This window comes from Aegilops tauschii, chromosome 2 (assembly GCF_002575655.3).
Source record: "Aegilops tauschii subsp. strangulata cultivar AL8/78 chromosome 2, Aet v6.0, whole genome shotgun sequence".
In the NCBI taxonomy this organism is placed as follows: Eukaryota; Viridiplantae; Streptophyta; class Magnoliopsida; order Poales; family Poaceae; genus Aegilops; species Aegilops tauschii.
In genome coordinates this window covers 293,145,280-293,217,368 of record NC_053036.3, presented here as the reverse complement: position 1 = coordinate 293,217,368, position 72,089 = coordinate 293,145,280, and the positions used below count along the sequence as shown (strand labels likewise).

General features: G+C 44.4%; 1 protein-coding gene and 3 long non-coding RNA genes across 4 annotated transcripts; 1 reads left to right on the top strand and 3 right to left on the bottom strand.

Moving 5' to 3' along the window:
- Positions 1-38,455: 38,455 nt before the first annotated feature.
- LOC120973302 (uncharacterized) lies at positions 38,456-39,741 on the bottom strand. Its single transcript, XR_005767982.3, has 2 exons — positions 38,853-39,741; positions 38,456-38,682 (listed from the first exon to the last, which is right to left on the bottom strand). It is a non-coding gene; the product is annotated as an uncharacterized lncRNA (long non-coding RNA).
- Positions 39,742-40,976: 1,235 nt separating this feature from the next.
- LOC109757884 (uncharacterized) lies at positions 40,977-43,317 on the bottom strand. Its single transcript, XR_012202521.1, has 3 exons — positions 42,680-43,317; positions 42,496-42,592; positions 40,977-41,262 (listed from the first exon to the last, which is right to left on the bottom strand). It is a non-coding gene; the product is annotated as an uncharacterized lncRNA (long non-coding RNA).
- A 146-nt stretch (positions 43,318-43,463) lies between these two features.
- On the top strand, positions 43,464-49,122 carry LOC109757885 (uncharacterized). The gene is made up of 2 exons (XR_002231652.4): positions 43,464-44,213; positions 45,587-49,122. It is a non-coding gene; the product is annotated as an uncharacterized lncRNA (long non-coding RNA).
- Positions 49,123-61,515: 12,393 nt separating this feature from the next.
- On the bottom strand, positions 61,516-63,155 carry LOC141040954 (uncharacterized). Its single transcript, XM_073507067.1, has 3 exons — positions 62,817-63,155; positions 62,131-62,637; positions 61,516-61,905 (listed from the first exon to the last, which is right to left on the bottom strand). Exons 1-3 carry the CDS (start codon positions 63,153-63,155, stop codon positions 61,516-61,518), a joined length of 1,236 nt encoding a protein of 411 aa, XP_073363168.1.
- Positions 63,156-72,089: the final 8,934 nt, after the last annotated feature.

Below are 72,089 nucleotides of genomic sequence, written 5' to 3'. Positions count from 1 at the left end.
AAATAAAAAATAAAACAATATACCCAATGTGTATGCGCGTGTATATACCTATGTGAAAAAGGAAAGGAAAATATTGTAGGTATCCCGTCAACATGTAGAAAGTAAAAATCAGGTTGCGTATATACCTCGGTACGTGAAATATGGTATCCATAGGTATCTAATACCCGAAGTGATAAAATCGTAGGAAAGAAAATACTATCTTAATTTGGAATAATAAAAATGTTGTATGTGCCCAGCCAACCATGCAACATATGTCAGATCATACATGAAAAATTGTACGTATACCCAAGGACATTTTCTCTCTCCAATTTGTATTACTAACGTCTCTCAACAAGGAAGGATGCCATGCATGGGTATTTTTTTGCTTGCTAAAAAAGTGTTAACATGCATGGCGTGTTGGACCATATTTAATGGTATCTATTTATGATTATATTTATAACTGTTTCCAAACTATGTAATTATTCCCAAATTAGTAATCTGTGATGGATTGACCTCTAATGCAATCGAATGGTGGAAAGACAAGGAGCCTGGGCAGTGGGCACCTAGGTGTCCCAAATGGCCGTCTGACCCTCCTTTATTTTGCCATCAATGCATCGTAATTTTATGTTTCATCAGTTTTGTCTTATTTCCGACGTAAAAAAAGACCGTAAGAAAATATATAATCGGCGTAAAAAATACTTTATGTTACGTAAAATTACAAACGTAAAAACATAGTGTAAAATGTACATAAACTGTAAATTTTCTTGTCTTATGAACTATTTTTTTAATTTATTGTGCCAAATTTTACGTAGTGAATCAATTGAAATGTAACTATTTGAATTCCAAATGTAATTTAATTATGAAGTGACCGTAAGATTACCTCGGGTGAAGAATAACAATTACGTAGCGAGTCTATATATATATATATATATATATATATATTCATCACCCAAGGTGCAGAATAAGTTATTCTTCACCCGAGGTAATTTTACGATCATTTCATAATTAAATTACATTTGGAATTCAAATAGTTACATTTTTATTGATCCAATACGTAAAATTTGGCATAAGAAAATAAAAATATAGGTCATAAGACAAGAAAAATTGCAGTTTATGTGTATTTTACACTATGTTTTTACGTTTGTAATTTTACATAACATAAAATATTTTTTACGATGATTTTTTTTTTACGGTATCTTTTTAGTCGGAAATAAGACAAAACTTACGGAACGTAAAATTACGATGTATTGATGGTAAAATAAAGGGGGTGAAGAATAACTATTCCTCATCGAGGGTGACGAATAGTCAATCCCTATATATAGGGATATATATATATATAATATAATATAATATAAACTGCAGAATAAGTAATCTTTCACCCGGTCCAGCGACCGAGCCAGGTTCTCTCGGTCGCACCCGCGCGTTGTGCCTCTGGCTGTCCATCGTTACCCCACGCGCGACGTAAGTTTTTCCCTTTTCTCACGGTCACAAAAAACCATTTTCTGTTCGTGGGATTAGGACCTAGCTAGCCAACTCCGCCGTCTCCCCCAATCCTATTATGTGACTAACTTGCGGCTTGGTGGTGATCGGCAGGTGAGCGCGACAGCTCGGTGGTCGGCATGGGGAGCGGCAGTTCACCCGGTGGGGGCGTGACGGCTTGCCGATGGGTTAACTCGGCAGCAATATCGATGGCCACGGCTGCAAGGTGAGCGGGGCGCGGCCTGGGTGTTGGGAAGCACGGCGTGTGGTGGTCGGCTGGCCATGGCGACGGTTGAGTTGGTGGTCGCGGCGGCATAGGTTAGAATGTGTGTGCTCTCCTCCAGCCACGGCTGCTTGCCCCCGTACGCTCTGGTGAGCTCGATCCAAATCCCATCAACGTCTGTGTCTGTGTCGGTTTGTTGCCCCGAGGCTGTATTTCCTCTGCCCAAACTCCTAATTTCATATGCTGCTCCATTTGAACTCTAGAAACGCCATTGTAAGTTTTGACCCGCATACCATGTAAAAATACACTTGGTGATGTAATCGTTGTTGGGTATTCTCTTCTCTTTTCGAAAGCTCATCTTGTGGGAATTGGTTGCCTCTGACTTGGTACTACAAACCGTGCATTGTTTTGTTCATAGTCTGTTGCATTTTACACTTTGATTCGGATATGAAATGCACTGCGGTGAACGCTAAGTAACTTCTTTCACTCGTCATGTTAGATACACACAGTTTTGTTTTGGGCAACCTTCTTATAGACTATTTTTTGATTAATTTCCCTGGCCTAATACCAATGTGATGTGCAGATAACTTATATCTCCGGCCAAGAGCTCGCCTTGATGTCCTCACGGACTGGAGATCCATGACTAAGAGCTCTCCTCAATGTATGCAGGTACTGCCCAGACCATAAAGAAGCTAATTGATGTTAATATATAGTTAATATGTTTTTCTGAATTTATTTTGAGGGAAAATGATCAAGTCGCCGAGTAAATGTCCAACTCGGCCAGTTTTCAGTGCACATATATCATTTCCTCAATTAGTAATGCAAATTAGCAGCCACTTCAATTTTCTTGTCTGCATTTTCTTTGCAATCAGCAAGGAACCCTAGGACAGATGTACATTCGCTCACATGAATTCTAGTCCCTAGATTGTTTGTGGCTTTGGGCAATACAGAATTGGAGAAGTTGATGTATAGGTATGGATAGAATGTCATAGCTGTATCCACAACTGTCTTAATCTTTAATTTCTAGTTTAAATCCTGCACACATCTCTCTGTATTTGTTTATCTTATCGGCTATCATGCACCATAACTTGATGAATGAAAATACTAGTAAAGTTTCGACAGCACTAACTTTCAACAAATATACAGTTTCTATATATCAAGGTTGTCTTCCAGTGATTCACTCCTTGTTCAAGTGCTGGCATACATAAACTTAAACCACAAAAAAATGTGTACACATGTTGATCACTCTAAACACAAAAAGCCTTTAGAATCAGGGGTAACTTTAAAAAATGCTGGTATGGATTCTGAATATGCTACATAATATGGATTCCTCTATTATAACACCAAAAAAAGGCTTGTGCACAACTGATGCTATCCAACTTGATGGTGTAATAATTACTGCTGATTTTTGCATGATAGTGGGTTGTCACAGATTTGCAACAGGGCTGAGCAGTCGTGTAGCGTTGCTGGTTCATGTTCATTAGTGTCAGGTTATGGTAGCCGTTGTCATGTTTCTTGGTGTGGTATGTGTTGGGGAACGCAGTAATTTCAAAAAAAATCCTACGCACAAGCAAGATCATGGTGATGCATATCAACGAAAGGGGAGAGTGTAGTCCACGTACCCTCGTAGACCGTAAGCGGAAGCGTTATGACAACGCGGTTGATGTAGTCGTACGTCTTCATGATCCGACCGATCCTAGTACCGAAAGTACGGCACCTCCGTGATCTGCACACGTTCGGCTCGGTGACGTCCCACGAACTCTCGATCCAGCTGAGTGTCGAGGGAGAGCTTCGTCAGCACGACGGCGTGATGACGGTGATGATGAAGCTACCGACACAGGGCTTCGCCTAAGCACTACAACGATATGACTGAGGTGGATTATGGTGGAGGGGGGCACCGCACACGGCTAAGACAATGCCTGTTGTTGTGTTCTAGGGTGCCCCCTGCTCCCGTATATAAAGGAGCAAGGGGGAGGCCGGCCGGCCCTTGGGGCGCGCCAAGGAGGGGACGAGTCCTCCTCCTAGTAGGAGTAGGACTCCCCCTTTCCTAGTCCAACTAGGAGGAGGAAGGGGGAAGGAAGGAGAGGGAGAGAGGGAGGGAAAGAGGGGGCGCCGCCCCCCTCCTTGTCCAATTCGGACTCCTCAAGGGGAGGGAGGGCCAGCCCTATGGCCCCCTCCTCTTTCTCTCACAAGGCCCATGTTGGCCCATTAGTCCCCCCCGGGGGTTCCGATAACCCCCCGGCACTCCGATAATTATCCGGTGACCCCCGGGACTCATCCGGTGTCCGAATATAGTCATCCAATATATCAGTCTTTATGTCTCGACCATTTCGAGACTCCTCGTCATGTCCGTGATCACATCCGGGACTCTGAACTATCTTTGGTACATCAAAAAATATAAACTCATAATACTGATCGTCACCGAACGTTAAGCGTGCGGACCCTACGGGTTTGAGAACTTTGTAGACATGACCGAGACACGTCTCCGGTCAATAACCAATAGCGGAACCTGGATGCTCATATTGGCTCCCACATATTCTACGAAGATGTTTATCGGTCAAACCGCATAGCGATATACGTTGTTCCCTTTGTCATTGTAACGCCCGGATAATTATGCTACAGTAATCCCATGCTAATGATGCCACGTCACCGTGTTTTCTATTGTTAACCTCGCGATGATTCAATCACATTCTATTTCAAATTCAAAATGAAATCAAAAGGCAAAGTAAATAAAAGAAAAGGAGAAAGCAAACAAACAAAAGATCCCCCTGGGCCTCGGTCCACACCCACTGGCCAGCCCACCTAAGTCGGCCCACTCCCCCGCTCCCCTGGCCTATAGGCCACACCCGACCGAACCCTATCCCCATCTCCCCCAGATCCCCCCATGACCCCCACTCTCTCCCTCGTCTCTCCCTCCCCACTCGCCTGGATCGGGGAGGAGCCCGATCCCAGCCGCGCCGCCCGACGCCACAACCCGCCTCTCCGTCTCCTCCCGCACGGCGCCCGCCCACTCGACGCGAGCTGAATCGGGGGCTCGACCCCGCGGCGCCCCGAGCCCCGTCGCCGCACCGTCGCCGCTCACCAACACCCGTCGCCGGCGCTGCCCCGACCTTGTCGCCCTCGCCGTCGGCGCCACCTCCCCGTCCTCGACCTCTTCCCCGTCGGACGTCCCCGCACCTCGACGCCCCCCTGCTCACCAACGTCGGTGAGGACCCCTGTCGTCCTCCCCTTCCCCCGTCCACGCTCGTCCACGCCCGTGCATGTCCCGCGCTCCGCCTCTGACCCGCGGCCGTGCCTCACCGCCGGCCACCTCCCCTCCACTTCCCTGCACCTCGCCCCGCCCTGTGCTGCTCGCTCCCCTGCGGCCCGCCGGCCGCAGCCTGGCCGCCCCTGGCCACGGCCTCCGCCTGTGCCCCGGCGCTCCCACACGGCTGTGCCGCGTTCGGACGGGCGCCCAGGCGCCATCGCCCGCAGCTCCGCTAACGCCAGCGCCGTTAGGCCCCCTCGGGCCTATGACAACGGGTCCCACGCCCCTGTTTACTTTAAACAAATGTAAAAAGTTATATTAATAAAAATAATTAGTTAAACGGTTAATTAACTTAATTAATTAAAATTAATTAGCGTAATAAGCTAGTTAGACTAAATTAACTAGTTAGTTGATGAAACAACCTATGACAGGGGGCCCCACCCCCTGTTGACCAGTCAAATGTTGACTGGTCAACTGGGACCCCCTGGCCCATCCGTCAGCCTCTGGTACACTTCTGTGTACGCAGAGCTGGGTACACGTAGCAATTTGTTATTTAAATTCGAATTAATAATAATTTCAGAATATTGTTTAAATCTTTGAAAAAACATAGAAAATAAACCGTAACTCGGATGAAAAAGTTTTATACATGAAAGTTGCTCAGAACGACGAGACAAATCCGAATACGTGGTCCGTTCGTCCGGCACACATACCTAGCAAAGCAAACATGCAACCTTTCCCCCCGTTTTATCTGTCCAAAAATGCCAAACTTCGGGAAAACATTCCCGGATGTTTCCCCCCCCCTTCGCCGGTAGCGTGTAGCACCGCGTTAGAACACGTCTAGCTCTGTGTGTTGTCCTGTTATGCACTTGCCTGCTATGTATTTATTGTTTCTTCCCCCTCTTCCCTCCGGTAGACCCTGGGACCGTTGTTGATGCCACTGTGATCGACTACGTCGACGACGACCCCTTCTTCTCTTTCAGCAGAGCTTCCAGGCAAGCCCCCCCTTTGATCATCCCGATATCGCCCATTCCATTCTCTCATGCTTGCATTAGATTTTGCTACTGTTATTGATTGCTCCTATTCTGATGCATAGCCTGCTTTTGTAACCTGCTTAATGTTACCTACCTGCTTATCCTAAACTGCTTAGTATAGGTTGGTTAGTGATCCATCAGTGACCCCCACCTTGTCCTTGTTGCCCCTGCTTCATCTCCGACGACTCGATCAATGTGATCGATGACCAGAGCCTGGCACCTCACATCACATCACGCCCCTTTTGTTGCTCGACTCTGCAGAGCTACTATCGAGTGCCGAGGGTGATCCCTCATAACGCACTCCTGATGATAGTTCTGTAGTGTAGCTATTCGGTCGTGGTCATTGAGGGTGATTTCCTCTTTCACCATTCCCGATACGGCTCTGTCGTGTAACACCTCAAGTGTGAACCTCGAGGGTGGTCCCTCTTACGTTCACCTTGATGATTATATTGAGTGGAATCCACCGGGGGTGATTCCTCGGGTTTTCCCCTTGATGTTTGGACACACGGTTACCTTGACTTTACTTGAGACCATTGTTGAAGTCGGGTCAGCCCTGAGGGGTACCCGCGAGTTGATGTGAAAGTCGGGCGGGCCCGTGGAGCACCCATGTTTTCTATGTGGCACGGCCGGGCAGTCTGGGCCCTTGCCGTAAGTCCATGAGACGGGGCGACGGGGTCACATTATCGTGAGTCTCTGCTCGTCTCCGCGAGCCCCCAATGCACTAACAGGTTTGGGTATTTGTTCTGAGTTGGCCTCTGGCCTTTACGCACTAACCACCACGCGAGAATAGTTATGGGCCTCGACGTCGCAGTATCGGCCGAAGCTTTGTCAGACGTCCAGTTCAGCATTGTGGCTGGGCCAGATTGTGCCATCCACTTCACGGGTGGTGCTGGTATCCCCTTGCGCACAAAGACCCGGAGTGCAACGGGCGATGGGCCCAGACCCCGGAGTGCTTAGGATGTAGACCGGCGGGGACCTCTCTGCTGAGCCTAGGTAGGGCTGCGGCATGTTGATCTTCCGAGGCCGGGCATTGACCCCCAGAAAGGTGTGTCCGGCCAGAGTGATCGCGCGTGTTGGGTAACGTGGTGCACCCCTGCAGGGAAGATATATATTCAAATACCGTGTCCACGGTAATGGACGTTCAGACTTGTATCCGGATCTTATATAACTAGAAATGGATACTTGAGATATGTGATGGATATGTGGCTCCGGGATTGCTTTCTCGTAGGGAGTCGAGGAAGGATCTCCGGTCCTTAATGTTACAACATGCTTGTTAAATATAAACTGCTATTCTTTACTCTTCTACATGCTGCAAGATGCTTGGAGCTGCTTGAAGATGCTAGTCTTCGATAGGCTAGGCCTTCCCCTCTATTCTGGCATTCTACAGTTCAGTCCACAGATACAACCCTTCCATTGATACCAATGCATACTTAGTATAGATCTGATGCTTGCGAGTACTTTGGATGAGTACTCACAGTTGCTTTGCTACCCCTTTTCCCCCTTCCTTCTTCGTTCCGATTGATGCAACCAGATGGTGGATCCTTGGAGCCAGATGCCACCGTCGACGGATGCTACTACGTGGAGACCGCCGACGACCACGAGTAGTTAGGAGGTCCCAGGTAGGAGGCCTTGCCTCTTCGATCGTGTTGCTTTTGTGCTAGCCTTCTTAAGGCATCCTTGTTTAACTTATGTCTGTACTCAGATATTGTTGCTTCCGCTAACTCTTGTGTATCGAGCTTGTATTCGCGCCCTCGAGGCCCCTGGCTTGTAATATAAAGCTTGTATTATTTTATTTGTGTCTAGAGTTGTGCTGTGATATCTTCCCGTGAGTCCCTGATCTTGATCGTACACATTTGCGTGTATGATTAGTGTACGGTCGAATCGGGAGCGTCGCAGTCATCGGTATGTTACTTGCCCGAGATTCGATCGTCAATATCTCAATACCTAGTTCAATATCGTTACCGGCAAGTCTCTTTACTCGTTCCGTAATGCATCATCCCGCAACTAACTCATTAGTCACATTGCTTGCAAGGCTTATAGTGATGTGCATTACCGAGAGGGCCTAGAGATACCTCTCCGACAATCGGAGTGACAAATCGTAATCTCGATCTATGCCAACTGAACAAGTACCATCGGAGACACCTGTAGAGCACCTTTATAATCACCCAGTTACGTTGTGACGTTTTGTAGCACACTAAGTGTTCCTCCGATATTCGGGAGTTGCATAATCTCATAGTCATAGGAACATGTATAAGTCATGAAGAAAGCAATAGTAATATACTAAACGATCAAGTGCTAAGCTTACGGAATGGGTCAAGTCAATCACATCATTCTCTAATGATGTGATCCCGTTAATCAAATGACAACTCATGTCCATGGCTAGGAAACTTAACCATCTTTGATTCAACGAGCTAGTCAAGTAGAGGCATACTAGTGACACTCTGTTTGTCTATGTATTCACACATGTACTAAGTTTCCGGTTAATACAATTCTAGAATGAATAATAAACATGTATCATGATATAAGGAAATATAAATAACAACTTCATTATTGCCTATAGGGCATATTTCCTTCAGTCTCCCACTTGCACTAGAGTCAATAATCTAGATTACACAGTAATGATTCTAACACCCATGGAGTCTTGGTGCTGATCATGTTTTGCTCGTGAGAGAGGCTTAGTCAACGGGTCTGCAACATTCAGATCCGTATGTATCTTGCAAATCTCTATGTCTCCCTCCTTGACTTGATCGCGGATGGAATTGAAGCGTCTCTTGATGTGCTTGGTTCTCTTGTGAAATCTGGATTCCTTTGCCAAGGCAATTGCACCAGTATTATCACAAAAGATTTTCATTGGACCCGATGCGCTAGGTATGACACCTAGATCGGATATGAACTCCTTCATCCAGACTCCTTCATTTGCTGCTTCCGAAGCAGCTATGTACTCCGCTTCACACGTAGATCCCGCCACGACGCTTTGCTTAGAACTGCACCAACTGGCAGCTCCATCATTCAATATAAATACGTATCCGGTTTGTGACTTAGAGTCATCCGGATCAGTGTCAAAACTTGCATCGACGTAACCATTTACGACGAGCTCTTTGTCACCTCCATAAACGAGAAACATATCCTTAGTCCTTTTCAGGTATTTCAAGATGTTCTTGACCGCTGTCCAGTGATCCACTCATGGATTACTTTGGTACCTCCCTGCTAAACTAATAGCAAGGCACGCATCAGGTCTGGTACACAACATTGCATACATGATAGAACTTATGGCCGAAGCATAGGGAATGACTTTCATTTTCTCTCTATCTTCTGAAGTGTTTGGGCATTGAGTCTGACTCAACTTCACACCTTGTAACACAGGCAAGAACCTTTTCTTTGCTTGATCCATTTTGAACTTCTTCAAAACTTTGTCAAGGTATGTGCTCTGTGAAAGTCCAATTAAGCGTCTTGATCTATCTCTATAGATCTTAATGCCCAGTATATAAGCAGCTTCATCGAGGTCTTTCATTGAAAAACTCTTATTCAAGTATCCTTTTGTGCTATCCAGAAATTCTATATCATTTCCAATCAACAATATGTCATCCACATATAATATTAGAAATGCTACAGAGCTCCCACTCACTTTCTTGTAAATACATGCTTTCCCAAAAGTCTGTATAAAACCATATGCTTTGATCACACTATCAAAACGTTTATTCCAACTCTGAGATGCTTGCACCAGTCCATAAATGGATCGCTGGAGCTTGCACACTTTGTTAGCATCCTTTGGATCGATAAAACCTTCAGGTTGCATCATATACAACTCTTCTTCCAGAAATCCATTCAGGAATGCAGTCTTTACATTCATTTGCCAAATTTCATAATCATAAAATGCAGCAATTGCTAACATGATTCGAACGGACTTAAGCATCGCTACGGGTGAGAATGTCTCATCGTAGTCAAATCCTTGAACTTGTCGAAAACCTTTTGCAACAAGTCGAGCTTTGTAGACAGTAACATTACCGTCAGCGTCAGTCTTCTTTTTGAAGATCCATTTATTCTCGATGGCTTGCCGATCATCGAGCAAGTCAACCAAAGTCCACACTTTGTTCTCATACATGGATCTCATCTCAGATTTCATGGCCTCAAGCCATTTCACAGAATCTGGGCTCATCATCGCTTCCTTATAGTTCGTAGGTTTGTCTTACTCTGGTTGACCTATGAGGTTCGGTAGTAACTTGATCTAAAGATACATGATCATCATCATTAGCTTCCTCACTAATTGGTGTAGGAGTCATAGGAACAGATTTCTGTGATGAACTACTTTCCAATAGGGGAGTAGGTACAGTTACCTCATCAAGTTCTACTTTCCTCCCACTCACTTCTTTCAAGAGAAACTCCTTCTCTAGAAAGGATCCATTCTTAGCAATGAATGTCTTGCCTTCGGATCTGTGATAGAGGTGTACCCAACAGTCTCCTTTGGGTATCCTATGAAGACACATTTCTCCGATTTGGGTTTGAGCTTATCAGGTTGAAGCTTTTTCACATAAGCATCGCAGCCCCAAACTTTAAGAAACGACAACTTGGGTTTCTTGCCAAACCACAGTCCATAAGGTGTCGTCTCAACGGATTTAGATGGTGCCCTATTTAACGTGAATGCAACCGTCTCTAAAGCATAACCCCAAAATGATAGCGCTAAATCAGTAAGAGACATCATAGATCGCACCATATCCAGTAAAGTACGATTACGACGTTCGGACACACCGTTACGCTGTGGTGTTCCGGGTGGCGTGAGTTGCTAAACTATTCCGCATTGTTTCAAATGAAGACCAAACTCGTAACTCAAATATTCTCCTCCACGATCAGATCATAGAAACTTTATTTTCTTGTTACGATGATTTTCCACTTCACTCTGAAATTCTTTGAACTTTTCAAATGTTTCAGACTTATGTTTCATCAAGTAGATATACCCATATCTGCTTAAAATCATCTGTGAAGGTGAGAAAATAACGATACCCGCCGCGAGCCTCAATATTCATCGGACCACATACATCAGTATGTATGATTTCCAACAAATCTGTTGCTCGCTCCATTGTTCCAGAGAATGGAGTTTTAGTCATCTTGCCCATAAGGCATGGTTCGCAAGTACCAAGTGATTCATAATCAAGTGATTCCAAAAGTCCATCAGAATGGAGTTTCTTCATGCGCTTTACACCAATATGAACCAAACGGTAGTGCCAAAAATAAGTTGCACTATCATTATCAACTCTGCATCTTTTGGCTTCAATATTATGAATATGTGTATCACTACTATCGAGATTCAACAAAAATAGACCACTCTTCAAGGGTGAATGACCATAAAAGATATTACTCATATAAATAGAACAACCATTATTCTCTGATTTAAATGAATAACCGTCTCACATCAAACAAGATTCAGATATAATGTTCATGCTTAACGCTGGCACCAAATAACAATTATTCAGGTATAAAAGTAATCCCTGAAGGTAGATGTAGAGGTAGCGTGCCGACTGCGATCACATCGACTTTGGAACCATTTCCCACGCGCATCGTCACCTCGTCCTTAGCCAATCTTCGCTTAATCCGTAGTCCCTGTTTCGAGTTGCAAACATTAGCAACAGAACCAGTATCAAATACCCAGGCACTACTGCGAGCATTAGTAAGGTAAACATCAATAACATGTATATCACATATACCTTTGTTCACCTTGCCATCCTTCTTATCCGCCAAATACTTGGGGCAGTTCCGCTTCCGGTGACCAGTCCCTTTGCAGTAGAAGCACTCAGTCTCAGGCTTAGGTCCAGACTTGGGCTTCTTCACTTGAGCAGCAACTTGCTTGCCGTTCTTCTTGAAGTTCCCCTTCTTCCCTTTACCCTTTTTCTTGAAACTGGTGGTCTTGTTGACCATCAACACTTGATGCTCTTTCTTGATTTCTACCTCCGCAGCCTTTAGCATTGCGAAGATCTCAGGAATTGTCTTAGCCATCCCTTGCATGTTATAGTTCATCACGAAGCTCTTGTAGCTTGGTGGCAGTGATTGAAGAATTCTGTCAATGACACTATCATCAGGAAGATTAACTCCCAGTTGAATCAAGTGATTATTATACCCAGACATTTTGAGTATATGCTCACTGACAAAACTATTCTCCTCCATTTTGCAGCTGTAGAACTTATTGGAGACTTCATATCTCTCAATCCGGGCATTTGCTTGAAATATTAACTTCAACTCCTGGAACATGTCATATGCTCCATGACGTTCAAAATGTCGTTGAAGTCCCGGTTCTAAGCCGTAAAGCATGGCACACTTAACTATCGAGTAGTCATCAGCTTTGCTCTGCCAGACGTTCATAAAATCTGGTGTTGCTCCTGCAGCGGGTTTGGCACCTAGCGGTGCTTCCAGGACGTAATTGTTCTGTGTAGCAATGAGGATAATCCTCAAGTTACGGACCCAGTCCGTGTAGTTGCTACCATCATCTTTCAACTTAGCTTTCTCTATGAACGCATTAAAATTCAATGGAACAACAACACGGGCCATCTATCTACAACAATATAGACATGCAAAATACTATCAGGTACTAAGTTCATGATAAATTAAAGTTCAATTAATCAAATTACTTAAGAACTCCCACTTAGATAGACATCCCTCTAATCATCTAAGTGATCACGTGATCCAAATCAACTAAACCATGTCCGATCATCACGTGAGATGGAGTAGTTTTCAATGGTGAACATCACTATGTTGATCATATCTACTATATGATTCACGCTCGACCTTTCGGTCTCAGTGTTCCGATGCCATATCTGCATATGCTAGGCTCGTCAAGTTTAACCCGAGTATTCTGCGTGTGCAAAACTGGCTTGCACCCGTTGTATGTGAACGTAGAGCTTATCACACCCGATCATCACATGGTGTCTCGGCACGACGAACTTTCGCAACGGTGCATACTCAGGGAGAACACTTGTACCTTGAAATTTAGTGAGAGATCATCTTATAATGCTACAGTCGACCTAAGCAAAATAAGATGCATAAAGGATAAACATCACATGCAATCAGTATAAGTGATATGATATGGCCATCATCATCTTGTGCCTTTGATCTCCATCTCCAAAGCATCGTCATGATCACCATCGTCACCGGCGCGACACCTTGATCTCCATCGTAGCATCGTTGTCGTCTCGCCAACTATTGCTTCTACGACTATCGCTACCGCTTAGTGATAAAGTAAAGCAATTACATGACAATTGCATTTCATACAATAAAGCGACAACCATATGGCTCCTGCCGGTTGCCGGTAACTCTGTTACAAAACATGATCATCTCATACAATAAAATTTGGCATCATGTCTTGACCATATCACATCACAACATGCCCTGCAAAAACAAGTTAGACGTCCTCTACTTTGTTGTTGCAAGTTTTACGTGGCTGCTACGGGCTGAGCAAGAACCGTTCTTACCTACGCATCAAAACCACAACGATTTTTCGTCAAGTGTGCTGTTTTAACCTTCAACAAGGGCCGAGCGTAGTCACACTCGATTCAACTAAAGTTGGAGAAACTGACACCCGCCAGCCACCTGTGTGCGAAGCACGTCGGTAGAACCAGTCTCGCGTAAGCGTACGCGTAATGTTGGTCTGGGCCGCTTCATCCAACAAAACCGCCGAATCAAAGTATGACATGCTGGTAAGCAGTATGACTATTATCGCCCACAACTCTTTGTGTTCTACTCGTGCATATAACATCTACGCATAGACCTGGCTCGGATGCCACTGTTGGGGAACGCAGTAATTTCAAAAAAATTCCTACGCACACGTAAGATCATGGTGATGCATAGCAACGAGAGGGGAGAGTGTAGTCCACGTACCCTCGTAGACCGTAAGCGGAAGTGCTATGACAACGCGGTTGATGTAGTCATACGTCTTCACGATCCGACCGATCCTAGTACCGTAAGTACGGCACGTCCGCGATCTGCACACGTTCGGCTCGGTGACGTCCCGCGAACTCTCGATCCAGTTGAGTGTCGAGGGAGAGCTTCGTCAGCACGACGGCGTGAGATGGTGATGATGAAGCTACCGACGCAGGGCTTCGCCTAAGCACTTCAACGATATGACCAAGGTGGATTATGGTGGAGGGGGCACCGCACACGGCTAAGACAATGTCTGTTGTTGTGTTCTAGGGTGCCCCCTGCCCCCGTATATAAAGAAGCAAGGGGGAGGCCGGCCGGCCCTTGGGGCACGCCAAGGAGGGGAGGAGTCCTCCTCCTAGTAGGAGTAGGACTCCCCCTTTCCTACTCCAACTAGGGGGAAGGAAGGAGAGGGAGAGAGGGAGGGAAAGAGGGGGCGCAGCCCCCCTCCTTGTCCAATTCGGACTCCTCAAGGGGGGGGGGGGCGGCCAGCCCTACGGCCCCCTCCTATCTCTCTCACAAGGCCCATGTTGGCCCATTAGTCCCCCCGGGGGTTCCGATAACCCCCCAGCACTTCGATAATTATCTGGTGACCCCCGGAACTCAACCGGTGTCCGAATATAGTCATCCAATATATCAATCTTTATGTATCGACCATTTCGAGACTCCTCGTCATGTCCGTGATCACATCCGGGACTCCGGACTATCTTCAGTACAATCAAAACACATAAACTCATAATACCGATCGTCACCGAATGTTAAGCGTGCGGACCCTACGGGTTAGAGAACTATGTAGACATGACCGAGACACGTCTGCGGTCAATAACCAATAGCGGAACCTGGATGTTCATATTGGCTCCCACATATTCTATGAAGATCTTTATCGGTCAAACCACATAACGATATACGTTATTCCCTTTGTCATCGGTATGTTACTTGCCTGAGATTCGATCGTCGGTATCTCAATACCTAGTTCAATATCGTTACCGGCAAGTCTCTTTACTCGTTCCGTAATGCATCATCCCGCAACTAACTCATTAGTCACATTGCTTGCAAGGCTTATAGTGATGTGCATTACCGAGAGGGCCCAGAGATACCTCTACGACAATCAGAGTGACAAATCCTAATCTCGATCTATGCCAACTCAACAAGTACCATCGGAGACACCTGTAGAGCACCTTTATAATCACCCAGTTACGTTGTGACGTTTGGTAGCACACTAAGTGTTCCTTCGGTATTCGGGAGTTGCATAATCTCATAGTCATAGGAACATGTATAAGTCATGAAGAAAGCAATAGCAATATACTAAACGATCAAGTGCTAAGCTAATGGAATGGGTCAAGTCAATCACAGCATTCTCTAATGATGTGATCATGTTAATCAAATGACAACTCATGTCTATGGCTAGGAAACTTAACCATCTTTGATTCAACGAGCTAGTCAAGTAGAGGCATACTAGTGACACTCTGTTTGTCTATGTATTCACACATGTACTAAGTTTCCGGTTAATACAATTCTAGCATGAATAATAAACATTTATCATGATATAAGGAAATATAAATAACAACTTTCTTATTGCCTCTAGGGCATATTTCCTTCAGTATGCATCCCTCCCACCACGGTAGTTGACAACCAAGTCTTAACTACCATAACCCTTTAGTATCGTCCCCTCTCCGTCGATTTACATGTGTGTGTGTCAATTTATTCTCCCATGGCAAGTCTCTATCCATAGTAAGAAATTTAGTTATCTGAATTTAGTAGGCAATTTACATTTAGTATCTCCATGAACTCACTCACGCGATAGGTAATGTTTTGGATTAAGGTAATGATGTAAACTTCAACTATACACACCAATACATGTATCTCAGGTGGAAATTCGAAGGTGGTGTCACACCTTCGCTCAATTTTTGTGTATGCTGCTAACAGTTTAGGGTTGTTTTACACTATGTTTTGTTGTAAACAAACCAGGTAATGTCGTGAAATCCATGTGCTTTTTAGATTTCTATTTACGGTATGATTTACCTGCAATTCTTTGCATGCGCCGTTTTCATTTTGATGACTCTCAGCTGCCAGACAAAATAGAGAATGTTGCTGTAAAATGCATGACAACCATATAGATAGTGACGGCCTGTTGTTTTAATCGATCCATTTTTCTGTTGTTGCAACACTTTTTTGTCATCATAGTTGTGCTCCAATTTACTGTTTCTCTGAATTAATTTTAGGTTCTCCTTTTCATCATGATTACATCATGTGGTAGCCTGCTTTTTAAGGTATTTAAGTTATGATGCTACGTAATTCATACGCATGGGATGGTGTCTGGACATCTTCTAATCTTTATCTCTTTATTTCATGCTTATCCAATTGTATCTCGCACAGTTTGATACAAGGCATGGTTTAGGGTGCATTGAAACGGTAGTTACAGAGCTCGGCCTCTTTGTCTTGTTTCTCTGTTTACTTCCAATTCATACCTGTAGCCAGTGTGTTCATGTGATTTCTTGTACGTCCAAACTTTGCCTGTTATATATTTGATATTGATTCTTTTCAGTTTAAGGTAGTAAAGCCTCAGTCTACCTTCAAGTGTGATTGATATGCTCATGTTTGTTGGTGGTCTCTACCTATTTATTCTTCTGAGAACTAAACACATTCTGTTTTTTGAGGTCTCTATTCAAGTGGATGACGACAAATGTATGAGGGATAGAGAGGAATAAGTTTTCTGGAACACGTCTTCGTATTTTTAGTATATGATTTTTTAGAGAGGAGGCACTTGCCCAGCTTTAGCGAACTGAAGCCCTTAAAGCGTTTACAACAAGAGTAGCTAAACAATAATAAAAAGGGGGTTCGATACAAGCCACACAGGGCTAAGGCACAAGGCCGAACGAAAACGAAAATCTGAGGATAACGGAGGATCAGTCTCCAGGCATATTTTGTAGTGAAGTATGGTGGGTACAAGTAATTTTAGATTCAAAATTTAGAGCTTTTGCCAATAATCAGTAGTAAAATTCAGGATTGTCGATGTTAGGATACTATGTTGCTTCCAGGCTATGGATAAGAATAGTTCAGTCGCTTGAGAGATTGTTGAGCATATGAAATTGATGGAAATCTCTGGGCACCCTCAAGTTAAGCTGCTTGAAGACCAAGTTCAAATATGTGTCAGGGCAGTGTAGTTGGCCATGCGAGTCTGTTGCACTTGATGTAATCAGACCGTTAGATCTGTTTTGAAATAGTGATCTCCGAACGATTTTTTTTGTACTTGTAGGGATAGTTTTTATTACGTGAGACATTTCCCAGAACCATTAGTAGTCTTGTATAGTACATTGAATCAATTTGTTAGATGGCTTTGTTATTCCTAGGGACATTGAAAGGATCGATATAGTTGACTAGAGGGGGGTGGGTGAATAGACAACTAACAATTTTTAGCTTTTCTTTACCAATTTAAACTTTGCATCAAAGTAGGTCGTCTAGATATGCAACTAGGTGAGCAACTTATATGATGCAACAAAAACAAGCACACCAGCAAGCAAGGGATATAACACAAATAAGCTTGCACAAGTAAAGGCACGAGATAACCAAGAGTGGAGCCGGTGAAGACGAGGATGTGTTACCGAAGTTCCTTCCTTTTGAGGGGAAGTACGTCTCCGTTGGAGCGGTGTGGAGGCACAATGCTCCCCAAGAAGCCACTGGGGCCACCGTATTCTCCTCACGCCCTCACACAATGCGAGATGTCGTGATTCCACTATTGGTGCCCTTGGAGGCGGCGATCGAACCTTTACAAACAAGGTTGGGGCAATCTCCACAACTTAATTGGAGGCTCCCAAGGACACCACGAAGCTTCACCACAATGTACTATGGCTCCGCGGTGACCTCAGCCGTCTAGGGTGCTCAAACACCCAAGAGTAACAAGATCCGCAAGGGATTAGTGGGGGGAATCAAATTTCTCTTGGTGGAAGTGTAGATCGGGGCCTTCTCAACCAATCCCTAGAAAATCAACAAGTTTGATTGGCTAGGGAGAGAGATCGGGCGAAAATGGATCTTGGAGCAACAATGGAGCTTAGGGTTGGAAGAGGTGGTCAACTAGAGGAAGAAGACACCCCTTATATAGTGGAGAGACAAATCCAACCGTTATCCACTTAACCAGCCCGCGACCTGCGGTACTACCGCTCCAGACAAGCGGTACTACCGCAATGCCTCACGGTACTACCGCGACGGACCGCGGTACTACCGCTGCTACGGCAGAAGCTAGCCCAGGCCTGAAGCACAAAGGCTGAGGGCGGTACTGCCGCTGGTGCGGTACTACCGCTCCCCCTTGCGGTACTACCGCAAGGCAGGATAGGACTAGCCTGGGAAGGGCGCGGATAAATAAAAATACATCTGTGCCAACTTCCGCTGAAAAACACCGATGCAAAAATCCAACATGGTACTACCGCACAAGGCATGCAGTACTACCACGCAGGGAGCGGATGTAAAAAATTACATCCGCCCCTACTTCCGCTCATGTTGCTGTGCTAGACCAGGATTCACGGTACTACCGCGCGCGTGGGGCGGTACTACCGCGTAGGACGCGGATGTAAAAAATTACATCTGCCCCTACAGCCGCACGAGCGGCTGAGTCTGGACTGAGGCCACGGTACTATAGCTCCTTGGGAGCGGTAATACCGTGGGCGCCTACGGTACTACCACAAGGGCTTGCGGTACTACCGCACGGGCCTGCGGTACTACCGCTCCGAAGAGCAGTACTACCGCATGCCCCAAAACAGCAACACTAGAATCCTTCTCTTTGCATATAAATGAGGGAAAACGGAGGATGCTCCAAAGCGCAAGGGGAAAGGCGGTGCAGAGGAAGAAAACATGTACGTGATGATTCCACCCGAACCTTTCCAAAGCGGACCCCCTCTTAATAGTACGGCTTTCCTACGACTCAAATCCACTGAAAAGAAACGTAGAAAAACGCCGTCTTCACTAGTCTTTGAGGGGCACCGAACCGTCTTGTGCCTAGTGACGAGAACGTCTGAAATACTCAAGGCACACGATTAGTCCGCAAAAGCATTGTCATCAATCACAAAAACACCTTAGGGATAAATATTCCCTTACAATCTCCCCCTTTTTTGGTGGATTGATGACAATACGGGATTTGCATAAAGGGAAATAATATAGAACATAAGCAAACCCAACACCTCGAAAATATAGACGGGCTCCCCCTAGATGCGTGCTATCTAGATAAGTGCTTTGGACTGCACGGCACGTATACTAGGATCAACACTCACCCTATATTTTATAAACAAGGCATGTCTTGCAACAATAAGCTAACACTAAGCAAGAAAGTAAACATGAGCATAACATAAATAGCACAATATATCATAAGCTCAATAAGGTACGATAGAGTGATATGTCTTACACCATATGAAAGATAAGACTCACGAGCAAACCAATCCAAAGCAAGCAAGGTTCATCGGAACAAACGCAAGCAAAGCAAACACAAGACTCGCAAATCCCTACACTCTCTCCCCTTTGGCACCGAGACGCCAAAAAGGCAGAGAGGACACCTACAACACAAGTGGTGGCTCAAGCGGAGTAATCATTCGCATGCTCCTCGTCAGCGGGGACGGTCTCCTCAATGTCCTCCTCGGAATCAGTCCACTTGAAGCCTTGTTTAGCCATCCACTCAGCCTCTGGAGTGATAACCTCCTCAGAACCGCCAGAGACTTCCTGTCCAAAGACCCTCATAATCTTCTTGTCGCGGCGGCGACTCTCCTTGGAGGCAACGTGAGTCCTGTACTGCCCCTTTGCCTGCATGCAGAACAGAGTCTTCATCTTGTCCTTCAGCTTCTTGGCCCACGAGGGCTCAGAGTAGCGAGGGGCATACCCGGCAGCGCGGTCCTCATCAGCATCCTCCGCCTCACTCTCCTCCCCATCAACAGCCCTCTTAGCAGCCGTCGCCTCAGCACGAGTAGTAGTGTTGGCCCACTTGGGCTTGACACGGAGCCTGATGGACTCATGACGAATCCAGTCCGGAGCAAGGAACTCATCACCGGAGAACAGCTTCTCCCAAGTCTTGGAGATCAATAGAAACAGGTACGGTCCATAGATGGGTACCTTGCGGTTGAACACCGCGAACCGAAGCTCACACCACATGATATGTGAGACATCAAGTGGTTGAGACTGAGACACACGTGCCTCCTCACACAGGAGCATCATATCCACCAGATAGGCATGCACCTTGTCCTTGTCACCAATGCGAGGAAAGAGGGAGTTGCGGAAGATGCGGTACATGATGTCCAAAAAGGGGTTCAGGACCCACGTCTTCTTGCCACTGGGAAGAAACTTCTCAACATAATATGGCATGAGCTTGTTCTTGTTAGCTGACTCGGGGTTGGCATGAGGGCGAACTCCAACGGGCGTGGTGAGCCCCTCATCAGGTACGTGGAGCAAATCCATGAGATCCTTCCAGGTAGCAGACAACTGACGTCCATTGGTCATCCAGGTCATCCTTCGGTCCTCCCCAGTGTGAAAGTGAACAGAGGCAAAGAACTGGGCAATTATTTCAGGATCATAGTCCAGGTGAAAAGAGATCACATGTTCAATGCCAAACTGCCCCACCAGGTCCAGAGCCTCACCAAAGTAAGTACGGTATTTGTCCTGCCTCATGTGATGCATGTCAATCCAGTGCACATCCATATAGGTGTTTTTCTTGGCCTTGATCACATCTAGATATATGAGAGTCTGCTGCTTGGTCCAAAACAAGTCATTCCCTCTGAAGACAGCACGGGCATTCACATACGGGTTGATCTGCCTGCGAGAGATAAACTCAGCAAGGGGAATCTCGCCCATGCCCTTTGCGGGTTCCTTGTACTTGCTAGCGGAGGTCTTGACATTGCGCTTGGGGGCATTGGAGCCCTCTGGAGCTTCGTCTTGATTGCGTAGACGCTTGGAGCCAGTGTCACGACTAGGATTGGAACGGCGAGCAGAAGCACCGGAGCCACCACCTAAGGCACAAACCACAACACACGCATGAGAAGCGAGAAGGATCAATGCAAAGACCTCAGCAAAACAAGGGAAACAAGTAGAAAGCATACTTGGTAGTTGCCAAGAAGAAGATTGGACAACAACGGTAGTACTGCTAGTTCACGCGGTACTAAAGTTTTAGTACCGCTCCTAGTCGCGGTAGTACCGCGTGGAGGCACGATAGTACCGGGGCTCGGAGCGGTAGTAGGACTCTAGTACCACGGCTCGCGCGGTAGTACCGCACCTGAGGGGCGGTAGTACCGTACCAGCGGTAGTACCGCACGGCGTCAGATCCGAACAATTGAATCTGAGAACAACCGCGAAAACTAGGCGGTACTACGGTTGATCAAATCTACCACGGGACAACATTTCTACGCAACACTACTCTCCTACATCCTACTCTTGCATAGATTTGGCCTAAAATCTCAAGAACAACATGCAACTCCCCAAAAGCCTAGAAGCACAAGAACGAACAAGAAAGGGAGGGATTTGGGGATAAACCTTGTTCCATGGCAAGAGGTAGTGGTGGGGAACGATCCCACCGGTCGGAATCCGAGGAGAGCGGCCGGAGACGGAGATCCGGCGAGGGTCTCCGGCGCCGTTCTTGAGCAGGAGAGAGAGAGGCGGCAGGGAGAGAAACAGACAAATGGGTATGGGGGAGTTGGAACTCCCCCTACCCGGGTCTTAACCCCCACGCGCCCTCGGCAGCGCGGTAGTACTGCACCTCATCGCGGTAGTACCGCTTGGGCGGAAGTGCCGCACCGAAGCGGTAGTACCGCTCCCCCAGGCGGCAGTAAAGAATTACTGCCGCGCTGGGTGCGGAAGTACCGTGCGCTCCATATGCGGTAGTACCGTGGCAGGCCGCGGTAGTACCGTGAGCTCAAGAAGATGCAAGTTCCAAACGAAAGAGAAAGGGTCTTCGCAAGGAAACTTCAAGCGAACGAGACACCACAAGAACACGCTTAACACGAAGAAAGAAAGGTAAGAGACAACAAGGACCAACCACGAGACACAACCTCTCCAAGGAGAGGGCGGTGGCCGGAGCCACCTATGTTTGAGTCAATTGGTATGGCACCGCGAAGAATTATCCTTGGGCCCATGACAAAAACTCGTCTTTGAAGCACAAGAACCATCAAAAATGGCTGTTGTGAAAGAGTTGATCAATTTATGCATAATGGGGGGAGGGAGAGTTCATTGAGAGAACAACACTCCACCTATGTCCATGCCTACATCTAAACTAGACAACAAGTTGAGTGTGGTGGGGTGTGCAAGGGTTCAAGTCACATTTCTCGAATCAATGATATTTAGCTCATGCCCTAACTCGTGCAATCTTGCTTCATCCAAGGGCTTCGTGAAAATATCTGCAAGGTTGTCATGGGTGTTGACATAGTTGAGCTCGATCTCCCCTCGCCTAATATGATCCCGGATGAAGTGATACCGAATCTCAATATGCTTCGTCTTGAAGTGTTGCACCAGGTTGAGAGAAATCTTGATGGCACTTTCATTGTCACACCAAAGAGGCACTTTGTCACAAATGACACTGTAATCCTTTAAAGTTTGCCTCATCCATAAGAGTTGTGCACAACAACTACCGGCCGCCACATACTCCGCTTCGGTGGACGAGAGAGACACACAACTTTGCTTCTTGGAAGACCAACTCACCAAAGAGCACCCAAGAAATTGGCACCCTCCGGAAGTGGACTTCCTATCCACTTTGTCTCCCGCCCAATCGGAGTCCGGATATCCTACAAGCTTGAAGTTTGCTCCTCTTGGGTACCATAGGCCAAAGTTTGAAGTATGAGCCAAATATCGAAAGATTCGCTTGACCGCCACAAAGTGGCTTTCCTTAGGTGCGGCTTGAAACCGTGTACAAATTCCCACACTCAACATGATATCCGGTCTAGATGCACAAAGGTAAAGCAAGGAGCCAATCATGGAGCGATATACCTTTTGATCCACCGCTTTACCATTGGGATCAATGTCAAGTTGGCACTTGGTGGGCATTGGAGTGGAAGCCGGCTTGACGTCACTTAGCTTGAATCTCTTGAGCATGTCTTGAGTGTATTTGGCTTGGTTGATGAAGGTTCCTTCTCTTCTTTGCTTCACTTCGAACCCGAGAAAGAACTTCAACTCTCCCATGGAAGACATCTTGAACTTTGAGGTCATGAGAGTGGCAAATTCCTCATTGGAAGCTTTGTTAGGGGAACCAAAGATAATATCATCAACATATAGTTGGCACACAAACAACTCCCTTTGACCTTCTTAGTAAAAAGAGTGGGGTCGATTAGCCCGACTTCAAATCCACGGTTTTGTAACAACTCGGTAAGGTGGTCATACCACGCACGTGGGGCTTGTTTAAGGCCATATAGTGCCTTATCGAGTTGATACACATGATCGGGAAAGTAGGGATCCTCGAACCCGGGGGGTTGCTTGACATATGCCAACTCATTAATAGGACCATTAAGAAAAGCACTTTTCACATCCATTTGTTGCAACTTAAAGTTGTGATGAGAAGCATAAGCAATCAACAAACGAATGGATTCAAGGCAAGCAATGGGAGCAAAGGTTTCACCGTAGTCGATACCCTCGACTTGGGAGTAACCTTGTGCCACCAATCTTGCCTTGTTGCGAACGATGGTCCCATGAGCATCTTGCTTGTTCTTGAATATCCACTTGGTTCCAATGACATTGTGGTTCCCCGTTGGCCTTGGCACCAATCTCCACACCTTGTTGTACTCGAAGTTGTTGAGTTCTTCATGCATGGCATTAAGCCAATCCGGATCTTCGAGCGCCTCATATACCTTTTGGGGTTCAACACAAGAGACAAACGCGTGATGTTCACAATAGTTTGCCAATTGTCTACGAGTGATTACCCCCTTTTGGATGCTTCCAAGCACATTCTTCATGAGATGACCCTTGGTGGAGAGCTTGGAAGCAATCTTGGCGGCACGACGCTCCAATTCCTCCTCGGGGGTGAGTCGAGGAGCGGTCACTTGATCATCTTGAGCGCCGTCTTGAGCTTGTTCTTGATCTTGAACTGGCTCGGAGGAGAGAACTTGACCTTGGGCATCACTTGATATTTTAACACCGTCTTGAGCTTGATCTTGCCCTTGGTCTTGCTCATGAGGTTGAGGGCCTTCACTTTGTTCTTCAGAAGCGTGTGGGCCTTGGGTTGGTGATGGCTCCACTTGAGTGGAGCATTGTCCTTCTCCTTCGGCCACAAGGGGTTCCTCAATGGGTAGGATAAAACCAACTCCCATTCTTCTTATGGCTTGGAGAGGAATTTCATCACCTACATCACAAGTGCCACTTTGCTCCACTTGGGAGCCGTTATTCTCATCAAACTCCACGTTACACGTCTCCTCAATAAGACCCGTGGACTTATTGAGGACACGGTAAGCATGAGAGTTTGTAGCATAACCAACAAATATGCCCTCATAAGCTCTAGCCTCAAATTTAGACAAACGAACACCTTTCTTGAGAATGAAACACTTGCACCCGAACACCCGGAAGTACTTGAGGTTGGGCTTGTTACCGGTGAGTATCTCATAGGGAGTCTTGTTCAAGCCTTTGCGGAGATAGAGCCGATTTGATGCATGACACGCGGTGTTGATGGCTTCGGCCCAAAAGTTGTATGGAGACTTGAACTCCGCCATCATGGTCCTTGCCGCATCCATCAACGTCCGGTTCTTCCTCTCCGCTACACCATTTTGTTGATGGGTGTATGGTGCGGAATATTGATGCTTGATCCCATCATCACTAAGAAACTCATCCAAGGTGTAGTTCTTGAACTCGGTGCCGTTGTCACTTCTTATAGTCAAGATCTTTGCATTGTGTTGACGTTGGGCTTCATTTGCAAAGTCAATGACGGTTTGTTGGGTCTCGCTCTTCCTCTTGAAGAAATATACCGAAGTGTATCTTGAATAGTCATCCACAATCACCAAGCAATACTTTCTACCCCCAAGACTATCAAAGGATGGAGGCCCAAAGAGATCCAAGTGAAGGAGCTCCAAAGGCCTCTTCGAGTAGATGACAGTCATGGGAGGGTGAGCCTTTTCATGGAGCTTTCCTTCGATACAAGCACTGCAAGCACGATCTTTAGCAAAACTAACATTCGTTAGTCCACGGACATGGTCCCCCTTGAGAAGACTTTGTAGAGATCTCATATTGACATGGGCTAAACGGCGATGCCAAAGCCATCCCACGTCAACTTTAGCCATTAGGCATGTCGCAGTCTTAGTGGGTCGCTCCGAAAAGTTAATCACATATAGACCATTCTCGACATGCCCAACAAAGGCTATTTTAAGAGTCTTGCTCCACAAGAGGGCCATGGTATCAATATCAAAGAAAGTGGCAAAGCCCATGAGTGCAAGTTGACGAACGGAAAGTAAATTATATGCGAGGGACTCAACAAGCATGACATTCTCGATCATGAGATCATGAGAGATGACAACCTTGCCAAGCCCCAATACCTTAGAGGACGAGGCATCACCCCACTCGACATTAGTGGGCATAGATGGAATCTTGTGAACGTCCACCACCAAGTCCTTGCTTCCGGTCATATGATTAGTGGCTCCACTATCGAGCAACCATGATCCCCCACCGGAAGCAAACACCTACAAGAGATCAATGCTTGGTTTTAGGTACCCATTTTGTAATGGGTCCTTTGATGTTAGTGACAAGGGTCTTAGGAACCCAAATAGACCATTCAATATACTCATGAGGAGAACCAACAAATTTGGCATAAACATGCCCATCACTAGCACAGCATAATACATAAGAAGGGTTAAAGTTGCCGGCTTTGTTGGAAGGGGTGGCATTGCCTTCTTGAAACCACCACCCTTCACATTGTTCTTCTTCTCCTTAGAACCACCCTCTCCCTCCTTCACAAAGGTTTGCTTGAGAGGGGGAGGTCGTTTGGTCTTGTCATTCTTCTTCTTGTTCTTGGGCATGGGTGCGAACCCAATCCCTTCCTTGGCCACAACTTCCTTTTGATTGCTCAAAAGGTCGTTGAGGTTCTTCTCACCTTGAATGCACGACACAAGGCCTTTCTCAAGTTGCTCCTTCAACTTAGCATTCTCCTCAACAAGATGCACATGCTCACAACAAGGGTTAGTAGCATTTGCATTATCAATTAACACCATATGAGGAAAGGTTGCTTTCTCCTTGGTTAGCTTCACTTGGAGTTGATCATGAGACTCCTTGAGGCTAGCAAGAACACCTTTCAAGGCCTTGTGAGCCTTCTCAAGTATATCAAATTCCTCCTTGAGTCTAGCAAGATCAACCCCAAGTTTGGCCTTCTCGGAATTTAGCACACGAGCTACAACAAGAGCATGATCAAGATCTTTCTTTAATTTACCATGATCATCATTGTGTGACTCCTCAAGAGCCAAACGAAGACCACGCTCTTCTTCAAGAGCATTGGAAAGATCCGAAATCTCATCGGCATAGTCACGACTATGCTCCTCCATCTTAGAGATGGTATCTTCGTGAGCCTCGATCATGTCATTGGCTTCACCAAGTTGTTCCAAGAGAGCAACGAAGTGCTTCTTGGATTTACCTTTGAGTTTGTTCATAAAAGACTCAAACTCATTCTCCTCCACACTAGACCCCTCATGTTCATCAATGCAATCCGTCAAAGAGGGATTATTAATGATGGTAGTTTTGATGTTGGGGGTTACCTTGTTGGTGGCTTTAGCCATGAGGCACTTGGCGGTGATGTTCTGATTAGGTGAGTCGAAGAGAGAAGCCCGTGGAGTTGTTGCAATGGCAACGGAGGCCATGGCAACCGACTCACCATCTGCATGATCATCATCATCCTCATTGTACTCTTCTTGTACCACCAACGCCTTGGGAGGAGTTTTCTTGGTGAAGTTTCTCTTGTTAGAGAAAGACTTGGCCTTGTCCATTCGGATGAGCTTGCCACCATTGTCTTCCTTTTTTTCATAAGGGAATTCCGCAACAAAATGGCTCACATTGCCACAATTATAGCAAGTCCTCACTCGTTGCTTGACCTTCGTGCCACTTGAGTTGCTCTTGTTGAAGTTGGGCCTTGTGTTCTTCTTGCTCCAAAATTGCCTTGAAGCAAGAGCCATGTGTTCATGATAAGCATACTTTGTATCTTCGGGGTTGCTTTCCTCTTCTTCCTCCTCTTCTTCTTCTTCTTCAACACAAACCTTGGCCTTCAATGCAAGGTTGGGCTTCTTTGCCCTTTGAGAGCGTAGTACCGCATTGTCGGCGGTCTTGTCCAAGATGCCCATAGCCACAAACTCATCCAACACTTCACTTGAGGACAAAGTGTGGAAGTCCGGCCTTTGACGAATGACGGAGGACATGGCCTTGTGGTAAGGCATCATTGCCTTGAGGAATTTGCGCTTGATCCAATTGTCATCCGTGTCCTTGCTTCCATGATCTCGGAGTGAAACCGCGAGTTTGGTTACTCTCCGATAAAGCTCACGAGGTTCTTCATCCTCTTTCATTGCAAACTTGTCGGCTTCATCTTGCACCACTTCATAGTTGGAGCGTTGAATGCTTGCGCTTCCCCGGTAGAGAGAAACAACTTGATGCCATGCATCTTTGGCCATGGCGTAGGGCCGGAGGTGAGGAAGATCTTCGGGTGGAATTGCATCTTGGATGATGAAGAGAGCATTCTCATTGAATTGATTATCCGCGGCTTCTCTAGGAGTGAAGTTGCATCGGTCATGTGGAGAGAAACCTTCTTCAATGATTCTCCAAAGATTAGTACTCACATGATTTAAATGACGCTTAAACCGATAGACCCAAGAATCAAAGTCCTCATTTTTCACAATCTTAGGGGGGCGACCGGCATGATTCAAATGAGTAGAAGGAATCGATCCACCATAAACAAGTGGAGGTTCCACATGGGCAAAGATGTCGGTGCCATTCTTACCACTAGAAGAAGGGGCCTTTTCACTAGTAGCTTCCACCTTGTCGGAGTTAGCATCCGTCACCTTGTTAGTGGGATCACCCACTTTCAATGGTGTGGTAGATAGTTTGAGCCCTTCAATGAATTTATTAAACATGCTTTCAACCTCGGTCGTCATGGAGATTTTCAATGTGTCCAAAGCCACATTGAATTCCTCACGAGAGACCGAGGTTCCCCCATCGCCCGTAGACGAGACCGGATTCGCACCGGAGTGCTCCTCCACACCGTCTACGGTGTCAACCATACTCTTCGGACGACAAAGTCCTTAATAAAGAGACGAGGCTCTGATACCAATTGAAAGGATCGATATAGTTGACTAGAGGGGGGGTGAATAGGCAACTAACAATTTTTAGCTTTTCTTTACCAATTTAAGCTTTGCATCGAAGTAGGTTGTCTAGATATGCAACTAGGTGAGCAACCTATATGATGCAACAACAACAAGCACACAACAAGCAAGGGATATAACACAAATAAGTTTTCACAAGTAAAGGCACGAGATAACCAAGAGTGGAGCCGGTGAAGACGAGGATGTGTTACCGAAGTTCCTTCCTTTTGAGGAGAAGTACGTCTCCGTTGGAGCGGTGTGGAGGCACAATGCTCCCCAAGAAGCCACTGGGGCCACCGTATTCTCCTCACGCCCTCACACAATGCGAGATGCCGTGATTCCACTATTGGTGCCCTTGGAGGCGGCGACCGAACCTTTACAAACAAGGTTGGGGCAATCTCCACAACTTAATTGGAGGCTCCCAACGACACCACGAAGCTTCACCACAATGGACTATGGCTCCGCGGTGAACCCAACCGTCTAGGGTGTTCAAACACCCAAGAGTAACAAGATCCGCAAGGGATTAGTGGGGGGAATCAAATTTCTCTTGGTGGAAGTGTAGATCGGGGCCTTCTCAACCAATCCCTAGAAAATCAACAAGTTTGATTGACTAGGGAGAGAGATCGGGCAAAAATGGAGCTTGGAGCAACAATGGAGCTTAGGGTTGGAAGAGGTGGTCAACTAGAGGAAGAAGACACCCCTTATATAGTGGAGAGACAAATCCAACCGTTATCCACTTAACCAGCCCGCGACCTGCGGTACTACCGCTCCAGACAAGCGGTACTACCGCAATGCCTCACGGTACTACCGCGACGGACCGCGGTACTACCGCTGCTACTGCAGGAGCTAGCCCAGGCCTGAAGCGCAAAGGCTGAGGGCGGTACTGCCGCTGGTGCGGTACTACCGCTCCCCCTTGCGGTACTACCGCAAGGCAGGATAGGACTAGCCTGGGAAGGGCGCAGATGAATAAAAATACATCCATGCCAACTTCCGCTGAAAAACAACCAATGCAAAAATCCGACACGGTACTATCGCGCAGGGAGCGGATGTAAAAAATTACATCCGCCCCTACTTCCGCTCATGTTGCTGTGCCAGACCAGGATTCACGGTACTACCGCGCGCGTGGGGCGGTACTACCGCGTAGGGCGCGGATGTAAAAAATTACATCCGTCCCTACAGCCGCACAAGCGGCTGAGTCCGGACTGAGGCCACGGTACTACAGCTCCTTGGGAGCGGTACTACCGTGGGCGCCTACGGTACTACCGCAAGGGCTTGCGGTACTATCGCACGGGCCTGCGATACTACCGCTTCGAAGAGCAGTACTACCGCATGCCCCAAAACAGCAACACTAGGAATCCTTCTCTTTGCATATAAATGAGGGAAAACGGAGGATGCTCCAAAGCGCAAGGGGAAAGGCGGTGCAGAGGAAGAAAACGTGTACATGATGATTCCACCCGAACCTTTCCAAAGCGGACCCCCTCTTAATAGTACGGCTTTCCTACGACTCAAATCCACCGAAAAGAAACGTAAAAAAACGTCGTCTTCACTAGTCTTTGAGGGGCACCGAACCGTCTTGTGCCTAGTGACAAAAACGTCTGAAATACTCAAGGCACACGATTAGTCCGCAAAAGCATTGTTATCAATCACCAAAACACCTTAGGGATAAATATGCCCTTACAGACATGTTGATTATTTTTCCATTACATAGCATTATTTTACGGCCATCGGGCTACCATCCGTTCCTTGAGGCTGGTGATTGTACCATGTTCTTGATGATACATATGTCCTTTTAATGTTCGGTTCTTCAGATATTAATGTTGTCATCTCAATCAGCGCTAAGCATCGGTTATGGGCTTTTGGATTGTGAGCATCGCTGTAGTGTTGACGTACTTCCCAAGAACAAACAAAGCTTTTGCCTCCATTTTTCCGGACTTGTGCCTGTTTTGCCATACCGAGATAATTAATTAGAAATTGTTTCAAGGTGATTATCGAACTACATGAGGCAAATCAAAATTTTGGAATACAGTTTAACATTTTGGATCTGGCATTCTCAAGGTTATTTCGTACCATAAAAAATTCATTTAATTTGCTAATCTTTTTTTTGCAGTAAAGTTAACAACGCTCAGGAATCATTTTGTGTGTGTGTGTGTTCTAAAGCAAAAATATTATCTAGACCTCGCCAAAAAAACGAGATGATCGTGTGAATAACTGTCGTGAAAAATATTTTAGAAGAAAATGCAGACATGAATTACACCGTAGACCAATTTATAGGAACGTAGTCTTATCGTACAAAAAAAGGTCAGGTGCGCTTCCGTACTCACTGTAAAATTATATCAACAACATTTATTTTTTATATGGCTATTTTGATGTGCCATACAGGTTCTCACATGCATGGTGTAAATTATTGTCATGCAGAAGGTAATATTACGTCGCTCCTTTTTACGGAATGGAGACCGGTTCCTTCTTTAGGATGTAATCTTACCTAAAGTGCTTCTGTTTTCTTACCTTTGAAAGGTGTGGCCGTGGGAGATGGCTGGGGTGAGGAATAACTATTCCTCACCCATATATATATATACAGCCGGTCTATTATGCTAATATTAGCAGAGTAGTTATTTTGATAACACTTCCGCACTGCACGCTCAACGCGGGAGCACTGCACTTTCTGTAGCAAGGGCACTGCAATACAGACTAGTGAACTTCTTGTCGAAAAAAACTGCACGCAGTGTTTTCCCGATACTGTTTTCGCTCTAGTTTTTTAACCGTTCATCGGAACGAGGCGTATAATATACCGTTGGAAAGCTATGGATTAGGCGCAACTTTGCCATGTTGAAAACTTTTGAGATTCCTCGCGGTTTAAGAGCAGTTTAAAAAACGGTGCGGCGGATGATGAGTGGCAGCGAGTGTATTTTCACGATTTTTTCTAAACCCCTTGTCGGAATGAAGCAAATGGTACACCGTTGGAAAGATATCGTCGAGGCGCATCTTTTGCATATCCATTATTTTCTCTAATTCGTTACGGTTTAAGAGCAGTTTTAAATTTAGTAAATCACGGAATTCTGTTTTTTTTGCAATTTTCGTACTGTTTTTGCTCCAGTTTTTGAACCGTTTGTCGAAACGACATGTGTGATATGCTGTTGGAAAGCTACGGACGAGGTGCAACTTTCATATATTGAAATGGTTTTGAGATTCCTTAAGGTTTTTAGTTAATTTTGAAAATTGTGCGGCTGACGACGGGAGGCAGCGACCGTTTTTCGCGAACTTTTGCAAACCGTTTGTCGAAATGATTCGAATTATCCGCCATTGGAAATATATCGACGAGGTGCAACTTTTTCATGTAAAACACTCTCTTTGATTCCTGACGGTTTAAGAGCAATTTTGATTTTAACGAAATGCGGAAACTCTGTTTTTTCGCGACCCAAAATCGTCGTATGTACTGCATCAGACAGAAAACCGCACTGATTTCAGACCAAAAACCGCACTTCATCAGACCGACAAGTGCACTGCATGATTTCTTTTTTGTGGGACGTAAATTTTCCCAAACGAGGTAGGAAACCGCACTTCTTTAGACTAAAACCCGCACTTTATCAGACGGACAAGTGCACTGCATGATTTCTTTTTTGTGGGACATAAATTTTCTAAAACGAGGTAGCAAACCACACTTCTTTAGACTAAAAACCGCACTGCATCAGACGGTCAAGTGAACTTCATGAATTCTTTTGTCGAACGTAAATTTTTCTCACACGAGTTTTTGTTGTCTTTATTTTATTTTATTTTTATGAACAAGTGTACCTCAAAGGTGAGGGCAAGTGAACCGCGACATATATCAAAGTGAACCGCATTATTATCTTATTGTTTCACTAAAATTTTCGCACTTTTCATGTTGGGTGCAAGTGAACGGCATCGCTCTCAAAAGTGAACCACATCCAAGGACCAAATGCACTGCAAGTGTTGATCTAGTCGAATGAATTTTGAAACATACGAAACAAATTGCACTTCATACAGAGGGGTAATGAGCTACTACACAAATGGAGTGAACTACTTGTTTCAATCGCCCCGCAAAGAAAACAAGTTGCATCGGAAAAATAAGTGAACCTCCAGTGGGGTCCCTCTGAGTCTACCAGCCACACTTCCACTAATACAACATTGCACCACTAGAAAAACACAAAACTACAGCACACACGACAGCAAACCACACCAACTTTCACACAGGGCCACGCCACTGGATTCAAGCACAAATATTATGCAGAGTGAACTGCAACAGAAATTCACAATGCTGTGTCGGGGCACACTAACGAACAATTGTGCTGCATTTGCAAGAAAACTGATGTGACCGGACTACATGCGTGCACACCCCGCACTGCATAACCACCAAAAATGCACCGCCGTGCGACCAAAATCGCACTGCAATATTGATGCAATTTTTTCCTTTTTCTCCTTCTCGCAAACTGAACCACAAAGGGATTTACCAAGAACTACATCTATTGTGAAAGAAATACAAACATTTTCACTGCAAATTATACTGTAGTGCATAGCAAGCACCACAAGCAGAAGACTGCATGGCACAAGTCCAAAAAAAGAAGGGGAGCACCAAACTTCACGCAGCAGATGGACTCTAGGTCAATATGCACATCGCCATGTGGCCATCCTCGCCTTGGCCAGAGACAGCAGGCTCGTGCGCCTCATCGTGTAGTCATCGTCCTCCTGTCAGGGAATGGAAGAGGGGAGGTGGATGGAGGAGTAGCTGCTGAGTTGCACATCCAAAATCCAGAAAAAAGGATGATAAAACTCTTCTGGAGTGCACCGCGCCATGCGTCGCCGGCGAACCGCACTAGCTTGACACCCACATACGTGGCTGCCTCCACTGGTGAACCGAGAGGGGAGCGGGGCAGCGCTGGACTGTCAAAGGACGACGAGGTCGTGGCAGATCCAGTCGTCGGGCGGGTGGGTCCGGTGGCGCTGGATTTAGGAGGCGCGTGGTGGATCCGGCCACCGCGTCGCAGCAGGAGGTTGCCGAGGTCAGGATAGCTGGATCCAGCCGCCGCGGGTAGGGGCGCGGTGGCGGCCGGGGGAGGGGCAGAGCGGCGCCGACGTATGTAGGGGCGGCACGGCGGCTGGCTGTGGAGGGGTGGCGGCGGTGGTCTAGGGAGGGGCGGCCGGGGCCTTGTGGGGAGGGAGGTCGGGATGGGAGGCGTGGGATCCACGTCGTTGTGTGGCGTTGGGAAGGGAGACGAGGGGATGCGTGGCGCGGGGCGGGATGGCTAGCGCTGCGGCCAGCGGAGAGGGGTGCGTGGTGCGCGGCGCGGTGGTCGGTGGTGGGGATCCTGGGCGGCGTGGTGGGAGGTTGGTGACGGGAGGAAGATTGCGGAGGGGGTCGGGAGGTAGGTGCGGTCGTGGGAGCAGTGTGGGGAGAGGGGGTGGGAGCGTTCGTGGCCTCGTTGGGTAGAAGTGGTGGGATTTTTTACCACGCAGCTCGGTTGACTTTTTAGCGGGGTTCGGTTCGGGTCATCGGGATGTTAGCAGAATAAGGTGGGATGTGCAGAATAAGGGTCTTAAGGGGTGTTATCAATATAGACCCACCCTACATATATATATAGGCACACACACATAAACACTATTCTGATCACGGGATCAGAATATTATTCTGATCACAACATGAACTTCCTGAGTTACACGCGTGAACTTCCCTCTATAGGAACCCGGCCTTCGAGCTATCTTCGCAACCGTGTCTCCCCGCGCTAATTTTTCTAGTCATTCGTGTTCTATGTGATGTAAGTGTACTCTGCAAACGGTTTTTAGTGACTAAATGCTCGTTTTAAATAGGAATCTCGCTCGTTGGCGTTTTTTGCAATTTTACTGCCTGGGTTGTTCGACCTGAACTTCCCCGTGTGCTAGGTTGAACTTCCGTCAACATTGCCCAAATGGGGCTTGCAATATACCGTTGGAAAGCTATGGACACCAGTATCATGACCCAAGTTAAAATTTTGGCAAAATGTAAGCGGTTTAAGAGCAGTTTTGAAAACCGTTTTTTCTTCATACAAAAAACGTGAATCGTATATTCGATCGCATTTCTAAATCGTTTATCGGAATGAGGCAAATAATATGGCATTGGAAAGCTTCTGCAAAACCGCTCCTTCCACATGTTGAATGTTTTCTCTAATTCCCCATGGTTAAAGAGTAACTTGGAAAATCGTAAAATTTCATGAACCGAATAGCCGAGTTCGTATTTTCGATGCCATTTCTAAATGGCTAATCCAATTGAGGCAAACGATATGGCGTTGGAAAGCTTATGAAAATGCACTACTTTTTCGTGTTGTAAGTTTTTTCTAATTTTGAACGATTTAAGAGTAATTTAGAAAACGGAACAATTTCCACCGAGTTCGTATTTTTGAGTTAATTTTTTAACGGTCCGTCCGAATGCAGTAAATGATATGGCGTTGGAAAGCTTGAGGAAATGCGAAACTTTTTGGTATATATTTTACAATTTTATGTCAGTTTTGAAAATGGCTAAAAAAATATTTTTACCGTAATTTCTACAAAATTTATCGGAATGGGGCAAATAATATACCGTTGAAAAGCTAGGAAAAATGCGAAACTTTCTCATGTTGATGGTTTTCTCTAAATCCTATCCGTTTTCAAGTAATTTCGAAAATGGCGAGATCATGCGTTCTGCCTTTATTGCGAAACAGATTCTTCGAAAATGCACCGTGTGAAGAACTTGAACTTATACAAATGATATTCCTGCTGTTTTCATGTTGAACTTCTATGACATATTTTCGTTTGTAATTTTTTCATCCATTTTGTCAGTGATACAGAACTTGAACTTATACAAACCTCTCTCACAATAATTTTTTTAACTTTCTCCGACCAAGGACTTGAACTTATACAAATGATATTCCTGCCGTTTTGAAGTAAATTAGAAAATGACGAGATCATGATTTCTGCCTTCATCGTGAATGGAAATGCATTGGGTGAACTAGTTGAACTTCTCGGGCATGTCTGTTTGAACTTTACTATGTTTTTGACGTGCTATTTTTTGCACTGCGTTAAGTAGTTGAACTTCTGGGGCATATTTGTTTGAACTTCACTCTGTTTCACTTTATTAGTATTTTTTTTCTTATATGAAATACACACCATGTACTACGTGAACTTCCGGTTGTTATCACTTTGAACTTCTCTCTGGTTTGTGAGAATTATTTTAAAACACAAAAAACAACATATTTGTATTTTGGACATCTAAATACACCGTGGACCTCTCTCACAAGAATTGTTTGAACTTTTACTCGTCGAGCACTTGAACTTCTAGCAACCATTTTTTTCGTTTATGCGTTGTTTTTAAAAGTGCAAAAAATGGCGTTGTGTTTTTCATTTTTTGAACAGGTGAATCCTAGGTTTTAATAAACTCTAAAACTTCTCTATTATTTCAATTTGAACTTCACCTTTTTATATTTTGAGTAAAGAATTGTATTTGATTTTTATACAGAAAAAATCTTAGTTTTGTAATAAACATTATACAACTTCTTCATTATTTCGAACTGAACTTCTTGGTTTATGCGTTAGCAATGGGAAAATTTTAATTTTTTGTGATAAATATTGAACTGCTCCATTTTTTGAAATTGAACTTCTTGGTTTATTATTTAGTATCGAGGAAATGTGAGTTTTTCATATACATTGAACTACTGTATTTTTTAAGATCGAACTTCTTGGTTTTTTCAATTTGGACTTCTTGGTGTTATTCATTTGTAATGGAAAAAATATATCCTAATTTTGTAATAAAAATCGTACAACTTCTTGGATATTTTCGAACTGCACTTCTTGGTTTTTTCATTAGTAACGGGAAAAATTATGAGAAAATTCTGCATTTTTTATAGACATCGAACTTCACCATTTAATAAATTTGAACTTCTTAATTTTATTTGTTAGTAATGGGGAAAATCCTTTTTTGAACTTTCCCGGGCAGGTCACTTGAACTTCGAGCAACTAAATATTTAGACTTTGGCTTTTTTTTCTTTTTTTCTCATACGAAATGCACACCATGCAGTACATGAACTTCGGGGAGTCAACAATTTGAACTGCTCTTTGTTTGGCTTTACTAACAGAAAAAACCTAAGTTTTTATGGACATCGAACCGCTCTAACTTTTTTTATTTGAACTTCTTTGTGTATCTTTAGAAATGTGAAAATTGAAGTTTTGTTAGAAACATCGAACTTCTTCGTTATTTGAAATTGAAGTTATTGGTTTTATTCTTTAGTAACTAGAAAAATCTGATTTTCAAATAAATATCAAACTGCTCCGCTTTTCCCAATTGAACTTCTTGGTTTTATTCTTTAGTAACGTGAAAACCTGAATTTTTTAATATAATGAACTACTCCATTTTGTGAAATTGAACTTCCTGACTTAATTCCTTAGTATTGGGGAAAATCTGAGTTTTTGTAAACATCAAACAGCTTCATATTTTTTTGGACTTCTTGGCGTTATTCGTTAGTGATAGGAAAAGTGCTAGTTATGTAACAAATATCGAACTGCTCAATTATTTAAAGTTGAACTTCTATGTCTTATTTTTAGAAGAGGGAAACTATGTTTTTATTAACTTTTTGACAGCTCGGTTTTTTCAATTTGACCTTCTTTGGTATAATAAACATTGAACTTCTCCATTATTTAAATTTGAACCTCTAGGTTTTTGTAGAAACCGGGAAAACCATTTTCTCTACAAATTTTTGAGCTGCTCTATTTTTCTAAATTGAACTTCTTCGTTTGTTCTTTAGTAACGGGGAAAATCCTAACTTTGGAATAAACATCGAACCTCTTCGTTGTTTAAATTTGAAGTTCTAGTTTTTTTAAATGGGAAATTCTATTTGGACTTTGTTATTTATTATTCTTTAGTAGCGGTTAAAAATCCGACTTTTTAGTAAACCTTCAACCGCTCCATTATTTTAATTTAAACCTCTAGATATTTTTGGAAACAGGGAAAATTATTCTTTTGATAAAGTTTTTTGAATTGGTATGTCAATTTAATTCGAACTTGTTCGTTCTTTATCGGTTTATAAAAATCTGATTTTTTATAAGTGTCGAACTTCTTGGTTATTTTAATTTGAACTTCTCAGTTTTATTCTTAGAGGAAATATGGTTTTCAAAAAAGTATCATTTTTTTTCAAATTGTACTTTATACATTTATTTTTCGTAGCAATGGAAAGAATTTTAGTTTTTCGTATAGATCGAACTACTCTGTTGTTTTTGATTTGAACTTCTTATTTTATTCTTTAATAACAAGGAAAAATAGCTTTTTTATAAATATCGAATTGCTTTCTTTAGGTAATTTGGAATTTTGGTTTATTTCCTTTAGTAACAAAAAAAATCCTACTTTTGTAATAATTATTGAACCTGTCCATTATTTAAATTTGAACTTCTAGTATTTGTTAGGAATGGTGAAAATCCTTTTTTATGAATTTTGAACTCCACTATTTTTCAAATTTGAACTTCTTGTTTTTTTAGTTTTGAACTTCTTTGTTTTCATTATCTAATAATAAGGAAAATCTGAATTTCGTATAAACATCGAATTGCTCCTTTTTAAAATTTGGACTTCCTGGTTTTATTTCTTTTAGTAACAAAAAAACATAGTTTTTAATAAAGATCAAGCCGCTCCGTTTTTTAAATTTGAACGTGTAGTTTTTTTAAAGGGAGAAAATCCCTTTCTTATAAAATTGTTTTGAGATTCTTTTGGTTTTTTATTTGACCGTCTTTTGGTTTTGTAACAAACATTGAAATTTTTCGTCTTTTAAATTTGAACCTCTAGGTTTTTTCTAGAAAAGGGAGTGAGCGACCACAACAAAATAAACTGTATCTCTGTACTGCTGCGTGATGAATGATTTTTATTCTATGTGCATCTTCTAGGCGGGATGGATTGTACCCCAAAAGCAATGTCTTTTGAACTTTCTAGGTGGAAGTCGTTGAACTTCTAGATTATTAAAAAAGCATGCCCTTTTTAGTTCTAAATCAATATGTAACATCAGAAAATTGTACCAAAAACATTGATGCATTTTGAAGATAAACTTGGAAGAAACCAACCTATGAAACCAAAAGCAATGGACCAAAAGCGTAAGTTTTTTGCACCTGCAGATACAATTGAACTTCAGTACGTGCCCACCAAAGTACTCTATCTGCATCACACACACACACAAACACACAACACACACACACACACACTTTCGGTGTTATCTTCCTTTTTCTTTGATCTAATTCTGCACGTGCCACAGAACTCCTTTTTCAAATACTTTTTTGTTACAGAGTTTTCCTGTTTTCATCATTATTAGTTTTCAAACATATAAAATGGAAGTCAAACAAACTCATTAGCAAAAACAGATGGTGGACAGAACATTGTTCCCACGTTATCCACATCCACATACGTACACAAGCAGCTGAATTTTCTTTGACGTATTCTTTCAAATACAAGCACACAAAAACCCATCGAAGCAACATCTCTTTGACGATTTTCTGCTGAATAGCTATACTAATGCATTCTTTTTTTCCATTTTCTTTGGCTCTTCAAATTTGTGCCTGCAAGAACAATACAAGGACTAAACTAACAGAATTAGAGTTTCAGAACTAAACGAAAGTTTGCAGCATGCTCCAATGCCATGAGTAGAGCATAACATGAATCTTCTAATGGAGTGAAACAGTGATACAGCTGAACTTAAAAATACAGTTGAGCTTCAGAGACTGTCTACCCGCACTGCCATCATAGTGGAGAGAGAAGGGAGGCACCAACGGAGCAGAGTGCAGGCGCGCTAGAGGGGTGCTCGTCGTAGCAGAGGGCAGGTCGCACCAGAGGGAAGGGCAGGCCGCGCTGGAGCAAAGGGAAGGTCGCGCTGAATCGGTGAACTCTCTCACATAGTGGCGGAGGGGAGCAGAAACCACGAACGGCGGCCTGCCCTCTGCTACGGCGGGCGGAGGTGGTTTGCGTCGCCGGAGAGTGGACGGGGAGGTACCCATGGCCGGGGCAGAGCAGCGAGGAGGCTCGCGTGGCCGGGGGGTCATCGTCGGAGGAGGAGCTGGGCGACGCCGGGGCAGCTTAGGTGGCAGGGGAGGCAAGACGGCGTACCAGACGAGGCGCAAGAAGGCACGACGGCTCTGGGATGGTGCGTGTCTGCCGGGCAACAGATGGCGTACGACGGCATCGAGGCGTCTGGCCTCGATTGCGACTGGGAGGAGGCTCGCAGACAGCCGCTCGTCGACGATTGGATCCTGGTGGCGGCATGGTGGCGCGGGGGTCAGGGGAGGGCGGGCTGCGGTGGTTCCAGGGAGGGTGCAGGCGGGGGGGGCGGGGGGGGGGGGGGGGGGGGGGGGGGGTTCTCGGGAGGGCTCGTGGCGGCGGGGTGTTCCTGGGAAGGCGCGCGCGGCGTGGGGCATGGTGAGGGCGCGGCGCGGCGGGATCAGAGGGCGTCGGCGGGATGAGGGGCTCGGGGAAGCAGAGGTTGGGGGAGGAGGCGGCCCCGGCGGCGGTTTGGGGAGGAGGCGGCGGCGAGATCTGGCATTCGGGGGAGTGGGTCGAGGGAGGAGGTGGGAATCGGGGCAGCGGGTGGGGAGTGGTGTTTTTTAATCGGTCCGGTGGGTTTCGGGATCAAGGGCGCACCGTGGATTTTCATCTCACCGAACTGATCGTATTTTCGTCGGAATTGAATGTGTAATATATTATTGGAAAGCTTTTGACATCTATATAGCAAATATAAAGGAAGTTTTTGCAAAATCATCATAGTTTAAGAGCAGTTTTGAAAAAAACCGTTTTTTAAAACCCAAAACACGAATCGTATTTTGGACTGACTTTTCAAACGGTTCCTCGGAATTGAGCAAATAAGATGGCATTGGAAAGCTGGTGAAAATCCACTTCTTCCATATATCTATTGTTTTTTCAAATTCTATAAAATTTAAAAGTAATTTGAAAAATGGTGAAATTCTGGGCGAAACGTATTTTCACGTTTTTTGCAAACGGTTTGTCGGATTGACGCAATGAAACGGCGTTGGAAAGCTATGAAAAATGCGCAACTTTTTCGTATAGAAATGTTTTTCTAATTCCTTACGGTTTAAACTCGAATTTGAATACGGTCAAATTTTATTTTGAACGCGTTTTTTTAAAGTTTGTCTAAGTGGGGCAAATAATATACCGTTGGAGAGCTATCAAAAATGTGAAACTTAGTCATGTTGAAAGTTTTCTCAAATTCATAATCTTTTAATATTAATTTTGAATACGGTGAGACTCGTCGTGTTGTTTTTGTGTCTGAAAAACAGAGTACTCATACTATGTGTTTTTTTGTACCGAGGTATTTTCACAGATTGGACTTTACTGTGCTTTTTTTGCACGGTTATCCTCATAACTTTCCAACGGTTTATGTTATCATCGTCCTTGAACTTATATGGTTTATATCGTTGAACTGAATGATATTTTCTTCAAAAAGGAAATGTTTTGTGTGTTTATTTTTAACTCTTTTTTTTGCAACGGTGTTTTGTACTTCTCTCGTTTTGCGACTTGAACTTTTAACATATGAGTTTTCGTGGGTTTTTTGAATTTCCGCATTTCTATTTATTGGGAACGGTTTTTTCTTTCTTGTTTTTAATTCAAACTGATAATTGTTTCTTTTTCGAACTGATCATTTATTTTTTTAATTCAAATTGATCATTGTTTTTAATTCAAACTGATCATTGTTTTTAATTTGATCTGATCATTTTTTTAATGCAAACCGATTTTTTAATTCAAACTGATCATTATATTTAAGATTGCAACTTATAAGGTAGACTTCTCTAACCTTTTGGCTAGTGAACTTTCTTCTATCTATCATAAGAACTGATACAACAGATTCCTTTGAATTGTTGCTCACAAAAAAGGGCTACTCTTGCTTTACAAAGTGTTACGAAGAGTACTACAAAGATTACTATAAGATTTGTGAACTCAAGGCCGTACATAAGTTGTACTGATCCACATGGGAAGATTTGCTACGTACATCTTATGGAATCATACAAGACACCATTTTTTTCATCCTTTTTATGCCATAACTACACATCAGCAAGTCTAGCAGTGCCACCTCTCGACATAGTCTCCTTTGCGCTAGTTACCAGTCTTGTTCCTTGGCGAAGCCTCAATTCCTATAAGATCAAAAGGGCAGACATGAGAGAAAGATAAATGGAACACTACTTGTGCAGTATGATATTTTTTTGGCATCCTGTAGTGGTTATAGTCCTCTAGTTACAACATTTCGATAAAAAAAATCGTGTGTTTTGCTACAGATTACATTACTTGAGATATTTTTGTCTGTTTTCAATTTTATGTCATGGAGAACCAGTTATCCAGCGGCACCAATAACCTGAAAATGTTTTTTCCTAAGAACACACATCACAATTTTTGAAATGCATCAGTACACGCACATTTTCATTATTCAGAAGCAATCAAACATGCTAAATAGTACTCATGTACTTACTGGAACCACACATATCCTAAAATATTAATCATGTACTTACTGGTACAGATCAAAGTTTCCACTTGGGAAATGAAGTTCTCCAAAACATACTAAACTCTCATTTCTACAGTTTTCAGTTCACATGTGCAGCATCAAAGGAAGAAGTAACTGCCTGTTGACAGCACTCAGCGGTATATTATTCAGCATGACAAAATTGAATGTTCACATTAGATGGGAACTTGGACGAGGCGCAGTGCTCTACTCGGACGGCGCCCAGAGTTCAACTTGGACGGAGGAGGCTGTCGTTGCGCTAGGGAGGTTCCGCACCTGCATAATTACCACAAGGGGATTATGGCCATCTCCCCTGTCTACAGATGGCGGCACTGCAGGCCAGCAGTTGCTGCTCCTCGAACCAAAGGGAGGGAGAAAAGGCAGGCCTATGGACGAGCACAACGCCAACTTGATATTTATCAGTACTACTATGACTAGACAAGAAAGTATTTAATTTTAAACACTAAATGAAATCCGGATAGTCTAGTCAAAATTGCAATCTGGAGCTTTAGTCACCTCCCCCTGACAAAGAGTGAAGGATACAAAGTAGTACTGCACGTTTCTTAAACACTTTGACTAAAACCATAGTTGTTGTAGGCCTGTTGTCATCCATGATGGTCTTGTTACTTAAATGGGCAGCCACGGTCCAATGTTCTAAACTATACAAAAACTCATGTTTTGACAGTTTAAATTTTGTCTAAACTTACTGGTTTCCGGTCTCTGAACATACAAAACTTACATAGATGTACTCAACCACCACCACAATGATAAGATGGACATGGACAAAAGGATTCGATGCTCATCAGTAAGTGGTAGGATAACATTCAGCAGGATGCAGTTAAGACAAAAGATTGAGAGTTTCAGACGATACCGAAGGATTGGCCGTTGACGAACACCTACAGCGAGTGGCCGGCGGAGTTGATGGTGAGCTGCAGCCACTGGCCGGACTTGAGGAATTGCTCGCTCCGCTGCATATTCAGGGTAAAGGTAAGAGATTAGAAAATATCAACGAATGGTTTCATGGAGACAGAGATGGTCAGTTAATCGGCCTGTACGTCAATCTCTAGGTCGTGTACCACAGGTAGTCGGACTTGTCCCACGAATGGGAATCGACTTGGACATCGGCTAGAGCTCGTTTTGAACTGAGAAGGAGATCGCGGTTGCGCCCGGAAGGAAGAGAAGGGGTTTGCCCGGGGCAGGAGGCCGGCGATGGTCAGGGGAAGAAGCCGGGCGGTGGGCGGCGCTTGGCAGTTCAGGGATGCAACGGTCATGTCGGACGAGGTCTCGGAGGCACTGGGGCACGGCGACGGCGTCCAACGGCGGTGGTTGTGGCGGGGCGCGCCCCGACGACGGGGCCATGGAGGCTGTGGGAGGTGGAGATGGCGGGGCGCGCACCGGCGGCGGGGGCCGCGACGGCTGTGGGAGGTGGTGACGGTGGCGCCGCGCCGGCGGCAGGGACCATGGCGCCTGCGGGAGGTGGTGGCGGTGGCGCGTGCGCCGGCGGCAGGAACCATTGCTCCTGTGGGAGGGGGTGGCGGTGGCGCGCGCGCCTGCAGCAGGGAACTTGGCGCCCGTGGGAGATGGTGGTGGTGGGACACGCGCCGGCGGCGAGGGCCGTGGCGGCCGTGGGATGTGGGAGTGGGGATCGAGGGTGGGAAGTGGGGTTCACCGGGCTGGGGTAGTCGGGCCATCGGGCCCTATAAGAGGCGACGATTAACAGAACATTATTCTGTTATCTATATCTATACTACTATTAAAAGAGCAAACATAAACCCCTCTAAAGCCACCCAACAAATTATACACGAAGTAATCAAGACCCTCCGATTAAGTCAACTTAAACACATCCTACAGTCTATATTACGCTAATGATGTATCAACCAGATCGACGTCTCAGATGAAAAGTTCTGCCCAGCAGACGTCGTGGTCTGCCAATCCTCTTCACGCTTCGTGTCCCCCGCCCGCAACTCGCGGATAGATTCCGCCCGTCTCCATCGTTCCCCACCCCTCCCTCCTGGCCTCCTCTCTCCTCCTCGCCGCCGCTACAGGAGGCCGCCGGGCGAAGCTCGACCTGCGTCGGCGGCGCCGGGTTCGCTCTCCCTCGAGCGGCGTCAGCGACGCGGGATGCGGCAGGCTCGGCCTGCGTCGGCGGCGCCGGTGTCCCTCTCCTCCGTCGAGCGGTGGCGGCGTGAGGCGCATCAGGATCGACCTGCGTCGGCGGCGGCGGCGGCGGGATCACTCTCCTCCGTCGAGTAGCGGCGGCAGTGCGGGACGCAGCGGGCGGCGCATCGCGGTAAACTAGCTCCTTCCCGTACAACCACTCCGTCCCCGTGCTCTATTCTGCCCGACCCGACTAGGATTCTGCCCGTCCCCGTGCTCTATCCGCGCCTCACATCCCCCAGCCTCCTCTCCATGTGGCCCTGCGATGCTGCCGCCTCGCTGTCCCCATCGCTCCCCGTGCCGGTTGCAGCCTCCCCAACCCTCCTCTCCATTCACCAGCTTCGCACGGTCTCCACGGCTGCTACAACAATGTTCATATCCTAGATTGACGCCGCATGGGTAGCAGCTGGACTCGTCATCAACCAGAACCAGGTAATACAAATCCGCCTATGCGTCTTCTATTCTTAATCATTGTTTCTATACAGGTGGAGAGACAGCCCTGCTCGAGTTGATGTTGCTTTATGTGGTTACGAATTACGATCATAGAGTTGTCATCCTCGGTACCTTGGTCATCCTCACATGTCAACCCGCCATCTAAAAGAAGCGACATTGAGAAGAAAATGGGTAGAATGGTGTACCTGCTGATGTGTTCTTTATACTCCTATATGCGACTTGTTGGTTCAGAATCCGTTATGTGATTACTACATTATCACAAAATGTTAGATGTGTTTGTTAACCATGCAAGGTAAGTAAATACCGCGTAAACAGATCCCATGCCTATTCACCCCCGGCTCTACCCAAATCCCCACCTTGAGCTCCTTCCTCATGTGGATAACCCTTGTCGAGTTCTATATAATTGATTGGATAACCCATGTGGATTTCCGTATAACTGCTTTGCTGTAAAATTTGTCCAAATCTAACTAATGCATGACGGTAATTTCAATCTCTTGTGTTCCTAGATTTTATTACAAGATTAATTACTGGGTCGTATGAATTTTTTTAGTAAAAGATTTGTGAGTATTTTTCTGCATCGGGTACTATGAATTGATAAATGTTGGAATGTTGACTAGATTGTCTATGCATTGGTTGAAACAAACAGGTTTCTTTTTCTTTCCCATTCTGTTGACGCTAACAACTTGATCTGATTACATTTGCGTTTGCATTACCATTCCTCAAACAAACACATCCCTAAATGCTTTACTTGGTTTGGTCTTTTGGGGTATGCCAGATTTCTTTGTTTCATTAAAGGATATTGGTTATTATGTAAATTTGACCCTTAACAGTTCCTGACGGAAAGTATATATGAACTCCTAAATGTCTTGAAATTTTGCAGCTCATGAAATGGATCTCTGTTATAGTGAAGGAACCAGAGGGAAGGATGCTACTGTCTTAGCAGTGGTGTTGATACTTAAGCACTCCACCTATTCTAATTTTTTTGTACCTTTTCACAAATAACTATCAAACTTATGTATTGTCATGCAACCTAATCTGTGTTCTCCATTGCATCAGCTACAATTTTTTTTGAGAAAGAGACTAAAAGGCGTATAGATGAGTAACAGATATGAAAAATACTTGTATACATCATGTCTTGGATAAGAAACAGTATGAAAACTTCAATGAAAAATTGTTAGTCAATATCAAACAGCCGCAACTATCCTGATTTGACGACGCTTATGCCAATTCAGTTGTTGTAGCAGAGTATTGATCTAATACTCATCTGTATATATCTTTTTAAATCTAATAAGTGAACGGATGGTCATGAAGTGATGTTTAATTATCAAGATGTGAACTTGTTCTTTCGACAGGTGATTATGTGGAGCTTGTGAAGGAAAAAGGCAAACCAACAAGCTTGGGCAATCGTCTATTGGCGACAACCTGGTATAGATGACCTACCTATTGTTAATTTTCCAACTCTCACTTTGTAGGTCTGCAATTGTATCTCCTGTACTAAACAAGAGAGCATTTAAATTTGACGCCTACAAATTTGTGGCTTGCTGCATAGGGGTTTTCCATATCTACATTCTAATATTCTCCATATTTTTTTATTAACGTTCATATCAAATGTTTGTGGTATGTAGGTTCAATAGTTGACAAAACTGAATCTCTCTTACCAGCTATGACTTCATGGTCAATATATATACATGTGCAACATCCAAAAAGAGAGATGTCATCAAACTTCTCATTAACTTTTTCCGGTTCTACTTTCTCCTTTACTGTTGAAAGCATATGGAGTGCTATCAATCAATATGAACAACTTCCTGCCGCCTCTCTTCTGCTGGATTGCTTTTTTTTCTGAAAATATTTGGTAACTCAATATTTTTCTCTTAATTCATGAGATTATATAGTGCCAAGATTTTACTGGTTTCATCTTGCGTGTTTGTGCCATCATGAGTTTGTTCTTTCTGCGGGAAATGGCTATATGACTTCAGATCTTGATAATTAATTTCGGAACTTCGAAAATTCTGGAGATGAAGAATGTGTCAGTAACCTAAAACACATATTGAAGTATCATTCACCGAGTAGTGCTCAGATGGTAACTTGGTGAGTTATACTGCATATCAGTGCAATCACATTTCTGTACTTTCCCTCCAATATGGAGGTACGTACAAGGCTGTAAATATTAGTAGCACATCTTCTCACATAAGTTACCAAAGTCATGTCCTTCTATTTTTACCCTTCTCATGCTCATAGAGCTTGGAAAAGGGTTGCTAGCTTTGGTAGCTTGATTTTGGTCCGGGGGTACAGATTTACCGTGGGAACGAGGAACAACAATGCTACGTAAATTAGAAAACATGTATTCTTCTATGAACTATATAATAATTCTGAGCCTGTATGCATATCAGTTTTGAGATTCCAGTTTCTACTATCGTGGATGCTACCAGTTACAGTTGACAAGAATTTATTATACCTTTTTAGGATGTAAATTCGAAACCCGTAATTTGCATTCCTGATCTTTTTTATTATTCTTGTTGTGATGAACATTTTAAGGGTGTCAGTGTTGATATGTGCCATAAAACTCGCAGGTTTCTTTTAAGCTCTTTCATTAATGATGTTTGCTCCTCCTTTGTACTTCTAATTATTATGGCAGGAAGTCTCACTACTACACAATTCATGCCTCTGCCAAATATTCTAATCATTTGTATTTTTGAAGTTGTAGATGATTAGATTTTCAGCTAATTTTCTGTTGTAGCATACACATTGTGGCAAGCTAACACTGAAAAAGTAGAAATTGGACGCCTCAAGTTCCTGAAGTTTTCATGGCAAAAAAGAGAAAATACTAGACTTAATGAGCGCGGACAATGGAATTCTTGATTTTTATGCGTGCCATTCAAAAGATGTGACATATTTGTAAGCCTTGGAGCTTGTACATTGGCATGAGACCACATTCAAGACCAGAGTTAGTTTTTTTAGGGAACGATCAGAGAGTTAGTGAGGATGAGGGAACCTGCTTTTGTTAGAGTTGTTCATGGATGATGGGAGATGCGGTTTTGGGCCTCCCATATGTTTGTTTGCGCCTGAATATGAGTGTACTTCCTTCAAGACGTAATACAAAAAATACTTGTTTTTGCAATGTAATGTGGATATACATGATTCTATTGGGGTGTGCATACTTAAGGATATCATGAATGGAATATTGTACTTTTTTGCGATGAAATGAAACATTGTACTTGTATAATCAATTTTGTCCACATGAATATAATTTTATCTGATGCTTCAGATGATTACAGCTCATTCAGGCTATTAGATTTTTGGATGCCCAATCATTTGTTACAACAATTAGATGTTTTCTATGCATTGCAATATGCAACTAGGAAGGTTTGTAAATCTTATCAAAGTATTTTCTAGAAATTTACATGTGATGTTTTTTGTTGGCTCATATGAATGTATTTTTTTCTATTGTGCTATGGTGCGTTGCACGTGCACACCTACTAGTACTACAAAATAGCCCTGTCCTACCCCCAAACCACGTTCCCCACCTCTTCCCACTCTCCCCGATTCCCAGCCGCAGCCATCCCCTCCGCTGTGCGCCTCCCCCTTCCTCCCAACGACCGGCGCACCTCCCCACGGCTGGGTCCAGGTCGGCTCCCACGCGCCGCCGCTGCCATCTTCCCCGGTGCGCCACGCCCACTCCCCAGATTCCTCCGCCGCTGCCTCCCGCCCCTGGACCACGGCCCGGCGCGCTTCCGCCGCCGCCTACCCGGCCCAGACGCGTATCTGTCGCCGCCCATCCCTGCCCCGATGCGCATCCGCCGCCGCCCATCCCTGCCCCGATGCGCCTCCACCACCGCCCACCCCGGCCCCGACGCACCTCCATCCCCCGTCCCCCGGTCTTCACGCGCCTCCACCTGCCTTCCCTTTGATGCGTCGCGACGGCGACGGCCACCACCCTCCTCGCCCCCACCACTCCGCGTGGTTCACCTCCACCAACCCAAAAATCGCCCTGCCTCTCGACACCTGCACGCAGAGACGCTGCCCCCGCTGCCGAACCCCTGCCTCCGCTTGGCTCTGTCCTCTGCAGCACACCACGTCTCCCCCGCCGTCCACCTGCCTTGTTCATGTCCCCAGGTGACCTTGTGTCCAAACGCGTACTGACCTTCCTCCTCCTCCTGCTTCCTCCTTCCCTCTTGGTTGATTGAACTCTATCACATGGAGCAGTAGAAGCCCTCCACTGATCCGTCCGGCGCTGTCACCTCTGCCCGAGCTCTTAGTGACGTGCCCGAGGCCATAATTTCCAGTCCAGATCACCTACAGTGTTCTGGGTTTCAGATATTTGGTTCACGTCGGACGTCGACGGCGATACGTGCAGAAATCTTCTAGTATCTCTTTTGCCTCCCCTTTTCCCTCTTCCATTTTGTTGTTTGGAAATCTCTGGTAGGCCTTTGATTCAAAAATACTTCGGCTATTATTTGTACGATATATATGCATAGGAATTTTGTTCTCCATCTTGCTTATTGGTACATGTGTGATGTTTTTCCTGTTATGAACATATTGGTTTGTGCGAAGTTCATGTACGATTACCCAAGGAGTTCAACAACCACTCATGACGAAAGAAGTATAGGTGAGCAACTCCCAGGTTGTTCAAGTTTGCCGCGTCAGGCTGTGCAATTTCGCTTGTGTGAACAAAGGGGGAGCAGCTTCTTCTTAACTGTTGATTCTGCACTTGTATGGTGCATTTTGTCTCAGCTTTTAGGTGAATTCTTTGCTTCTCTTACATTGTGTTCAACAGGGTACATAAGAAAATGGAGCTTTTTTCGAGTTGTTTTTTCTGTAATACATGTGAAGACTTCGGTATGAACAGATGGAGCTTTTTTCATAGTGAAAAATGGTCTTTTTGGTGTAATTTTGTTGTTGCTCTAATCGGCATGTATGCGAATTCGCAAGCATGTGCATAATTGACCAGCTAATTTTTGAGATAAAACTAGTAGGTAATGAGTGGTAAAAAGAACACATAGTTTGCCAAAAAAATATCAACTTGGGGGTAGAGGGACACGGGTTGGAAAATTTCTCCTCGCCATACAGTGTCCTTCTCAAGCACCATGTGCCCAGGGATGGAAATTCTCAAGCACAATGTGCCCAGGGTTGTGTTTGTGTGCTCCTATTCCCGTGTGCGTTGTAAAAATGAGGAAGTTCAACAGCTACGTCTCATAAAAAAACGACGTTTGTTAGGAACATCAAACGAGTTCAAAAATCTTTAGAAGTTCAGATAGAACCAAAATACAAGTTCAGGTAGAACACAAGTCCCGAGCTCCATCTCTCCTGTCCTACTCTCTGTTTGTTGTGTTCTTCAGTGTCAAGTCTCGAGTTCAAATGGAAGTTTGGAGTTTATTAAAACCTAAGATTTACATGTTCGAAAAACAAAAACAAAAACCAATTCCATTTTGGCATTTTTAAAACCAAGTCATAATAATGAAAAACATATCTTGCTAGAAGTTCAAGTGCTCGACGAGGGAAAGTTGGAAATTGCTACCCACTTTATGCACACATAATTCTCTCTCTCGTTTGTGTCTATGTTTTTACACATAAATCAAAATTTTAAAAAATGTGGAGGGGTCCAATATTTATGACAAAACTAGGATATTTTGATGCTAAAAGAAATAAACCAAGAAGTCCAAATTACAAAATAGGGAAGTTTGATATTTATAAAGAAACTCAGATTTTCATTGTTAGTAAACAATAAAAATGACGAAGTTCAAATTAAAATAGAGGAGTAGTTCGATGTATATGATAAACTCAAATTATTACCGTCTCTAAAGAAAAATAAAACCATGAAGTTCGATTAAAAAAAAAGTTTGATGCTTATTTAAAAACATATTTATTTCTAAGAATAAGGCTAAGAAGTTCAAATTAAAATAACATAAAAGTTCGAAGTATATAAAAAACTCAGATTTGTTGCAAGAAGTTCGCGTGCACCCCCATGCACGGGTCAGAATTTATATTACGAGACGTTCGACCTCCAATTACATGTTTTAAAATGGTAAAAAATGGCGTCCGACCTTTAATTGTGTGTAATTCGACGTATACACGAAAATGAAACACAAGTTCATAGTGAACACAACGAGAAGTTCAAGTACTGCAAGGAATGCATTTCAGGTGAGAATAAAAGTATAGAAAAATAAAAGCTTAAAAGGCTTGTTGAAAGAAGTTCAAGTGCTGTGTCCGAAGAAGTTAAAAAATTCTTGCGAGAGAGGTTCACCTTGTATTTCCATGTTCGATTTTTTTCGTATAAAAATCGAATACAATTCTTTACTCAAAAATATAAAAAGGTGAAGTTCAAATTGAAGTAACAGAGAAGTTAGGAGTTTATTAAAACCTAGGATTTACCTGTTAAAAAAAATAAAAACACAACGCCATTTTTTGCACTTTTAAAAACAACTCATAAATGAAAAAATGGTTGCTAGAAGTTCAAGTGCTCGGCGAGTAAAAGTTCAAAAAATTCTTGTGAGAGAGGTTGACCGTGTATTTAGATGTCCAAAATACATAAAGAATATGTTGTTTTTTGAATTTTAAAATAATTCTCCCAAACCAGAGAGAAGTTCAGAGTGATAACAACCGGAAGTTCACATACTACATGGTGCGTATTTCATATAAGAAAAATACAATAAAGTGAAACAGAGTGAAGTTCAAACAGACATGCCCTACAAGTTCAACTACTTCACACAGTGCAAAAAACAGCACGTCAAAAATATGTCACAGAAGTTCAACGTGAAAACAGCAGGAAGTTCACCAACTACACTAAATGAATTTCAGATGAAAAACTTTTAAAATTGTCGCGAATATAAAAAATGATGAACACAGGAAAGTTGCGTGTTTAAAGCAGCTTTGCATCGGTATATCAGTTGCTCAATTTCGGTGAGTGTATGGAGAGCTACGAGCGAAAAAAGCACGTGAAAAATAGAGTGAAGTTCAAGTAGACATGCCGAGAAGTTGAAGTTCTTCACGCGGTGCATTTTCAAAGAATCTGTTTCGCGATAAAGGCAGAACAAATGATCTCACTGTTTTCGAAATTAATTGAAAACGGCTAGGAATCAGAGAAAACCATCAACATGAAAAAGTTTCGCATTTTCCGTAGCTTTTGAAAGGTATATTATTTGCCCCATTCCGATAAAGTTTCTAGAAATTATGGCAAAAATACGTTTTTATCCATTTTCAAAATTGACTTAAAACCGTAAGGAATTGGGAGAAACAATATATAACAAAAAGTTTCACATTTCATCAAGCTTTCCAACGCCATATCATTTGCTGCATTTGGACACATGGTTAAAAAATTAGCTCCAAAATACAAACTCGGTGGAACTTGTATCTTTTTCTAAATTACTTTTAAATTATTCAAAATTAGAAAAAAACGTTTAACATGAAAAAGTAGCGCATTTTCATAAGCTTTCCAACGCCATATTATTTGCCTCAATTGGATTAGCCGTTTAGAAATTACATCGAAAATATGAACTCGGCTGTTCGGTCTGCGAAATTCTATGATTTTCCAAATTACTCTTTATCCGTAGAGAATTAGAGAAACCTTTCAACATATGGAAGGAGCGGTTTTGAAGCAGCTTTCCAAGGCCATATTATTTGCCTCATTCGGATAAACGGTTTAGAAATGCGATCGAAAATACGATTCACGTTTTTTGTATGAAGAAAAAACGGTTTTCAAAACTGCTCTTAAGCCGCTTACATGTTGCCAAAAATTTAACTTGGGCCGTGATAATCGTCTCCATAGCTTTCTAACGGTATATCGCAAAGCCCCGTTTGAGCAATGTTTGCGGAAGTTCAACCTAGCACTGGGGGAAGTTCAACATACTACTGCCTCGCAGGTTAGTTGTGATCAGAATAATATTCTCATCCCATTATCAGAATACTGTTTATATATATATATATATATATATATATATATATATATATATATATATATATATATATATATATATATATATATATATATATATATATATATATATATATATATATATATATCCAACTTAACTTGGTTTCCTCTGATGTTCTCTCTCACCATCTACACACCGTTTCTCCTTCACTACCCCCATCCCTTTTTGAAAGGAACACTGTTGAAGGCATTCCATTAAACCGAGGCACTGGATACATCGTCAGCACACAAGTTCAGTACAAAGTGAGGAAGATGGCCAACCCACACAACACAGTTGCCATCCCCTTGCAGAGCGCCACGCGCGGCAAGTTCATGCACCACAGAGTTACAAGACCTCATACATACATAAATTTTAACACTATCATAAGCAACACACAACAAAGATTTTATTTCTTTAAACAAGACTCCTAGAGACGAAAGATCATAATCGTGGGAGGTGATAGCTTGCTTCAGATTGGTCGCGTCCACCTCCAGTTGAACCCAACTGCATCCCATATCGGAGGTCATGTGCAAAGCTTTGAGTAGCGCCAAAGCTTCAACATAAAGTGCAGAGCTTACTCCCTGGAGATGGTTGCGTCCCGCAGCCACAGGAACACCTCGATCATTTCTCACAATAAAGCCCCAGCCTCCTGAATGGGATTCTTCACATAACGCCCCATCAGTATTAATCTTAACACAGTTAACCATGGGAAACACCCATTTAGATACAACTGGGACTTTATGAACTGACCTCTTCAGTTTCAGAGACTTGTATTCCAATGCATGTGCAGAAATAGAAGAGACCACCTCCTTTGAAGATCTTATTCTATCACTGACATTGGCATAATTCCTTTTGGCCCACCAAATCCAGAGTAAACAACACACTGTTATATTTTCCTCTTCACCTAAATTGAGAATTGATTCAAGAAAAGAAATAAAACTCGGGCAAGTAGAAAGTTCTTCTCTTATTCTTTCCAACTGTAGTTGTCTCCGGATTGGTTTAACACATCTATATTTGATAAAGACATGACCTCCATCTTCATCTAGCCTGTGACAGAGTGGGCATCTTGTGTCCACCTCCATACCCCTTTTCCTTAGTTTCATGCGCATAGGCAGACTACTTGTGGCCACTCTCCATAAGAAGTGCAACACTTTATTTGGGAGAGAGATTGACCATGGTTTCTTCCATTGAAAACCTTTGTCATCATTATTGATTGTGGAGCATGCAGGAACACCCCTAATCGATTCTTGAGCTTCATAATCCCTTGCCACTCCATAAGCAGATTTGACTGAGAACACACCCTTCTTTTCATAATGCCATGCAGGGAAGTCATCGAGCCCATCATAGATTGGGATTTGCAAAATGGCTTGCACATCTTCTTCCCCTAGGGCCTGGTTCAATAATTGCACATCCCAGGTATTTGTTATTGGATCAATAAGCTCTTCTACCCTCGTGATTACATTCCTCCCTTTCCTTGAGATTACTCTTCTTGTTGTTCCTCTTGGGATCCAAGGGTCATTCCAGATATTGATATTCTATCCATTCCCTACTCTCCATATTATTCCCTTCTCCAAAAGACTAATTCCTTTCAAGATGCTTCTCCAGGCATAAGACATACCTCTGGTTGGTTTTGCGTCCAGAATTTGACCATTTGGATAGTACTTCGATGATAGGACCTGGCGCAAAGGGTACTCAGATTATGCAGCAGTCTCCATGCCTGCCTTACTAGCATTACAATGTCGAAATGATGAAGATTCCTAAATCCCAAGCCACGTTTCCTTTTTGGCCAAGTCATAGTCTCCTAGCTAACCCAATGTGCCTTGTTTTCCTTATCCATCTGAATCCACCATTACTTGCATATCATAGAGCTTAAATTGATCGCATAAACTTTTGGTGAGGTCAAAACAAGCCATAGTGTATACCGGGATTGCTTGGGCCACGCCTTTGATCAGAACTTCTTTACCTGCCTGGGACAACATTTCCTCCTTCTATCCATGAATTCGTCTCCAAATTCTATCTTTTAGGTAGGCAAAGGCCTTTTTCTTAGATTGGCCAATGTAGACCGGCAAGCCAAGATACTTCCCTGAGTGCCCTTCCTTCTTTATGTTCAATAGCGTCTTCACTCTTTCTCTGTTTGTTTGTTTGGTATTTTTGCTAAACATTATTGATGACTTGTCCCTGATGATGACTTGGCATGAACACTTCTCGTAAACTTCAAGTATATGTTGGACTTCAGCATCATTACATTGCTCTACTTTAATGAGCAAAAGAGAGTCATCAGCAAAAAGTAAGTGGCTGACACTGGTAGCAGATTTGTATACCTCTTAGTCTGCTGCTATTCTCCTCTTAATGAAGCATTGCTGAGAATCCTTCTGCACATATGAGAAATAGGTAGGGGATAAAGGATCCCCCTGCCTTAATCCGCGCTGAGGTAGAATAGTATCTGTAACATAATTGTTAACCTTAATTTGGTATCTTACAGTTGAGACAGACATCATTATTAATTTCACCCAATTCCTTCTGAACCCCAACTTTAAGAATATACCTTCAAGAAAGTCCCATTCGACGCGATCATATGCTTTACTCATATCAAGTTTGAGTGCCGCATATCCATTGGCCCCCTTTCTTTTGTTCTGCAAGTAGTGTGTTAATTCATATGCAAGCAGTATATTATCTAATATAATGCGACTAGGTACAAATGCACTCTGGTTGTGATAAATAATATGAGGTAGAATCAATTTTAGCCTGTTAGTGAGTACCTTAGCCACCACTTTTAGGCCACATTACATAGGCTTATTGGTCTTAGCTCCTTCAGGTTCTTCAGCATCATGGTTTTGGGAATAAGTACCACTAGGGTGTTGTTCCACCCTTTGGGCATGGTTCCTCCTTTTAGTACATTCAACGCTTTTTTGTTACTTGTTCACCCACTGTCTCCCAAAAGTGTTTATAGAATACGACCCTGGCGCTTTCAGATCCCCAATATCATCAAGTGCCTTTTGACCTCTTCTTGTGACTATTCCGCACATAAGATTTCATTCATGTCTCTACTTACTATAGTAGGAACAACTCTCAAAACTTCGTCTATGTTATATCCAGCTTCAGACGAAAGCAGATTGGAAAATAAGCTTGCTACATGCTCCTTTAGCTGTTCGCCATATTTGACCCATGATCCATCTTCTTTCTGTTATTTCTCTATTTTATTTTTCCTTGTCCTCTCTGAAGCAAAAGAGTGGAAGTATGCAGTATTTCGATCCCCCAAATAGAGCCATTTTACATGAGCACATTGTTTCCAAAAAATGTCCAGCTGGTTCTCCAACTTATTTAATTTCTCTTTGTTCACATGCTCACGATCCGCAGTGCTAGGATTAATTTCACTCCTGATATTTTCCAGTTCTTGTTTCTTCTCATTGATCTTCTTTTGCAGATTTCCTAGCACATTTGAATCCCATCCTTTTAGTTCAGATGCCACCTTCTTCAAGCCATCCATTAAGCAGCCTCCTACCTCCACACCTGAGCTATTCCATGCCCTTTTCACAATGTTTCCTCATTCATCCTCTTCGAGCCATTTAGCTTCGAACCTAAAAAACTTGGCTCCAACGAAAGGTCTGAAGCATTTTTTGTTTGCTCTCCAATCACTACCATCACCGGTCTGTGATATGAATGCCTCTGATCTCCATTAATAAATTTGTACGATGGGAATCTAGTGCACCAAGACCTGGATCCCAAGGCACGATCTAGCCCTTCCTTTACGTATCTTCTTGGGTCCCAGCTATTATTCCTCCATGTGAATTCGTCACCTCTAAAGCCTAGGTCTCTGAGTCCACATTCTTCAACAACCCTTCTCAAATTATCCATTTGAGCCTGGGGTTGGGGGGGGGGGTTCACCTCTTTTCTCGTGTCCATACAATATCTCATTAAAATCTCCCATACAGAGCCATGGCAAGTTCATTTGTTGGTTCAACATTTGCAACAACTTCCAGGTTACGCCCCTCTTTTCAATGGCTGGTTCTCCATAAATTTTGGTAAACCTCCACTTGGAACCATCTTTTCCCACTATCTCCACATCTATATGGTATTTAGAGAAGTTGTGCAGCCTTATATCTGCATCTTTCTTCCAGAACAGGGCAATTCCTCCACTCTTGCCATCACAATCCCTGGCCAGAATACGTGACAAACCTAGCATCCACTTGAACCTATAGATTCTCCTACCCATTATTTTTGTTTTTGAAAGGAATAACACATTTGGGTCCTCCTGCTTATGGAGGTCCTGAAGCCCATGAACTGTCGGGCCATTACCCAATCCCCGACAGTTCCAAGCGACAAGCTTCATTTGGACTCACCGGGCTATCCCTGCAGCCCAGCGGTCTCAACATTGGTTTCTTTGCATTGTTCGACAACACCATCCTTGTTGGTACTCCCAGCCTTACTCACCATTGCATTAATTTCCATTTTCTTATTGCTGCTACCAGCCTGGCTCACCAATGCATAAGTTTCTATCTTCGACTTCTTGACATTTTCAAATTCAACATTAATTTCCATATTATTCATACTCCTTTTCTTTGCACATACTTCTCCAATTGATCTTACCTTCCCACCAGTTGATCTTACATATCGTTTAAAGGTGAGTTTTTTACCTTTTATATCTTGGATGGTTGATCCATCAAAGTTCTTGTTCCCACCTGGCGTTTCTTGGTGCAACTGCTACGGCTTCAAGGGTCCACCCTTTAGGGTCATCAACTCCTATGAGGTCTTTGGTCCTTGTTTATTTTCTTCATTAAGCTTGATTTCTTCTACAAATACTCCTTTACCTATCTTTTGGGACTTCTCTTCATCAACTACTAGCTTTTGAACTCCCTCACATGCCTTCTTGGTATCATTTGAATTAATTCTCTTTTGTGTTTACTTCGTTCTCCGGCATCCTCTCTGAGGGGATGGTTACCTCCTTATCCCATCTTTTCTCATATACTTTCTCTTCTCCCTTTCCAGAGTGGCTTTTCCTCCAAGAAGGGTCATCACTGCCCTGTTTACTCCCCTTACTTCCATAGCTGTTTGTTTTCTAGAAATCACTTGTTCCACTAGAGCTTCTGAATCTACCATCTTCACTGTAGTTCCTTTTCATACTGTCGGCACGAAGCCAGTTTCCAAATTGTTGTTCTTCCCCTCTTTCTGGCTTTAGTATGCAAGACTTGTCGATGTGACCAATGATTCCACAATGAAAGCAAAAATCTGGAAGATGCACATATTTGAAGGCTATAATCCTTTCCTTATCCTTGTTCTTATTTTCCTTTGAGTCCTCATCTTCTTCTATCTCCTCTACATTTGCTAATCCCTCATTTCATCTTTGTCCACACAAAACAGATAGAAACCTCATGATCGGTTCCTAATATCCATTCTAACTTTATTTCTTAGAAATTTTCCTATTGCCAAACCGTTATTGTCAACATCTACTTCAAGAGTTTTTCCAATTATGTTCCCAATTTGTTCTCCAGTTTCTCTGCTCATGCTCCCCATGGGTACACCAATAACACGCACCCAGATCAGAAAATACCTGAATTCATATTCATCCAAAGCTTTGCTAGGCGCAAAGTCTTTGTGACGCCCGTGATTCGACCATGCACTAATCATACACGCAAATGCACATGATCAAGCCCAGGGACTCACAAGAAGATATGACAACACAACTCAAGACACAAAATAAAATAATACAAGCTTTATATTACAAGCCAGGGGCCTCGAGGGCTCGAATACACAAGAGTCAGTGGAATCAACAATATCTGAGTACAGACATAATTAGAGAAGTTTGCCTTAAGAAGGCTGATCAAAACAACACCATCTAGATTGAAAAGGCACATGGCTCCTGCCTGGGAGCCTCCGAACTACTCCTGGTCGTCAGTCTTCATGTAGTAGTAAGCTCCGTCGGTGTAGTGGTAGTCATCTACGGGGTCAGCTGACTTCGAGGCTCCGTCATCTGATCACATCAATCAGGTATGGGAAAAAATGGGTAGCAAAGCAACCGTGAGCACTCATCCAAAGTACCTGCAAGACTTACATCATATCTATGGTAAGTATGCATCGGTATCAAAGGAAAGGAGCTATACCTGTGGACTAAACTGCAGAAATGCCAGAATAGAAGGGACGACCTAGCCTAACGAAGACTAGCCTCTTGTAGCGTCTTGCAGCAATAGAAGAGAGTAGAGTAACATATCATATAGTAACAAGTATATAATAGCAACACCCAGATATCCTTCCTCGTCTACCCCACGAGGAAGTGATCCCGGAGCCATCATATCAGTTTAGTAACACCAGTATCCAGTTCTAGTTGTAGTAGATCGGGATACAACTCCGAGCGTTCGTTATCGTAGACACGACTATTCGAATAGATATACTTCCCTGCAGGGGTGCACCAACTTACCCAACACACTCGAGTAACTCTGGCCGGACACACTTTTCCTGGTCATGTCCGGCCTCGGCTGATCGACACGCCGTGGACCTACCTAGGCTTCGCAGAGAGGCCCCCACTGGTCTACATCCTAAGTTCTCAGGGGTCTTGGGCCCATCGCCCTTTGCACTCCGGGTCGTTATGCGACGAACTGGGACGAGCAGCACCTCATCCTGGATAGCACTGGCCCGACAGGCCCACAATGCTAATCTGGACGTCTGACAGAGCTTTCCAGAGAATCGTACGACGCCGAGTGCCCATACTTATTCCCACGTGGTGGTCAATGCGAAAAGGCCAGAGGCCTACTCAAATCACATATCCAAACCGTTAGTGTGTTGGCAGCTTGTGGTGATGATCAGTGCTCCTGTCGCCTCGTCTCGCGGACTTACGACAAGGGTTAGGTCCATCCCTCTCCTGGGGCGGTCTGCCTGCCCGGCCGTGCCGCGTAGTTATCTCGCGGGTACCCTCACGGTCAACCCGACTTCACATCTCTCCAGGGTACCCCTCGGGGTCAAACCGACTTCAAAAAGGGACTGAGGTAAAAGACAGGGTAACCGTGTGTCCATGTCATCAAGGGGGAACCTGTGTAATCACCCTCGTTGGATTCCTACTCGATGTAACCGTCAAGGTGAACTTGGAGGAATCACCCTCGATGGGTTCACGGTTGATGGGCTGCATGACAGATGCATCATCAGAGGTGGTTAAAGAGGAATCACCCTCGGTAACTCACAACCGACTAGCTACGCTACAGAGATATCATCAGGAGTGAGGTAGGAGGTATCACCCTCGGCACTCGATAGTAGCTCTGCAGAGTCGTACAACTAAGGGGGTGTGCGGTGCTGTGTTCGTCTCTGCACATCGATCACATTGGTCGAATCTTCTTGTAGTAAAGCCTCGCAACACATACAAGGGTGTAGGGCCTCTGATGGATCACTAACCAACCTATACTAAGCATATAGGACAACAGGTAAAGTATCAACAACATGTTACAAAAGCAGGCTATGCATCAGATTAGGAGCAATCAAATATAGTACCAAAGTCTAATACAAGCAAGGAAGAGAAAGGATGGAGGATATAGGAATGATCAAGGGGGCTTTGCTTGCGTGAAAGCTCTGCTGAAAGGGGCTGGTCGTCTGCGGTGTAGTTGTACTCAGGGGCCACGTCGGTCTCGGGGTCTACCGGAGAGAAGAGGGGGAAGAAACAATAAATATAAAGCAAATAAATGCAGCACAATGCACGACATGGCAATATGCTGTGCTAGGGGTGATCTAACGCAGTGCTACACGTTACAGACAGAGCGGGAAAATATCTGGGAATATTTTTCGGGCTTTAGACAATTATCGGACAAACGATCCGGAGGGGAAGGTTCCATGTTTGCCGTGTTGGAGACATGTGACAGGTATGGGGATGGCATATTCGGATTCGTCTTATTTTTTGAACGATTTTCATATATAAATTATTTTCATCTGAGCTACGGTTTATTTTATATGAATTATCAAAGTTTTAAACAATTTCTGGAATATTGTTATTTCAAAAATAAATGACAAAATGCTAAGTGTACTCAGGGTGTGTACACAACCAATGTGGCTGTTTGACTGATAGGTGGGACAAGGTCAAAATCAAGAGCCCAGTCAACTATTGACCCAGTCAACGATGAACAGTGCAGTGGGTCCTGCATGTCATAGGCTTAGCTATTTTTAATTTAATTTAGAATTTTAATTATCAGTAGGGTCCACATGTCAGTAGCACATGTATGCACACAACACACAACACACACCACACACCACACACGGCCATGGCCAGTAGCGGCAGTACGCAACGGCAGCAGCTAGCGCAGCACGGGCAAACAACATCAGCGAGCAGCGGCACCTAGCAGTATCAGCACGGCGAGCAGCAGCGCTAAGCAGCAACAACGGGAGCGGCAGCAGTACGCACGGACGTACGTACGTACGTACGCTTACACGCGAGCTCGGGTGAGCTCGGGGACGGCAACAAATCGAGGGGGGATGGAGGAGGATCTCACTGCAGTGCCGAAGGTGAGCTCGAGGAGGCCAGGTACGGACCGGAGGGGCGACAATCGACGACGAATGACGGCGATGTACGCGATGGAAATGAGCTCGATGGCGAGCGTACGAGGCGGCCCCGCTTGATTTGATGCCCGGGATGGATGAATTCGACGATGGCGGTCCTCCTGGACATATTCTCAGGCGGCGAGGCACATGGTGGCCGCGGCTACGACGACGACCATGGCAACCACTAGGTCGGGCGAGCTCTAAGTCCAAACAGAGAGTGAACGAGGGGGGGAATGGGGATTAAGGTTCGTCAACCGCGACGTGGAGGTTCTTATGCATCTCGGGGTTCCATCGGATGGTCGACACGGCGACAGGAGCGGTCAGGGCGCGTGGATGAACGACATGTCATGGCCACTGCCTCCTCCTCTGCACAATGTTTTCTTTTCTGTTTTCTTTTTTTCTTTATGTTTATCATTTTCTTTCAATAGCAAATGTTTTTTGTAAAATGTGAAACTTGCCACATAAATACATTACATTATTTGGTACTGCCACAAAAAGTTTGGTGGGGGATATGGATTTGTTTGAATTTTTTTACAAATTGGAAAAGCATCTAAATATGCTGATTTGGCACTGTTTTAATTGCTAGAGCCCAATTAAGCGAATAAGTGATGTTGTTTTCCTTAACAAATAATTTTTATGGAATATTTGCTAAATGATGAACTATTTTGCAGCAACTTTTGTGCAACTTCAAATTTCACTTGAAATTTGAATTGATTTCACTGGTGGGATTTGAAATGAGATATGAATCCAATATTATCAAGCACTGCAAAGCAAGGTGAATTAGCATAATCATGAAGGATCACTGTAGCATAATACATGGGGGTGTTATAATTCTCCTCTAAAAGAAATTCTCGTTTCGAGAATTAAGAGGTAGAAGGGAAAATATCAGGGTATTCTTCCCATAGGCGATTTTCACGTTCCCATGTGGCTTCATCCTCAGTATGATTGGACCACTGCACTTTAAGGAACTTGGTTACCTTCTGACGGGTTCGACGTTCAGCTTGATCAAGGATGCGGATCGGATGCTCCTTATAAGAAAGGTCTTCTTGCAATTCGAGCATTTCATGATCCACTGCACGGTGTGGATCCTTGAAGCAATGACGAAGTTGCGACACATGGAAGACATCGTGGATATGAGAAAACTGCGGCGACATTTCCAATTTGTAAGCCACATATTCATGTCTGGTGAGAATGCGGAAGGGTCCAATATGGCGAGGAGCTAACTTTCCCTTGACCCCAAAGCGACGAGTGCCCTTCGAAGGAGCGACACACAGATAAGCTTGTTCACCAGGTTGATAGATCGATCCCGAGTGTTTATGATCATAGTTGCTCTTCTGGCGGGACTGGGCCGCCTTGAGATTTTGCCGGACAATACTGACTTGCTCTTCAGCATGTTAGATAATATCCGGACCAATGAGTGGCCGTTCCCCAGTTTCTGACCAATTCAGAGGGGTTCGACACTTACGTCCATATAGTACCTCGAAGGGGGCCATCTTCAAGCTAGCTTGGTAGCTGTTATTGTATGAGAATTCAGCATACGGGAGAGATTCTTCCCACTTCTTGCCAAATGAGATGACATAAGGGCGTAGCATATCTTCAAGCACTTGGTTAACTCGTTCAACTTGACCTTGGGACTGGGGGTGATAAGCTGTGCTCCAGGTTATTTGAGTTCCCATAGCTTCTTGGAAAATTTCCCAAAAATTTGAGGTGAAAAGGATGCCACGGTCTGAACTGATCTCCTTCGGAATATCGTGGAATGACACAATTCTGGACATATACAAGTCTGCTGACTGACTAGCAGTGATCATCTCCTTGACTGGAAGAAAGTGTGCAACTTTGGACAATTGGTCGACAACAACAAGAATAGCATCCTGATTCTTTTGTGATTTGGGAAGGCCAGTGATGAGATCCATTTGAACCTTGTCCCATTTCCATACAGGGATAGGAAGCGGTTGCAGGAGTCCAGCAGGTTTTTGATGTTCTGCCTTGACGCAACGGCAAATGTCACATTCATCAACATAACGAGCAATGTCTTACTTCATTTTAGACCACCAGTCCGTTGACGAATGTCGGGATACATCTTGGTACTACCCGGATGAATAGACAGTGCTGTATCATGTGCCTCCTTCATAACATTATGTGTCATAAGTTCAAACCTGGGTACCACAAGGCGATCTCTGAAGTACAATGTTCCATCTTCAGCAATCGAGAAATCTCTGGCTTTCTCAAAAGCAAGTTCCCTTTTCATCTGATCAACTTCAGCGTCTTTTGCTTGCGCAGATTTGATAGCTCTCTCGAGAGTTGGTTCCAAGACAAGGGTGTTAAGAGAACCCTGTGGAACCATATGGAGGTTCATCTTGCAAAGTTTCTCATAAAGAAGGGGTTGAGCTTGCTGAACCATGAGGTTGTTGCAATAAGACTTGCGGCTCAAAGCATCGGCCATAACATTAGCCTTACCAGGGGTATATGAAATACCGCAGTCATAGTCTGTAATTGCCTCCATCCATCTTTGCTGACGAAGATTCAGATTCGGCTGAGTGCATGGGGAGCTGACGAACCCTAGCTATTGTACATGGGGAGATGGGGAGTAGTGGCATAGAAGAAAACCCGCATGCAGCGACCTGGGGAGCTAGACCAGTACAATGAAGCATGAAATCCAAATGAAGTTGTACCTCAGGTGGGCGAGATGTCGCTTAGGTAGGTGGGCGGGATCTGCCCACACGGCGACAACGAACAAGGGAGCGGAGGACCTTCGTCCGTGCCAGCGCCGGCTCAGAGAGGACGGTGCGCATCGGCTTCCTCCATCGCCGATGGCGACAACGTCAACGCTGCACCTCCTCACCTCCCGCAATGGACGAGATTCGGCCGGACCTGTGACCACCGGTGAGGAGAGAGATAGAGTGGACACTGTCATCTTGTTTAGATATGGAGAGGGTGAGAGAGCGAGACACGAGAAACCCTATCAAACAATAGGCTATATATACAATGGAGTAAAAAATCTCTCCATAGCAGTGGTTTTAAATAGAATACACGTGTTCCAAGAAAAAAGAAACAAAAACTGGTGGACAATTTTTTTAATGTACCAAGAAAGAAAACTCGATTAAAACACGCCCCCGCTTCCAGGTCGTAGTTTGTATCCTCACGTGTGGTCCCCGACCCTCCATTATTAAGTGAACAAATTAAAGGGTCAAATTATTACGTACGTAAGCCGCCTCTTCGTGTACAAATGCGCTCCATCATGTACTCACGGGTATCTCGGAGGCAGAGTGAGTGCGTGTACATTTCTTCTTGTACGTCGTACTGCATTTATCTCACTTCATATTGTTTGCCACTCCTATGATATTCCTGTCCTAGGAACAAAATGAGGCGGTACTAAGTTTGTGTGTGTAGAGAGAACGAGACATCGATGGTGTGTACGAGTAGTCGCGAGAGTCGTCGCGCACACACACATAGACATAGACATGCATATCCTTGTTTACGTAAAATTCCATCTCCATCTCCAATCATATTTGTCCAACTGGCACATTATTTACGTTGTTAATTATATACGCAACAATATTTACGTACAACATCTCTTGTTTGCGGGCGTTCGGACCGCTGCCACGCCCGCTCCTGACCAACCCGAATCCTCTTCATCACCTGCGCGTGCTTCCCGCCCGAAACGGTCAGTGCCGCATTCATGCCCGGGTAGAGCGGACGCGACCTCTCACTGGCGCCGGCATTGAAGCGGCGCGCCGGCCGAGAGAATGTCGCCCGCGCTGCTTCCCGGTGCATGCGACTGCTCCGCGTTCAAAGGTTGCAATAGCCGGTCACAACATGCATGTAAAAAGTTCTTGGGAGTCCGTGCTATAGCTAGCTATCCTCCCCCTCCTCGTCAATCTCTTCCAGTAGTACTAGTACTCCATGACACAATCCATCGACAAGCAGGCGGGAAAATTATCGTATGCTCGGTTTGCGGTGAGTGGCATGCCGAGCGACCGTGTGGGGTGGAGCCATGGAGGAAGGTGAGACACAAACGCGACATACATGATTTAAATGTTGGTTTTGCTCAATGGCGCGATCCAACGAAACGAAACATTGGTTTCTCTCCGTTTCCATTTTTTCTTTGGAAAAACGGAAACTTTCCACTCCGTTTTCATTCCTACTCCAAGGTTGCCCCCTTACAACATTCCATCTAATACAAAGGAAAACTAACACGCATGCTGATGCATCTCAATGATTCACGGATCATAGCCAATATTTACTTCACAACTAAAGACAAAAGTTGTGAGAGTGTGTACAAAAAAAACTACTCATGGGGTCTCTACGCCGTAAACCCTAAACATGATTTAATTTCCTGGCTAGGTAGAACCCGTCGAAGGAAAGAAGGGTGGCACCCTCAGATCATACGATGCTTTTGTGCAGTTCCACTAAAATCAAGCTGAGCATCCCTGTTGGCAAAGATATTGAAGAAGTGTGATTAGAATAATAGTACTGGCACTAGTTCATGAGACATAAACTCATCACAAATAGAAGCCGATAGAAGTAGAGAAAGATCCACAGGGAGATGGAGCTACGTGGGGAGCTGCGGCAGTGGAGCAAGCTGGCTCCAAAAGGAAGTTGTACCTGAGACGTCAGGCTGTAGCTAGAAGGGCGGTTGGGAGGCGGCATCAGCACATACCGCGGGGACGCACCGACAGTCGGTTTTCTCCCTTGCCGCTGTCGACCGCGTCTACGCAGAACATCGTCCCCTTCCCCCCAGCGGCGGGATCAGGCCGGATCTGTGACCAGTGGTGTGGCCACCGTCGTTCTATGCTTGTCAAGAGAGCAACCCAAGCAAGCAGGCTTATAGCTTAGGCTCCTGCTAGTCAATACTACTATATAGTGTACGATTTTTGAATTGTAGCTAGAGCATCAATCCTAGCCATTGGTCTCCAAAATCTAACGATTGAGACTTGAAGGATTCGAAGTGAACAGTAGCACGCAGCTGCTTCTGCTGGATTCTAGAACCATCGCTTCACACCTCCTGCTTTCTCTGCCATTTTGCATGTGTGAGAGACCCAAGTATGAGATATGTATGGTCTGGTCTGGGAGGAGGGAGGAGAAACAAAAGTAAACAATTTGTGGGGTCCACGTACATCTTCAATTTTTTTCTTCGGAAATTTCTGGGTGCCACTAGGCGAGGGGAGTTGCATCATATATCAAGTTTCTATTACTTCATTTCTGTGTACATTTCATTGCAAAGTATTATATACCTCTTTTTTCTTTTACAAGAATCATAGGGACAATGTTATTAAGACGTGCATTGCACGTGCGTACATACTAGTGTATATATAGTGGAGCGATTTTCTTTTTCTCTCCATATCAACCATTTTATATTGCGTACGTGTTATTGAAGAGTGAAATGATGGTTGCTTATTCCAACTAACTTACTGTGTGATTTGATTACTCCTGAGTGCCCCCTACACATACTCCCCCTACGTGTATGACCATTCCCGAGTCTCACTTGTACTTATCTCTATTTTCTTGCATGACATGTAGACAAGATGCGCATAGAGGAATTTTTTTACTGCACGTTGTTACGTAGTACTACTAGTACCTACTCCCTCCTTCCAGTTCACTACTAGTACTCCCTTAGTCCTGGCTTATTGGTCCCCTTTGTACTCAATTCATGGGCTCATTTTCCTCAAGAAATTGTCTTTACCAACGTATTAATATCTGGAATGCATGCATGAACAACGAATGATTGAACCTTGCATGCAACATTTTGACAAAGCATTGACTTATGAACATGTGAATGTGAGGGACTACAACCTCGTGCATGCGTGCAACAGTCACACGTACACATGGACGCAAAAACGCGTGCGACGCCCTAATGCATGCATGTCCGAGCACACGACGGAACACACACGGTCACGCTCAAGTGCTCAACCTACACGTGCATGCACACACATACTCAACCAGGGTGAGCTGCTAGTGATCGTATAAACACTGGAAAATGTATATATTGAGCGCAATGAGTGTATTATGAAGTCCACTGATCTATTTTTACTAATATATAGTGACAGACAATGTATTTATCTCGTTTCAAATTAAGCCATATTAACCGGAAAGGAGGCAGTATGGGCTAGAATTACTTTGCTATTTCCCGTCAACTTGCCGAACGAGGAGAAGCTTGCAGGACAGGAGAAGCTTGTGCGCGGTGGCTCGCAGGACAAGGAGAAACATTTGACTAATGCAAGCTCGCCCTCTCTCAGGCGATGGACGTGCAACAGTTAATTCGGAGTCAGATTGCCAGAAGCATACACTGTACTAGTACCATTATTGTTCGACTTCCCGAAGAGGCGAACAACCAAGCGCAAAGTTTACTACTAGTACTACTAATAGAGGTATGTACTACTAGGAACAGGATGGTGGAGCGTCTGCACTCTTATTTTACTTTAATCTGTGATAAAGCAATCTTCAACACATTTGGTTCTCTTCGAGGGTTCTCGCATGTGATAATGGAAGTTGATTGCATGGAACACTCGCCATAATTCTCGCTTAATTATGGATCCTATCCTGTTACAAATAGGAGCGCTCGGTAATATTTTCTCTTTTTTTGTTATTCAACATGTAAACAGGTCAGCAAACCTCGCGGCGCATCTTTGTGCGAACCGTGCTTGCTGCACTTTGAATGTGACCGAGAGCTGGCTTGATGAAACACCTCGCTTCCTTCTTCTTTTTTGCAGGGTACCTCACTTCCTAGTGACCAGTCTCTTGGCTGATAGTCCTAAGAATGCTTATATATGAATAAAGCTCTCTCATTTACCTGCAAAAAAGATTAAGCCATATTAACCGGAAAGGAGGGAGTATGGACTAGCACTACTTTTTGGTGTGTCCTGTTAACTCGCAAAATGAGTAGAAGCTTGCAGGACAAGGTGAAGCTTGCTTACGCCCTCTCCTCTACCTCAAGCCTGGTGGCTCGCAGGATGAGGAGAAGCTTTTGACTAATGCAACCTACCCTCGCCGAGGCGGTGGACGTGCAGCAGTTCATTCGGTGTCAGATTGCCAGAGGCATACACTGTAGTACCATCATTGTTCGACTTCACGAAGAGGCGAAGAGCCAAGTGCAAGGTTTAGTAGTACGAGTACTACTACTACTACTATACAAGTACTAGCAACTGCATGGTGGAGCGTCTGTACTCTTACTTTATTTTAATATCTGATAAAGTACACATTTATTCGGGAGAAGTGCGGAAAACGGCAGCCCAATAGTACTATTAAAAAACATCGAACATGTAATGATGATATCGATCAACCATGCTCGAATATATCTTGGCCTCCGTGCGAGCCCGTCTGTGTGTTCTCGCTCCTCGTCTCTCTCAAGGAACGGCGGGTTGGCCATTTTGCCGTCAATTGAGATCGGGTTGCTCACACTCCGGTCCCACATGTCAGTGATTATGCCAAGAGGAAGTGCGTTGACCGACTGGCCATACGTGTACTTGGTTTTGCACCTTCATACTACTCCTCCCTCCGTCACAGTTTATAGGGCATGCTTCATTCTCATGCATTTCTCTCCATGCATTACCACCACCAGAGAGACTTTAGACGCGTTTGGTTTAATGCTCAATTAATTAGGGCGTGGTAACCACAATCAAGTCCACAATTTTCTCTCGATGTACTAGGTGTGTACGCGGAGTGGAGTAAGTGCATGCATGTGTGTACCCGGGGTGGAAGCACTGGATGCATGTGTGTACGCATTATTTCCTCTAGTAATAGACGCCGTGCTATAACTACCAATGCTATTTTTCAGGCCGACCGCTAGTCGCCTTGGTCCCAGAGATTGTTGAAGCGCGTTCTATAAACAATGACGGAGGGAGTAGTATGAGCGGATTCAAAGAAGAGCGTATTGATGGTTGCTTCTTCCGAGCAACTTACAGTGGGAAAGGTGGGGCTTATGATTTGACTGCTCATTACTCACTATTAGTGCGGCGCAACGACCGGGCTGAGTCTCCCATGCGGTTGTGCACTACTCTCTCCGTTCTTAAATATTTGTCTTTCTACAGATTTCAACGAGTGACTACATACAAAGCAAAATGAGTGAATCTACACTCTAAAATATGTCCATTTGAAATTTCTAAAAAGACAAATATTTAGGAACGGAGGGAGTATAATTTTGTGCATGGCACATGGACTCGGATGCTGAAGAGGCTTCTGGCAATGCTATCAAGCTTCCAACATTTGTTTACATAATTGACGTACTATACAAATAATTTTCCAGCGACATGAAATTGTACAATGCTCTGAGCTTTCAACTTTTGTTTCGTGTGTCTCGCCATCCATGCTCTTTCAAAAAAATAAGAAACTAACTTCCTTGCTAATGCATCTCAATGATTAGCAAACTAGAGCTAATATTTACATCACAACCGAAGACAAAGTTGTGAGAATGTATTAAATTAAAATTGATCCATGCTTTCAATGGCAGCAACTTCCCCCCAGCTCTGTCTAAATGAATAAGGCATGTTGGAAAAAAGTAGCTGTCTGGAGCATGCAACATTCCGATCATTTTGTGCAGTTCCACTAAAATAGAGCTGAGCATCCCTGTTCCAAAGATATTAAGTGTGATTACAATAACAGAGGATTGTTGATGAAACAATAAACACACAAATAGAAGCCGGTCACCTTTGCAGTCTCTCTTAAGACTAACTAGTTGGAGAAGATTAAGCAAATAGTTGGAGAAGATTAGGCTCAGAGTTGGATGAGGAGGATAGAGCAAAACCAATCTCCCTTTGTGCAGTCGCGCTGAAATGTAGAGACATTGCCCGTGTGACATTTTAGTACAACTGCACAAAACACTCTTAAGAAAAAAGAGATTTGTGCAGTTTACCAAGAGGTCACAATAGCAACAAGGTGAAATGGATAGCCCTGCTTGGAAAAAAGAGGTAGAAAGGAAACAATTACTGGCCAATAACAGTTGATGACACATACGATGACAAAAAAGAAGCATATTCCTTTTCCTAAGGGAAGATAACAACACGGTTGTGTTTGTCTAAGACGGTGTGAGGACGAGATTGCAATATGGAAAGTACACCGGACGAGCTACGTTTTGGGCAAAGAACTATGGAAGGTCCACATGCAAGATTTTCCACATGCAGCGACATGGGAAGGTGGGCAGTGGAGCAAGGCCGGAGGGGATACCCGGGGGTCGTCGGGATGTAACTAGGAGAGCAGCGGCGGGCGGGATCTGCCCATACTGCGGCAGCGAGCAAGTGGCGTAGGCCCTACCGCGTCGGAGCTTGGTCAGAGAGAACAACGGTTACCGCAGATCGGGACGTGCTGCCTCCACGCCGTTGAACGGAGAAACGATGCAATCCTCCCTTTCCGCCGGCGGACGGGATGCGGCCGAATCAATGAACAACGGTGAGAGAGAGAGAGAGAGAGAGAGGCCACCGCTGCCTTGTGTGAGATACTCTAAAGAGAGACAAACCCTGGCAGGCAAGCTCCATTGTATATAGTGGAGTGGACTACCTTTTTCTCCATAAAAATCGTTTTATATTCTGTGTACGTTCCATTGAGCGATATAACTTTATTTAAAAATAATGCGCCAACGCATCAAGTCGAACTTTGTTTCATGCACGCGTGGTACACGACCTCCGTAGGTAAACAACCACTACACACGCTCAATTAGCACATGGGCTGCCATTTCGTACAGAAATGAGCTCCACCGTGTACCCGCGCGGGTGTGGCTGGACACGAAGCGTGAGTACGTGCACCTATTCTCTTCGTGTACGTACACCACCTACGTGGGGTTGTGTGAGAGAGATACAAACATAGAGAGATATAGTGCGTGGGTTCGTGAGTGCTTCTTTTGGCGGGCGGGGGGGGGGGGGTGGGTGGCGTGAGAGATAGACAGGGAATATGTGTCGATGATATTTCAATCAAAAAATGTAACATATACAATGTGTGTGAAATAGAGGCCTGGATATATCATATATATAGAGGGGGTGATCCACGAGAAGAGAGTGGAGGTATCATCGGCGTGAGGTATCCATAGAATTGAAGAGAGGGATGATGTGTGTGTGCGCGCGCGCGATCGATAAAGAGTGCCATCGAATTTGTGTGTGTCCACGTCAAAGATATAGGGTGGCTGGCCTACTGGAACGTGAGAGGGGACAGATGCAGTTTGTCTCTATGGCATGGATACCTACCTACAGCGCTCGACTATCGGTGTGTGTGTGTGGGGGGGGTGGGGGTGGGGGAGGCCTAACTATAGAGGTACAATGGCTGGTATATGTGGGGAGGAGGAGAGAGACCTACCTTATGTATTGAGGGAGATCGATCGGCATCCATGCATATGTGTAGGAGAGGAATAAGGTTGGGAGAGAGACAAAGCTAGAGTGTCGGAGGGGTTGGTGGTGGAGTTGCTTCTAAAAAATGGTGGGAGAGGCTTGCTAGACAAACGGAGGGCACGCCTGCAATATCAATAAGAGAGGGGATGCCTGCCTGTCTGTGCACGTGCGTGTGAGAGAAGGGTCAGGAGGCATGCACGAATGATGAGGGGGCGATATGGCTGTGGTAAGCAGACGTAACTACATGGGAAGATCAATCGTCCTTTGTCGGAGAAAGGAGAGACATAACTTGTGAGGTACATCGATCGATGGGTGGGGAAAAATAGTTAAAGTCAACCTAGGTATATGTAGGGAGATCGATCGGTATACATGCATGTATGTGTTAGAAGCAAATAAGGCCCGGAGAGAAGGATATAGAGAGAGGGATGCAGCTAGGAGGTGGTGCGAGAGGCATACTATATCGAGGGGGAGGAGTGTGCGAGTACGAGATCAATGAAAAGAGGGGCGGGAGTGAGGCATGGATGGTGAGAAGAGAAGAGGGAAAGCTTGTGTTTGTGGTAGGCACAACTGCCTAGAGAGGCATATCGATTGGTGTGTGCCGTAAAGAAGGAGTTGGGGGGCCTACACACACTGTGGGTGAATGACCTAAAGTGAAAAGACGAATTTGCGCGATGGAGCTGGAGAATGCTGAGGGAGGGTGAGAGGGAGGCGGGCGTGTGCATGCACGAGGGAAAGTTAGCGCTAGCTACAAAGATAAGAGGATTGTGTGGGTGTAAAAGATGAATAGAGATCATAATTCATTATAAAAAATGAATTCGGATATCTGAAGAATTTATCATAGTGTTTTAAATAGACGAATGCGTGAATATATATAACGGTGATACGCATGGTGTGGTTATGAACATGTTATTGATGTAGGGTGGAACCCTAGAGGGCCGATCTTTCACGAAAGGAGCGGATCCCGTGATGAACACGAAGAACACGAGGGGAAATCATGAGGGGAAACACAAGAGAAACACTCAAACCAACAAGAATAAGTCACACATGCTAGATCCTTGAAACACAAAGAGATACACGATCCGAATCCAACAAAGTACGATACATAGGGTAACTGGTTCTTCTCTGTG

Coding starts and splice junctions, on each gene's coding strand:
- LOC141040954 (XM_073507067.1), bottom strand. CDS start 63,155: ATGGAGGCAATTACAGACTATGACTGCGGTATTTCATATACCCCTGGT. Junction 62,638..62,816: donor ACTTCAGAGATCGCCTTGTG/GTACCCAGGTTT, acceptor CGTTGCGTCAAG/GCAGAACATCAAAAACCTGC. Junction 61,906..62,130: donor TGAAGATGGCCCCCTTCGAG/GTACTATATGGA, acceptor GCTCCTTCGAAG/GGCACTCGTCGCTTTGGGGT.